The sequence below is a fragment of the Lepisosteus oculatus genome, chromosome 4 (genome assembly GCF_040954835.1).
Source record: "Lepisosteus oculatus isolate fLepOcu1 chromosome 4, fLepOcu1.hap2, whole genome shotgun sequence".
Taxonomy (NCBI): Eukaryota; Metazoa; Chordata; class Actinopteri; order Semionotiformes; family Lepisosteidae; genus Lepisosteus; species Lepisosteus oculatus.
Window position 1 is genome coordinate 4,944,182 of NC_090699.1, and position 71,744 is coordinate 5,015,925.

General features: G+C 42.8%; 3 protein-coding genes across 5 annotated transcripts; 1 reads left to right on the top strand and 2 right to left on the bottom strand.

Moving 5' to 3' along the window:
- Positions 1-1,314: 1,314 nt before the first annotated feature.
- On the top strand, positions 1,315-5,700 carry LOC102683420 (serine protease 27-like). Its single transcript, XM_015339211.2, has 5 exons — positions 1,315-1,961; positions 3,683-3,866; positions 4,039-4,325; positions 4,639-4,787; positions 5,264-5,700. The coding sequence occupies exons 1-5, from the start codon at positions 1,910-1,912 to the stop codon at positions 5,426-5,428; spliced, it is 837 nt and encodes a 278-aa protein (XP_015194697.1). The 5' UTR covers positions 1,315-1,909; the 3' UTR covers positions 5,429-5,700.
- Positions 5,701-9,694: 3,994 nt separating this feature from the next.
- LOC102683628 (polyserase-2-like) lies at positions 9,695-29,701 on the bottom strand. Of its 2 annotated transcripts, XM_069187942.1 has the most exons (9): positions 29,615-29,701; positions 22,221-22,383; positions 21,713-21,975; positions 17,886-18,046; positions 16,489-17,377; positions 12,925-13,093; positions 11,835-12,091; positions 11,109-11,206; positions 9,695-10,572 (listed from the first exon to the last, which is right to left on the bottom strand). In XM_069187942.1, the coding sequence occupies exons 1-9, from the start codon at positions 29,667-29,669 to the stop codon at positions 10,279-10,281; spliced, it is 2,349 nt and encodes a 782-aa protein (XP_069044043.1). In that variant the 5' UTR covers positions 29,670-29,701; the 3' UTR covers positions 9,695-10,278. The 2 variants fall into 2 exon arrangements, with proteins under 2 accessions (XP_069044043.1, XP_069044044.1); XM_069187943.1 differs by lacking the exons at positions 21,713-21,975; positions 22,221-22,383.
- Positions 29,702-39,674: 9,973 nt separating this feature from the next.
- LOC138238082 (transmembrane protease serine 9-like) lies at positions 39,675-59,009 on the bottom strand. Of its 2 annotated transcripts, XM_069187944.1 has the most exons (9): positions 58,882-59,009; positions 56,001-56,163; positions 54,700-54,971; positions 54,235-54,389; positions 48,995-49,859; positions 48,458-48,626; positions 47,576-47,832; positions 45,718-45,815; positions 39,675-42,187 (listed from the first exon to the last, which is right to left on the bottom strand). In XM_069187944.1, the coding sequence occupies exons 1-9, from the start codon at positions 58,934-58,936 to the stop codon at positions 41,879-41,881; spliced, it is 2,343 nt and encodes a 780-aa protein (XP_069044045.1). In that variant the 5' UTR covers positions 58,937-59,009; the 3' UTR covers positions 39,675-41,878. The 2 variants fall into 2 exon arrangements, with proteins under 2 accessions (XP_069044045.1, XP_069044046.1); XM_069187945.1 differs by lacking the exon at positions 56,001-56,163 and having other exon boundaries at positions 58,882-58,986.
- Between the last annotated feature and the right edge of the window lie 12,735 nt (positions 59,010-71,744).

Here is a 71,744-nt window from a genome sequence, read left to right on the forward strand (position 1 = left end):
TTTTTCTAAAATGGGGAATATGACTTGTTCACTGTAGCCTGAGTCACTTGCTTTTATTTGCTGTCATTTAAGTAATGGGTATTGTTATTGTACTGATGTGCCCACAGTCTGATTTTCCTATATCAGAGCTTCAAAATCACACTTGTAGATCGTGCTGGACTGGCAAATGAAAAAGTAGATCTTGCATTAAAAAACATTGGGCAAACCTGATTTAAACACTAAAATAAAATTTCTCTAAGTACAACAAGCTTCTGCTCAAAGTCATGTGGCTCTTGTGTTCTTCTGAGAATCAGCCCCTGTGGTTTTGGGGGGTTCGAGATGAATAAAAACCACACTGATACCTATATGAGAACTGAGACCACTGATATAGAGAGGAACGGCTTCATGTCAGAAACAGTCTCATCTTATCTTAAGTCAACAGGAAACTATGTCTAAATAAGAGCTGACATGATTCCACAGACACCACCAGACAACTTCTGAAGAGCTCTGGACTGACCAACATCCCAGAGACCTGCTCCATCACACACTGAGACTCTGGACTGACCAACAGCAACATTTGAAGAGCTCTGGACTGACCATTCCAGAGACCTGCTCCGTCACACACTGAGACTCTGGACTGACCAACAGCAACATTTGAAGAGCTCTGGACTGACCATTCCAGAGACCTGCTCCGTCACACACTGAGACTCTGGACTGACCAACACCAACATTTGAAGAGCTCTGGACTGACCATTCCAGAGACCTGCTCCATCACACACTGAGACTCTGGACTGACCAACACCAACTTCTGAAGAGCTCTGGCCTGACCATCCCAGAGACCTGCTCCATCACACACTGAGACTCTGGACTGACCAACACCAACTTCTGAGGAGCTCTGGACTGACCGTCCCAGAGACCTGCTCTCATTTATCTTCAGGTTTAACCTAAATGTGCCTAAAGGTAATGAATAAGTACAAATATTCTGTAGGGTTTCATAAATCTTTGAAAGAATAGCACTTACAGTACTGATTTTCCAGACTTATTATTGCTTTGTATTGAGGGATTCTCTGTTTCCTCCTCCTGTCTCTCCCTGTGTCTTCTGTCCTTTGGTGTGTGTTTATTACTGAGGATATCTCTGTTTTCTCCTCTATATCTGGTGAATCTTTTTTCTTAGCTTTGCCCTGTCTGCTGTAAGAGAGATGATGTAATTTAGTTTGTATTTGCAGGCAGAATAATAAAACTCCAATCATCAGGAGTTTTAAGGTATTTACTGACCTACTGATACAGTTATTGGCTACTTTTATGTAAAATCTGCTTCAAGTGGATCTCTGCTGTCACAAATGAAGGGACATTTTGAAGTTGAATTTACAGATTTCATAGGGAAAAATTAGGTCAGTTGTACTATTTTCTTAAAAGGACAGGAATCTACAGGTGTGTGTGACAACAGGAGAGACAGGAGTCCTCAGGTTTAACAACAGGAATAAATCTGCCCTAGATTAAAAATGCATGCGCTTTTTTCTAAATCATATTGGCCCCTGCGTGCTTCTGAGAATCAGCATTTGTGTGGCTTTGGGGGTTTGAGAAGAATAAAAACCACACTGATCCCGTTATGAGACTGCTGAAGTAGAGAGATTAGCTATATATGGTCCTTTCCAGATCACTTCCTGTTGAGACAGCGGGTGACTGTTTGTCTAAATAAGTGCTACCTGATTAGACAGATTAAGATTCTGTACAGATCAACATCTGAGTTTCTGAAGAGCTCTGGACTGACCATCCCAGAGACCTGCTCCATCACACACTGAGACTCTGGACTGACCAACACCGACATCTGAAGAGCTCTGGACTGATCATTCCAGAGACCTGTTCCATCACACACTGAGATAAAGACTTTACAGATCAAGACCCATTCTGAGAAAACCAGGAGGTGAAAATGACTTTCCTGCCGTTGCTGTTTGGGCTTCTGGTCATGAACATATCTGAAGGTAAATGAGTTTGAGCACGATTTGGAAACTTTGTAGCAAAACAGCAAGGGAATATCAATAATATTACTGTCTTCTGACCTATTATATTGTTTCCTTTTGAGGAATACCTGTGAACTTTTTTGCATCCCACTGTGTCTCCTGTCCTGTTGTATGTGTTTATCACTGAGGGATTCTCTGTGATCTCCTATCTCTCAGTGTCTCCTGTTCTGTTGTGTGTGTTTATTTCTGAGGGATTCTCTGTGATCTCCTCTCTCTCTCACTGTGTCTCCTGTCCTGTTGTGTGTGTTTATCACTGAGGGATTCTCTGTGATCTCCTCTCTCTCTCACTGTGTCTCCTGTCCTGTTGTGTGTGTGTCACGCCCTCAGTAGCCAGAGGGAGCTCCTACTCTGTCCTGTCCCTAGTTTCCTGTGCTTTGCTGCCTTCTGGTGTCTCTCTTTCTGGGGATATAACGCCTTGACGTTCTAATGTCCTGAGACCCGCCTAGCACCAGGTCGCCGCTCCGTCCCTGGCCTGAGGGCACAGGTTTCTATACAGCACTCCAGAACTCTTTGCACTAACCCCCCAGTTCTGCCGCTTCTCATTGGGTCTTTTTCGCTCTCCTGCCTCTCCACGGTTTGTCCCTTCCGACATCCGTGACAGTGTGTTTATTACAGAGGGATTCTCTGTGATCTCTTCTCTCTCTAGTGATTCTCTTTTTTTAGCATTGTCCTGGCTACAGAAGGAGATGATGTGTAATTGTGTATGTATTGACAGAGAGCACAATAAAACTGCAGTCTTTGTTAAAGCAATTGCCTGATTTGCTTCAAAATTCAGTCCAAAAGAAAACTGACCTGATTCCAAACGTTCAAGTGGTAATTTGCTGTCACAACTTACAATATCTGACTTACCATTAGAAGATATTGGGACAATTTTTTATTTTAAATTTGAGTTAACATATAATATATATAATGATCAGATATGATATATCGTTAACAGATATAATATATCATGATCAATTATACTATTTTCTTAAAATAATCCATCATTATTAAAACAACCAATTTGTCTTTAAAATTAATGGCTGAATAATTAGTATTCTGCTCATCTGGCCTGTGTAGCTGATGCTGTGGCCTAATTTCTGTGTGTAAAGAAGAGCTTCAGCTTTTCAACAACACAGCTGGGCAGCTTGTTCCACACCCCATCCACCCTGTGTGTAAAGACAAGCCTACTGTTCTGACTGGTGTCTCATCCAGCTGTGTGTTGGGAGAAGTCAGGGTATATGGCTTCTACAATGTGGATGGGCAGCTTGTTCCAAACCCTCACCCCCCTCTGTGTAAAGACATTTTCCGTTTTAAATGTTTGGCCCTGTATGCTTAACCCAGCACTGGTAAATGATCTCTTGTCTTCTTTTGATCTGTATCAGTTGACACTTGAAACCTGTTGTCTCTACTTCATATTATCTGTGTCCTCATAGCTACAGAATTTCACAATTCAAGATGCCATAAATGTGACTATTTAGGATATATTTTTCTTTTCTCTACTATTAGTCCACACTTCAGACAGCTGATCCTTTCAGCAGTTCTCCCCTCCAAGTTACTGACTCTCCTCTGTGTCTCTCCAGTGTCTAGCTCCCCTCTGTCCAGGAGCTCTGTAGTGGTCAGTCAGGGTGTGAAGGAGGGACAGTGGTCCTGGATGACTGATCTCAAGCCTGTTCTGTATGAATCCCTCTGTGTCTCTCCAGTGTCCAGCTCTCCTCTGTCCAGGAGCTCTATAGTGGGTGGTCAGAATGCATCAGAGGGAGAGTGGCCCTGGATGGCTTATCTCAAGATCATTCCTGTCAATGGAAGACCTGGAGAGTATTTTAAATGTGGCGGCTCTCTGATCAGTAATCACTGGGTTCTTACAGCTGCACACTGCCTGGAAGAGTGAGTATGGGCAGAACAGTTTAGAGTTTAGATGATGAAAGCTGTTAATCTCTCTGCCTTCTGGAAAGAGAAAGACGTACATGAAAGCTCCTCATTTAATAGTGATAACCCTGTCACTATTAGTATCAAATCTGCAGTATTAATAATAATAACCAGCAGCTTTTCTTCTCAGTGCCTTTAAGTGGTGGGAATCTGAGGTGGTCCTGGGACTGTACAAGCTGGACATATCTAATAAACACAATGTGACACGCCGGATGAAGAACTTTATCATACATAAGAACTTCCAGAAAACCCACAGCGTCCTTCAAGGGTCTGATGTCGCCCTGGTGGAGCTGGACAGGCCAGTGTCAACAAGTGGCAACGCGTACATCCAGCCTGTGATCCTGGGGCAGAGCTCTGACCGCTTCACTGTCAAATGGGAGTGCTGGGGTACAGGCTGGGGGGACATTGACAACGGAGGTAAGAGACAATGTCTGTCTTTCTGAAGGCTGGGGTGGAGGAGGACAAGACTGGGTTTGTACTTGATGTCAAGGGCTGTGGGCTGACTCTGTGCCCCCTCAGCACCTGGTGTAGGATAACACTGATCTGGCCTGAAGGTCAGCCCACTCAGAGGCAGCTCAGAGCTGTCCCAGCAGCAGTGTGTCCCCAGGCTGCCTTAGCTTGGCTCACCTGAGTTCCAGAGAGAGCCAGGAAGAGGAACTGTCTTGTGTTGCTCATCTCAGGGAGGGCGTAAATGTTTGACAGTATCTACTCTCTCTTTCTGTGCCCCCAGTCAGACTGCCTTTTCCTGGCACACTACAGAAAGTCCTGCTGTCCATCATAGAGAACAAGCGTTGTCAGGACATCTACAAGAACCGCTACAGAATCCAATCAGACATGCTGTGCGCTGGGTACACAGAGGGAGGAAAGGACGCCTGCCAGGTGAGTCTGCCTGTGCCCCTTTCGATCAGGGGCCAACCAAAGATCTACAGTCTCAGAGCCCATAACCCTGTTGTAATGTCCAGTCCAGTGAGCTACAGATCTACAGTCTCAAAGCTCTTAACCCTGCTGTGATGTCCAGTGAGCTGCAGTCTCAAAGCTCTTAACCCTGCTGTGATGTCCAATGAGCTACAGTCTCAAAGCTCTTAACCCTGCTGTGATGTCCAGTGAGCTGCAGTCTCAAAGCTCTTAACCCTGCTGTGATGTCCAGTGAGCTGCAGTCTCAAAGCTCTTAACCCTGCTGTGATGTCCAGTGAGCTGCAGTCTCAAAGCTCTTAACCCTGCTGTGATGTCCAGTGAGCTACAGTCTCAAAGCTCTTAACCCTGCTCTGATGTCTGGTCTCAGAGCCAGTCAGAGGCTCAGTGGTTCCAAAGAACTATTAACATGCTGAACACTCACTCTGTCTCTCTCTTGTTAGGGCGACTCTGGGGGTCCCCTGGTCTGTCGGAAAGACAAGAAGAGTCCTTGGATCCAAGCTGGGATAGTGAGTTTCGGCTGGGGCTGTGGGCTACGTGACTCCCCTGGAATCTACATCCAGGTCTCCAGCTACAGGGCCTGGATAAAAAAACACACCAAAGTCTGAGACTTCTCCTAAGGCTAGGGGAGCGCCCCCTGGTGTCTTCCTGAATAATTGCAGGCTTTGCTGTGCTCTAATGTAACCATATTACCACGCTGTGCTATCTCCTATCTATGTGTGCCTCCTGTCCTGTTGTGTGTGTTGATCACTGAGCGATTCTCTGTGATCTCCTCTCTCACTGCGTCTCCTGTCCTCACTCTGGTGAGACTCTTGGCTCTGCTCTGCCTGCTGTAAGAGATCACTTGTACTGACACTCAATAAAGCTCCAGTCATTCACACTCCTGTCCGCAGTGATTTTATTGGTCTTGTGGTCCAGGTCTGTTTGTAGGTTTTTCCGTCTCTCAACTGACTCTCCCAAGTTTTACATTCGGAAGGGACTTCGATGGAGTTTTTAAATCTCATCGAGGCAGACCCTGCCAGGCCCTCGTCGACACCGGTTCGACCATCACCCTGCTGTGGATGGGAAACCACCTGCCTGCCCCTGAGGACGGTGACGGGGCAGTACGCAGAGGTCCTCAGCAAGCGGGTGCTCACCGTGCGGTTTGGGGCTGCGAGGGTGAAACACCCCTTCTACCTTGCCCCAGTCCGCGAGGACTGTATCCTGGGGTTGGACTGGTTGCAGCAGGTGGCTGGTTGCCTTGACTTGGGCCGGCGAGAGTTGTTGGGGCAGGGGGAACGAATCAGTCTCGCGGCGGGTGGGGTTGGAGGTGTCCAGGGCTTGCGGTTTGACTGGAGCGGGAAGCGGAGGCGGCAACGGCGGGTGTCGCCGGGGCCTGTCGGAGCCGCGGGTGTCGGGGCGAGCGTGCCAGAGCTGACCCCCGTGACGCCCGGCCAGGCGGTTAACGGGGCGGACGCTGGGGGGAATGCGGGGGCAACATTGCCCAGGATGCAGTAAAAAAGAACTGAAATCAATGACCTTACAAGGAAGACCATCAGTGGAACAGGAGGAACAGAAGACACAGGGGTCCCCCAGGACCAGTGCTGGGAGCCCCTGTTCCTGATCCCCTCACTGTGTCTGGAGCTGCCCTGCTCTTTGCTGGCGACTCAGAGACAGGGGGACCCCTTGATCACATGTGAGGGGAAGGAGTTCCAGTCAGTTCAGCCTCATGTGGAAACAAACAGGAGACGCCCCCACAGCCCCTACAAGACCAGGGGTTCTAGAAGTTGAACATTTTAATAGATCTTCCCAGGCAACTTGGGGGTGGGGTGAGGTTTGAGGTTTGGGGTCCCCCATGTGTCCCACTGCTGTGGAGAGAGAACAGATGTCTGATGCAACAATCAATGAAGTGTTCAGAAGACAGTGAAACAGAGAGCAGCCCAGAGCAGAACAGGAGGAGCCTTCATCATCGTGACAGAGACAGGATCCCCATGAGAGAGAACAGACCAGAGCTGAGTCCACTGGGACAAAGCAGGCTGGGACAGGCCCTCTCCGTGTGGGGAAGACACTTGACACTCTTTAGTCTATGAGAGCGTCACGGCCCTAGGTTGGCCATGTTTATTTTTTCCTTTTCTCTCTCTCTACATCAGGATTGTGTTTCGATCCATAGTTTGTTTGATTAATTGGTTTAATCTGGGTGGAAAGCACTTCCCCTTTTGCTATTGGATATTGAGGTGCTGGCCCCAGCTCTCATCTCTAAATACATTCCAGTTTCCTCTGGCTTGACGTCGGAGCTTCTCTCCCACTTTACAACCATGTAGAAGCGGAGCGTCTCTCTTGGCCTTGTTGTGTGGAGTTTAGGGTATGTTCTTGCTCACTTGTAACCAATTAATGCAGATGTGAGTGTGGGCTTTTGTTAGGCAGCTACTGCTTATGTGCTCCAGTGGTTTGTCTTGTTTACTGGGTGTTCTTGTGTTGTCTTCATGTTCTCTTGGGCTTCATTAGATGCCCTTCTGTCAGTCAGTGTGGTGGTGTCCCTGTGTTGTAATTGATGGGAGATAGTTTAGAGTAGGGGAGTGAGTTAGATTGCGGAAGACCTTTCTTTGGCTCTGCCACTTTTATTTTCTGGGCTGGAGTCAGTTAGGTTAGTTGCTTTGTCTTTATGACAGTGTAGTTTCTTTTCTTGTTTTTCTTTTCAGGGACTCACTATTAGATCTCATACACCTTTAAATTGGTGTTTGCTGTTTTGGTATTAATGACGGACAGAAATGAACCGATACCTGTGTCACCCCCAGTTGTCTTGTCACCGTATGTCTCCTCCCGGGAAACAGATCCTGGTGTTTAAATCAATTTTATTTCTTAATGTTTTATGTTCATGGATTCTTCATCCCCAAGTGACTGAGTGAGCGAAATTAGGGGGTCGTAACAAGAGTCATATTTGATGACACATGTATATTCACTTCTAATGCTTCACGTATCATTGCCAAAGACAACTTTTATTGTTTGTCAAAGTCAAAGAAAGTGATCTCCACCATTGTGTCACGGGAGCCGGTCCTGACTCCCAGAAAGTGTGTTGTTTAGGACCCTCTGCACACGGTATAATCCGAGAGTGACTGGAGAAGGACAACAGGGAAAACACAGCTGGAAAAGGACGGGATGACAGACAGGGAGGTGACAACAGTGATCCGGGGGGAGTCCAGTTGGGTAAAAACAGGGCGCAGTCCAAAATCCGATACCGGGAAATTCAAAGACAAACACAGGGAATAGGAATCCAGGAACACAGCAGATAATATCATAATGGAGCCAGGCGATCAGAGCCCCAGACTCGGATGGTCAGGATGCCGTTCTGAAGCCTATGCTGTCGGGTCTCTCCGTCTTCCAGTGCTGAGAGCAGAGCTTCGGAGACACGTATTGAATTAATGCAGGGAAAAACCAGGGACAAGTGTACGGAACAAAGCTAAAATACAAAAGGGTTGGAGCGCCCTCTAATGGAGGGATGAGGAACATGACCCATTCACAGGGGTGAATGTATTTTCTGATAAGAGGAATCGACCGGGTGAGGGAATCTGTTGCTACTTCCCATCATGACATCACTAAAACTAGGTTACAAATAGCAGTTTGGAAGCCACCTGCATATGCTTGTGGCAGGGTGTTAATGTGGGGGACTATTGAATATTGCACTGGGCTACAATCCAGGAAGACCAGTTACAGCTGGTGGCTTTATCCCCTACCTGCCCCTCCTGACCGAGTCGTCCTTGTTTCCTTAGGCTGAGCTAAGAACCGATCCTGAGGAGAAAATGCACTCGTGTCACCTGGACACAAACTGGGAGGTAGAGAAGGGGAGTCAAACTCCAAGATGAGAAAAGCAGGGAGCCATAAGACTCGAGAGAAAAATGAATGGATATGTCTTCAAGGGTTTTAAAAATGGAAAGAGAGCCATGAGCCAGAAGCCGACAGCGTGATTCTAGGACAAACGACGGTGTGGGACTGTGATGTAGCACTCTGAATGAGCATTACAGGTGGTGCTGAAGAGACGTTCTCACGCGATCAGTCAGAGGGCTGCCTTGGGGGAGGGGGTAGGGGCCCCTCTAGTGGTGAGCAGGGTAACATTCCTCCTGCTGTGTCACAAGTTGAAGTCGCGGCTCTGGTGCGTGTGTGTGTGTGTGTGTGTGTGTGTGTGTGTGTGTGTGTGTGAGTGTGAGCTGAGGAGGCTCCTGTCAGACACCCGTCTGTCACGGGGCGGCGCCCAGTTTCCTGGAGCCACTCTCATGTCTCCTACACTCTAACGCCCCATGTTGAAGGGTGGTGAAGATGACGACTGTTACAGTGAGGAAGACTAGGGGCTGAGGCGGACAGATTTCACAGACGCCTGCTCTTTATTGTGCAGAACTCAGAACTGACACAAAATGGCAAAACCCTTCCAAGGCACCCAAGATCCATAAAGCAGTAACCCCCAAAACCCTAAGCGCGACAGCATCGTGAGCCCCAAATTGACGCTGTGTGTGACATAATACCCTTTGCGAAAAAGCAGAGTAAAAGATTTGAACACGGTCTTCCAAAGGATTAAAAATGCTTAAATATATATTCATGTTTGCAACCCACTTCACCCCCTTCAACATGATGATATTCCCCACTGCGGATTAGACCTCAAAAGGAAGAAAACCTTCAGTTCCGCGCAATCTGCCCTCCCGAATAGTTCGGATCAAGGGCTCTCAAAACGGAAAGGGATCCATACCGCTGGTCTCACAGAACTTCTGTCCTCTCATGTATCTCACTAGCTATCAGGATGAAATAACAGACTGAATAGTCGAGTGCTTGAAGGAGATGTGGATTGGGAAAATTGATGGGAATATTATAGATTTACGTATGATGTTGGGAACATGTAGACGTATTATAGAGGTATTATAGAGGTGAGGTGGTGGGTTGTGAGAAGGTTTGTTTTTTGTCTCCAGTTTTTAGTGCAGGGAAATTGAAAAAAATCCATGAAAGAATTCCTAAGAGAAAATTAATAACCAAGAACCAAAACACTGTCAGACAGCGAACACAGTCCCAACAGGATTCAAAGCTGATAAAACAAGAAGACTTTCAAAATAATTTCACTACTGGTGAGAAACCTGGATTGATTGGTTGGTGGTTGGTTGGTTGACCGACTTGATCATGGTGTGAGTATAGTTTTGTCACACATTAGGATTTTTTTCCCAGTGCTAGGAAAATAAGCAAAACTTAAAAATCTGACATGATGAAATGGATATCTGAAAAACAAAGCCTTCTGGGGCAGCTTGTCTGAATCGTGCTGGTATCAAAGTCAGTAATTTTTATAGCCTGTGTCCGTGTTCACACAAGAGACAATATCATGAAAGGTATGAAAAGAAGACAGAATATCAGTCCTGAAGTCCAGCCTGCAGCAGGGAGAGAGACACGTCCTTGCTCCAGGCTCTACAGGTGTCCAGTGAATGGACAGGGCTCAGGGCGTGGAGGTTTAGGTGGTCAGCAGCAGGGACAGGACAGCCAGCAGCAGGACAGTGTGTTCCAGGGAGGGGGCACTGCTGGGGGTGGGGGTGGTGGTGACCACGGTGTTGGGGTTGATGAGGGGCAGGGTGGGGCCCACATTGCTCTGCAGGAAACTCTGGTATCTGGACACCTTGGAGAACACCCCCTGCTGCAGGGCTCGGCCCACACGCCCCTTTCGTTGGACAGTGTTGTCCACTGCAACAATGCCGGCCTGAATCCAGAGAGAGTCCTGTTGACACACCAGGGGATCCCCTGAGTCTCCCTGCACAGAGAGAAACAGAGAGACAAGAATTAATACAGACACACTGACTGGACACTCCAGTACATGAACACTGCACTGAGAGAGAGAGGGGCTAATACAGACACACTGACTGGACACTCCAGTACATGAACACTGCACTGAGAGAGAGAGGGGTTAATACAGACACACTGACTGGACACTCCAGTACATAAACACTGCGCTGAGAGACAGAGGGGTTAATACAGACACACTGACTGGACACTCCAGTACATTAAGACTGCACTGAGAGACAGAGGGGTTAATACAGACACACTGACTGGACACTCCAGTACATTAACACTGCACTGAGAGACAGAGGGGTTAATACAGACACAGTGACTGAAAACTCCAGTACATTAACACTGACCCAGTTCCATCCTTCATGAGGATCAGGGATCTGTATCTCAGAATGAAGACACTAGAGCACCTCAATGACTGTTACTGTGTTTTGCTTTGTTGCCTGAATATTGTGTTTTAAAGAAGAAGCAGGAGATTTCAGTGTCTGGAGGTCTGGGTACCTGCTGTAGGTCCAGCGATCCGGTACAGAGGTTGTCAGCTGAAGAGACGTTCGCACACGCGGTGATCGCTGTGGACACTTGCTGGAGAGTGTTCTCACCTGACAGTATCGGGACACATGGGAGATCTTAGCTTTCAAGAGAAAGTGGAGGGACAATGTAACCTCTCCCACTTCCTGACTCATCTACCTGGCACTGAGTGTGGAGAAATCTTGGTCTTGTCACCCCGCCTCCAGGATAGAGGTGTAAGAAAGGGACGTGTTTTGATATTTGATATTACCAGTACTCAGAAAAGAGCAATTTTATCTGCTGAGGTTCTGCACATTATTCAAAGGGTGAGCCGTGTAGTTCAGAATGAGACATAGTGATGGAAATGAAGGATTAAGGAAGCTGTAGTGTCATCTAGTCCTTCAATGTAAATTGCAATAAGTAAACAGAGAAACACATGTAATAGTGTAAATAAATAAAACAATGAAACACCACTCTCCACACTGGGGTACAGGGGAACCCCAGGCCAAAGAACATTTATATCCAGGCAGTTGTGCAAGCCAGGCCAGTCTGTGTGAAAAACATTTATCAAAAGTAACGGCGCCATCTACACTGGGGAACTGGGAACCCCAACCCCAGGCATAATTTTGTATGAAGAACCTTGATAAAAGCACTGTCCACACTGGGGGATCTATGTTCCACTCTGTGACCTCAGAACTTGACCTCGTATCCCAGACTCACCTGTCCCAGTTGCGTTGCCCCAGCCAGTGACCCAACACTGGGCTCCAGTGGGGAATGAGACTATCTCCCCAGCCAGGCAGATGGGCTGGATGTAGTCAGTGAAGGAGACCTTGGTGTCCAGTTTCAGGAGGGCGATGTTAGTGCCACCAAGCTGGCTGGTTTGGACACTCTGGACCCCCAGGGATCTATCGAAGGGGTTTGAGCCGTTCTGCTTCAGTCTTCCCAGGATTACTGTCCACTCCTGGACAATCACTGGACTGGAGGGATATAGAGGATGGAGTACAGATACACTGGACTGCACAATAGTGAAGAGAAACTCATAGACACACAAAAGTGACGTTGACCTCATTGTCACTCAGTCTAAAGACTTCTAACATTTTCTGGATTCCTGTTAGACTGTTTAAAAGAACCACATTGATGTGACTCTGTTCCAATTAAGTCCATCTCTCTGGGTCTGAATTTTATCCGCTAGTGTGTACTGTAAGTGTGTGAATTAAAAGTAAAACTCATGACTCTTACTTTGGTAAGTCATCATTGTTGCTCTCTGAAGGGGTTGTTCTGTTGTGTAACATTATTCCTGTCGTTTTGGCTCTGGTTCCTCACCTGGTCTCAAGGTGTGTCCAATCACAAATGTATCAGTATCTGAAAATTACTATGATCCTGAGACTCTCTATTAATATTCATGTATTACTGTGGTTCCTTCAAGACTATTTCAAAACCTGCTGTAAATTGGAGTCTTGTTGTCCATCTCACCCAGATAGAGACAGGTGGGGTTGGGTTGTATCTGGGTGAGAGGGAAAGGTGAGGTTGGTCTGTACCTGGGTGAGAGGGACAGGTGAGGTTGGTCTGTACCTGGGTGAGAGGGACAGGTGGGGCTGGTCTGTACCTGGATGAGAGGGACAGGTGGGGTTGGTCTGTACCTGGGTGAGAGGGACAGGTGAGGTTGGTCTGTACCTGGGTGAGAGGGACAGGTGAGGTTGGTCTGTACCTGGGTGAGAGGGACAGGTGGGGTTGGTCTGTACCTGGATGAGAGGGACAGGTGGGGTTGGTCTGTACCTGGATGAGAGGGACAGGTGAGGTTGGTCTGTACCTGGGTAAGCACTGTGCAGCTGTCATAACCCAGTCACCAGTATCAAGGGTCCCTCCACACACATGACTTCCATTCCTCTGCAGGCTGGCTATCCATGGCCAGGACCCCTCTGCAGCTGGCTGACCAGCAAGGAGGGGTGTGTTGAGTTTGGGCCTCCCACAGGCTTGTACTGAAAGAGACAGTGGGACAGCAGAGTCACCTGGAGGACTGGACACATTTCCCACATGCAGCCCTGCACAACATGATTTTTACATTCACTTACAAATCAGTGTAGAAGACACAGGGAAATCATATTCCAAATAAAGATAAAAACATTCTGGCTTAGGGAGCCCAATTAGCAAGACAAATGGACCCATTAGAGCGGAGGAAGGGATTACAGTGAGTTTGTAAAATTGCAGACTGGGATATAATTGAGCTCAGCAAAATACTTTGACTGAAACAGACCCGATTAGGTGAGTACAGTGCCTTACAAAGGTATTCAGATCTTGTACAGCTTTAATTTTCAATGCATTGCTCCAAAGCTTGCAGTTTATGGCACTTGGAAGTAGGGATTAATATTTCTTATTTGTTCATCAATCGGCAAAGCTGTATTTATTATACTTGATCTTCTGTTGTTAAACAACACCTTTTCCAGAACTGTAATTCTGATTATGACAAAATAAGCTGGTAGATATAAAGCTACCTTATAATTTGAATTTGGTGTTAACTGGCCTAACTGAGGAAATGAGGACAGCTAACTGAGGACAGCCCTTTTAAAGTTCAGAATGAATGAGTGGAGTGAATATTAAGTGTGAATGATGCGGGAGTGAGATTTATTTGAAGTGGTAGATACAGACACGTAGTGTTTCAGTGGAACACTGATGGATAAGCAAGGGAGGGAGAAGCACTTGTGATGCAGGTGATGGTCGGCTCAAGTCAGTGAACTGGAGGCAGTTCAACCATCATGTATAAACTTACTCAAGACTTAATTGCTGGAACTGAATGCATAAGAACAGATTCAAAGCTGAATCCCCAAAAGACAAAGAAATATCTGCTTCATTAGCAGGTTGAAACTTGGCGAGGGCCAACACCCCTCCAGCTGGACACCAAGATTTCGGAAGGAGAGAGCAGACTGAGCTGTGACAACATGACTGTATTCATGTTTCAGGGGTATTAAAGAAATAGACAACCTGGGGTGGTGGAGCTGAGCAGCCCTGGCAGGTGAGGAAGAAGAGAAGAGGGGAACGGACACAATGGTCTTGAGGGATGCAGGCCCACTGCATCACAGGTGGGGAAGAGAAGGGCTGGCAGGGACTGACCTAAATCAAGCAGTCAGGCCATTTGGGGTGTTGCTCTCTCAGTTTTATAGCAGTTCCCTATGGTTAGGTTCATGAATAAAAGGGAGTCACAAGGTCCAGGGGACAGGCCACCTGATTAGCCTGGGGTGCATGCATACAGACTGACAGATTGACACACTGGAGGGGAAGGATCCACAGCTGTGCTACACCCTCAAGGCTCACTGAATGGAGGGGTCAGATCAGCGATGTTGGGTCATGGAACTCCAACAAACAGGTGCAGTCGGTGGACCCAGAAGCTGGTAGATTCAAGGCAAATGCCCTAGTGGGGGATCTCTTCCTAAGACCTGCCTGGTTATTTGCTGTCAACCAAGGAAACCCTGACAGAATTAATCTGGGTGCAGTAGGCATACCAAGTGCCCCCCTTGGAACAACCAGGGGACATATCTGCCTAGAATGGTTTCACTAATGCCAGTCCTCTAGCTCTCTTTCAGCTTCTGGGCCCAGGGGCGAAGAGTCCAGGGTGCCAGGGCAGAAGAAAGATCTTGGAATGAGGGAACAGACTGTGATGGGACAGTACTGCCAGGGACGGAGGGAGAAGAATCACGAGGAAGCATTGCAAGAGAGGTGCCTCAGGAATATAAATTAAAGAGAAAATAATTTAGGTTTATGTGCTAATAGATCATTAGATGGGATCAGGTGAAGAGGATGAAGAGTCAGAGTGGCAAACCCAGGAAATCCGTGAATCCTTATGACAATGTTCAGTCTTCCAGGGCAACGATGGGCCCAGAGATACAACAGAGCTGCAGTCATAACGTGGAAAGCAGAAGAGTGAAAGAGGGCAGGAGACAGCAGTGGGTGTTCCAGACGTCCAGGGAGAACTGGAAGAAAGACCAGACAGCTGAGATAGAGGTGCTGGGTAGTGGGTAATGAGGCAGGGGCCAGGGAGAAGCTCGATTCATCTCGCGGTCCTAGTCTGTTGGGCCTCTATGTTGAAAGTTGCAGTTAGCACCTCTCGGCTCTGGGTCTTAACATTTAAATAAACAACTCTTTTGCCGTAGAACAGAATACTGGTGAGACTGAATCACAGATAAGCAAAATCATTAATTAAAATTTCCTGTTTATGAGACCCTGCTGTATTTGTCACTTTACCAATCTGGCCTGTATAGCAGAGGAAAACCTATCTCACATCACCCAAGGAGTTGGTAACAAAAGATCTACCTGATCAACTGATTCATCACAGAGCACAATTCAACCCTACTGTCTAGCCCAGTGGTGGCCGCTGTATGACGGAATTCTGCTTCTTATCAGTCCCAGCAGGGACTGGGAAGGTTTTTGAGACTGATAGGAACAGAGATGAAGTAAAATTCTGGCAAAGCTTAAAAGAAAACCTAGTAATTAGTACCCAAAGCACAAGGCCAGACCTAGAATGCAGTGGATGATTGATGATACATATTACAAACATTTCATTTATGTATGTATGCCAAAGGGGCTTCCACATAACACTGAGTGTGAATGAGGGGTGTGAATAATCAATCAGTATATGTTGTTATTTTCTCAAATCATTCTTTAGATCTAGAAGTATTCAATTTTAGGGGTCAGACATTGAATGCCTTACTAGTGAATGTCTTCATAATAATCCTTTACACTGATATAGCACTTTTCTTGCAACTCCACTGAATTCATTGTACAGGTAATGGGAACTCCCTTCCACCACCACCAGTGTGAAGTTTTCCCCATAGATGCAACGACAGCCATAGTGTGCCAGAACTCTCCCCACACACCAGCTCTCAGTGGGGAGGAGAACAGAGTGATGAAGCCAGTTTAGAGATGGCGATTATTGTGAAGCCATGACTGGTAAAGACAGGGGGGATATTTGGCCAGGATGCCAGGGTAACACCCCTATAATTTTCAAGAAACACCCTTGGTTTTATGTCTCATACGAAGGACGGTGCCTTTTTGCAGTAAAGTGTCCCCATCACTATACTAGGCCATCAAGACCCACGTAGACTTCAATGTGAGTGTCCCCTATTTGCTCCTCAAATACCTCTTCCAGCAGCAACCTTGTGTTTCCCATTCATATGCTGACCAGGCTCACACCTTCAGTGGCTAGCCAGTTGTGAGTTGCAGGGTGTATGGCCACTGGCACATCTACAAAATTTATAAATCTACAAATTACATGCACTATATGCATATGACATCAATCATTTCATTTCAAACAATTCACTTCTTTGATATTAACACTAGACACAGCTGCCTCATTCACAGATAGGTCCAGAAATTAACTCACTAGGAAGTGCAGCAGAAGTGGTAGATGTAGCTATATTAGGAGTAAAGGAAGCAGTGGTCACTGGTCTTGTGGTTGCAGAGGAGGCAGTGGACACTGGTGCTGTCGTAGAGGGAGCACTGGACACTGGCGCTGTAGTGGAGGATACAGTGGTCTCTGGTGTTGTAGTAGGAGAGGAGGCAGTGGACACTGGTGCTGTAGTAGTAGAGGAGGCAGTGGACACTGGTGCTGTAGTAGTAGAGGAGGCAGTGGTCACTGGTGCTGTAGTAGTAGAGGAGGCAGTGGACACTGGTGCTGTAGTAGTAGAGGAGGCAGTGGTCTCTGGTGTTGTAGTAGTAGAGGAGGCAGTGGACACTGGTGCTGTAGTAGTAGAGGAGGCAGTGGTCACTGGTGCTGTAGTAGTAGAGGAGGCAGTGGACACTGGTGCTGTAGTAGTAGAGGAGGCAGTGGACACTGGTGCTGTAGTAGTAGAGGAGGCAATGGACACTGGTGCTGTAGTAGTAGAGGAGGCAGTGGACACTGGTGCTGTAGTAGTAGAGGGAGTAGTGGACACTGGTGCTGTAGTAGTAGAGGAGGCAGTGGTCACTATTTCAGTAGTTCCTGTAGTGAAAGAAGTGGTCACTGGTCCACTAAAGGCACTGAACTGAGTAGTGGTTACTGGTAAGACAGCTGATGCATAACATGTGGAATTCACACTGTATTGCACAAAGTTTGTACTGTTTGAACCAACTCGTTCTATAATCCAGGATTTGTAATTGGGCACTCCTGCTTGAACCAATAAATATGTGGGACAAAAGTTTCTAAAATTTACAACTCCAGCCTGAATCCAGGAAGACTCCTGTTTACACACCAGTGGACTCCCTAGGATTCCAGTAATAGGATAATATAGATCCTAAAATGAGAAGGAAAAAAATATTAATTCAAACCTTGATACTACTGTACATTGACAATAGGGTTAATTGACAAACTGACTCTCTGGAGAATATAGTACATTATCTAAGAAATGAGAATCAGACATATTGACTAGATACCACAAGGAATTAATGCAGAAAAAGAGAGAGGTTAATACAGACACACTGACTGTACACTCCAGTACATTAACACTGCACTGAGAGAGAGAGAGGGGATAATACAGACACAATGACTGGACACTCTAGTACATTAAAACTGCACTGAGAGAGAGGGGTTAATACAGAAACACTGGCTGGACACTCCAGTACATTAACACTGCTCTGAGAGAGATGGGTAAATACAAACACACAGTCAAGATCATCTAATTCCCTGTATATTCCCTTTAATGTATAGTATAGTTATATAATATCATAAGGCTTTGTTTTTTTATTTATTTTGTTTGTGTAGTTTAGTGTCAGGTGTTGGAAAGAAACAACTACTTCAGTTACCATGCAAGATGAGATGTTGTTCTGAATCACACCAGCACAGATCATTTTGTCTGTTACATATGGAAAATTGTAGATTTTGTATATCTGATCAACACAGTCTGTGTTCTCAATGATGGGCAGCTGGATCTGCTGTAGGGTCTTGTTCCCTGACAAGGCCGTGTCTGAAAGACAAGACAGGTGGTCAGTGTCCTTCCCTCAGTCAGTGACAGACTCTCCCAGCAGCTCTACAGTGTGGAGATCCTGAGGTCTCACACCTCCTGCTTCAGAGCCACACCTCCGCCTCTCCACAGGGTCTCAGACACTCAGCAGGATGACCATGGGCTCATGGGCTCACAGGTGTGTGATGCAGGGACAGGTGGAGACCTGCTGTAGAGCCCTAAAGGACCCAGTGGTACAGCTGTGGAGTGAGAGTGTGCTGCAGCAGTGAGCTGTGTGGGAGCTGATGGAAAGTGACCAGGAGACAGACGACAAGAGTGACTTGTGTCACCTCTGACCCCCTGTCTGCTGGCAGAGATTTGAACTTTTGAACTTGAACTTGAACTTTATTGCCATATGTAACCTGTACTGGTACAATGGAATTCTTACTTACAGAAAGTCTCTCGATTGTAAAACAAGTGTAAAAAAAAACAAAACAAAGTGCAAACAGTGCATCAAGACAATGTACAAACAAACAATAGACAATGTGCAAGTAAACATGCAGACAGTTTGAATGTAAACAATACAGACGTGTAAACAATGACTGGAGACGTACAATAAATAAATTACAATGAGGTAGATGGTGATGGTGTAGGTGTGGTCCGAGGGGGATGGCTAAATGTGTTCGCCAGTCTCACTGCTTGTGGATAGAAGCTATTGAAGAATCTAGTGGTAAGTGTCCGTATGCTCTTGTATCTCTTGCCTGAGGGCAGTGGGGTGAAGAGCTCATGCCCTGGGTGGTGACTGTCCTCTGTGATGGCCAGAATTCTACCACGGCAGCGGTCCTCATAGAGCTGTTTAATCTCAGTGAGACCACAGCCGATGATCTTCTGGGCCATATTGACCATTCTCTGCAGTGCCTTTCTTTCTCGCGAAGAGGTGTTGCCATACCACACGGTGATCCCGTTGGTGAGGACGCTCTCGATGGTGCAGCGGTAGAAGTTCACCAACACATGTATTGGCATCCCCCATCGCTTGAGGCACCTCAAGAAATAAAGGCGCTGCTTAGCCTTCTTCATGATAGAGTCAGTGTTCACAGTCCAGGTTAGATCTTTAGAGATGTGAATTCCCAAAAACCTAAAGCTGGTGACTGTTTCCACTTCCGTTCCATCAATACTGAGTGGGCTGTGAGTGTGTGGCCTGTGTCTCCGAAAGTCCACTATTAGCTCTTTCGTTTTCTTTATGTTCAAGTCCAGGTTATTGCTATGACACCACCTAAGCAGCTGTACAACTTCATCCCTGTAAGTGGACTCGTCATCATCACTGTTCAGTCCTATTATAGTGGTGTCATCGGCAAACTTGATGATGCGGTTATTGCTGTGTCTTGCTGTGCAGTCGTGAGTGAACAGGGAGTACAACCTTGGACTCAGACAGCAGCCTTGTGGGGTTCCAGTGCTCAGGGTGAGTGGTGTTGATGTTTTATTGCCTATCCGCACCACCTGTGGTCTCTCGATAAGAAAGTCCAGCAGCCAGTTGCACAGACCTAATCCCCTGAGCTTTGTCACCAGTTGACAGGGTATGATGGAATTGAATGCTGAACTGTAGTCCACAAACAGCATTCTTACATACGAGTTCTTAGTGTCCAGGTGTTCCAAGGCTGTATGCAGAGCCAGGGAGACAGCATCATCCACTGATCTGTTGTTCTGGTAGGCGAACTGCAGGGGGTCCAGGGACTCTGTGATGGAGGAGTTGATGTGTGACAACACCAGCTTCTCCAGGTATTTCATCACCACAGATGTTAATGCTACTGGGCGGTAATCATTCAGGCATGTCACTTTTGTCTTTTTGGGGGTTGGAACAATAGTGGTTTTTTTAAAGCAGGTGGGGACCATGGACTGTGACAGGGAGGAGTTAAAGATGTCTGTAAACACTGTGGTCAGCTGGGCTGCACATGTCCTCAGGACGCGAGGTGGTATCCCATCAGGCCCTGCAGCCTTACGGATTTTCACCCTGCTCAGAGTCTTCTGCACGTCCTGCTCTGAGAGTTTCAGAACAAACTCGCCCTGCACACTTGGGGTCTTCTCAGCAGTGCCCGTGTTCAGAGCATCAAAGCGGGCATAGAAGTGGTTCAGCTCGTCAGGCAGGGATGCGTTGTTCGTGTCAATCTCCTGGCTGCAGCCCTTGTAGCCTGTGATTGACTGTAATCCCTGCCACAGCCTCCGGGTGTCAGCGCACTGCATTTCAAGCCGCACTCTGTAGCTCCGTTTGGCGCGTTTTATGGCTTCTTCTAATGCATACCGTGATTTCTTGTACAGCTCTTTGTCCCCCGATTTGAACGCGGTGGATCTATCTTTTATTTTATTGCGAATGTCGTGGTTGAACCACGGTTTCTGATTGGGAAATGACCTAATTTTCATTTCTGGTACACAAACGTCGGTGCAGTATTTAATATAGCTGGTGACCGCGTCCGTATACTCATTTAAATCTGTGTCGGGAGCTCTGAATGCGTCCCAGTCTGTACTATCAAAGCAGTCTATTAACTTGCTTTCCGCCTCCTCAGACCAACAACGCACTGACCTGTTCGCAATGGGGGAGGTCTTCAGCTTCTGTTTGTACTCAGGAAGCAACAGGAGAGCGATGTGGTCCGACTTACCGAAACTCGGTTTGGGAAGCGCTTTGTATGCCCCTTTTATTGTTGTGTAGCAGTGGTCTAAAATATTGCCTCCTCTTGTCGGTACAGTGACATGCTGAATGTATTTTTGCAGAACTTTCCTCAGATTGCAGTGGTTGAAGTCCCCAACTACAATTGAGACGGCTTCTGGGTGGGAGTTTTCGTGCTTGTTGATAATGTCGTGGAGTTCGCTATGTGCTGCTTCCACGCAGGCTTGAGGTTGAATGTAAACGATTGTGATAATAGTGGCTGAAAACTCCCTCGGCAAATAAAAGGGTCGACATTTTATGGTCAGGTGTTCTAGATTCGGCGAGCAGGATTTAGAGATTACCTTCACGTCGGTGCACCACTTGCTGTTGACCAGGAAGCAAATGCCTCTTCCTTTGTGTTTGCCGGTTGCTTGGTGGTTTCTGTCCATGCGGTAAACGGTGAACCCCTTTGGCTGGATGGCGGTGTCCGGGATACATGCATTCAGCCAGGTTTCAGTGAAGGCATAAACACAGCAGTCCCTCAGGTCCCTTTCCGCGTTGATCCGACAATGTAGCTCATCTATCTTATTGTCCAGTGACTGAACATTAGCTAACAAAATAGACGGCAGCGGTGGTCTGTGCGGACGCCTTCGTAGTCGCACCAGCACGCCGCCTCGTCTTCCCCGGCGTCTGCTGCCCTCCTGTTGTTGTTGTTCGCCGCATCTTTGTCCGATCCAGCAGGTGGGGTCCGGTACGTGAAAAAAGTTGTTTGATGACATTAAGGAGTCTGTCCTCAGGTTTAAAAGCGTTTGTCTATCATAAGTAATGACAGACATTGAGCGTCCAACACAAAACAAGAGTATTAACGTATAAATAAACATTAAAACAGACACACAACGAGAGAGCTTTCTGTAAACCGTCGCCATCTTTCCGGCGCCCGAAGATCAGTGTCCACAGGAGGCAGAGGCAGAGGCAAAGGCAGAGACGGGGTCTACTGAAGGGGATTGAACCGAGGCTCATCCTGGACAATCAGAGAGAGGAGATTAACCTACTGTCTGTCATGTTGGCCCAGCCAGTGACCCAGCAGCTGGTGCAGTTGTGGAAGGAGCTGTTGACATCGGCCAAACAGATGGGCTGGATGTAGTCAGTGAAGTTCACAGGGCTGCTCAGCTTCAGCAGGGCGATGTTATCATAAAAAATATAGGAAGTGTAGGGGTAAAGAATGATCGTCTGGACCCCTCTGGTCACTTCGTGAGGATTCATGCCCAGCTGTGTCTGTCTTCCCAGGTACACTGTCCACTGACTGGCAATGGTACTGCTCTTGCAGAGAGAGAGGGGTCATTAGTGTCAAAGACACATGTTATAATGTGTAAACTGGTTCATTGGTCATTACTGTTATTTCTTTTTCATTGGATTTGTCATTGCTGTGGCACTTCCTGTAATCAATGATTCTCAGCCACTTGTACATCAAACTTAACATAAAATACTGAGAGGCAATGAAATTCATTCATCAGATGTATCTCTGAGTGGATATAGAGAAGATGTCTTCTAGTTCTTTACCCATTGAAGCAAATTGCAGCTGTCAGCACCCAGTTGCTGTTGATCAGTGAGCCTCCACACAAGTATTGACCTTTCCAGTGCAGGCTGGCCTGCCAGGGCCAGGACCCCTCCTTGGCAGAGTTTCCCTGCAGAACACTGGGACTCAGGGGCGCCTGGCCGCAGGCTGGAGAGACACAACAGAGAGAAAGACTGAGGGTGAGCTGTCCTTCTCCAATCCCAAACCTCTGAGCACAATGACTCTAAAACATGTCTTACACAGAGAAAGTGGTACAAAAATAGATTCAGATGCATACTCCATACCAGAACTAAAAATAGAAAAAGAACTCTTTAAGAACGGATGAACGTTTTGTAGCAAGGTGTACTCCTCTCCAGCAGTCACAGTTTCCTGACTCCCAGATCTCAAAATTGAACAATGAGTCCTCTTGTGTTGAGCCACATTACTCCACAGAGTGACCCCTGTGGAATTAATGATCAGTATTTCCTCTCTCAGTTCCCCACAGAGAGTTTCCTCATCCCCAGGTGTTTCCCAGTGTCTGTTCTCAGTAACTCTCCCTAGTGACCACCTGCCTCAACACCCTGTTCTCCTTCTGAGAGACTCTTCTCCTTCACCTCCCCGGTCTGTGTGGGAGTTAAGGTCATAGTCTCTCCAGTCACTGTCTGTCTACTGAAACAGTATTTGGTTAGTTTACATTTTTATTATCTGCAGCAGAGACTTTTAATTAATTTCCATCTTCATTGATTTTCTTTGACTTTTTGAAAATCTTGTCTGTTTTTTTGTTTTGCACCTTCACTCGATTGAACATTGTAGATGATGATAATAATAATAATAATAATAATAATAATAATAATAATAATAATAATAATGATAATAGTAATAATAATAATAATAATAATTATTATTGTTATTATTATTATTATTATTATTATTATTATTATTATTATCCAAATGCATTCACTGCAATTTATGATAATAGTATCCAGAATCACCTTGGAAAACTGTCAGGTGGAGCTAATAAAGCTTAAGGTCTCATGTACAGTATTTGAGCTATCACCTGAAAACGACCGGTTTCAAATCCCGGTCACTGCTGAGGGGCAGTCTTTTTCCAATTAAGAATTTAAGTTGTATACTCTTTCAACTTTTAATAATTTAAAACTGTGTATTACAGCATGTTAATCACTTAACATAAAAAATTCTGTATATTTCAGAAAAGCAAGACATAAGATGGCGCCCACAGTCCTTGTCTATTTCTTAATTTTTTGTTGTTTTTCATACTGCTAACTGCACGTACTGTTCGCTCGGTGATTAGATATGAGCAACACTTATAGACATAAGATCGAATATTGGCACAGTTAAATCTACACCAATAATTACTGACAGCTATCTGGACTGTGGTGTCTCACCTGTACCTGTACTGGGAAGAAGGGTCGTAGGAAGAGGGGTAAACGGGCAGGCGTTTTGGTAAGATTGAGGCAGCGCAGCAATCGTGCCCCGCTCCCGAGTATACTTCTTGCTAATGTTCAGTCACTGGACAATAAACTGGATGAACTGAGAGCAAGGCTTGCTTTCCAATGGGACATCAAGAACTGCAACGTGCTGGCATTCACTGAAACCTGGCTTGACCCGTCTGTTCCAAACTCTGCTATCCTCCTGGGAGGATTTTCTATTCACCGTCAGGACAGAACAACGGATTTGGGTAAGAGCAAAGGCAGCGGGGTATGCTTAAACAACTCCTGGTGCACAAACGTGGAGATTATTTCAACATCATGCTCTACATATCTTGAACATCTGACAATAAAATGTCGCCCTTTCTATCTCCCAAGGGAGTTCACATCCGCAGTTCTCACAGTGGCGTATATTCTGCCGCAGGGAAATTTCACAAAGGCACTCAAAAAACATCATCAGCAGTGCCTTACCACCCATCCAGGAAATCTACAACGCCAGGAGTCTGAAAAAAGCCACCAAAATTATGTCTGACCCCACTCATCCCAGTCATAACTTGTTTGTCTCCCTACCTTCTGGCAGAAGGTTCCGAACGCTCCAGTCGCACACAACTAGACTCAAGCTGGTTATGCCCCCACTCCCTCCCATCATACTATGATCTCTCCTCACTTCTTCCTATACCCCCAGTGACTGTGCTCCTACACCACTAGATACATGACAACTGAATGTAAGCAGAAATGGTACTTAAAACTGTACTAGTTGTAATGTATTAATCACCATATTATTTTTGCATGGTTCGCTGAATTACTTTTGCACTGTTTTTGTCCTGTTTGTATACTTTTCTCTGTTTGCGTATTTGCACAGTTTTTGATTACACTGTCATTGTTATTGTGTTACTGTCTATTGTCTTGTCTTCTGTTCTATTTATATACTGCACCTGAGAAACACTTTTCACTATACTATGCACCCCTGTAAGTATAATGACAAATAGTTGAATTGAATTGAATCATGCGTGAATGAGTCAAATTAAAAATAAAATGTGTTTACAAAGAAAGTGGATTACAGTAATACTACCAGCTATACAGTATAAATACATATATTTAGATCCTTAAATTAATATTGTTATTAATTTCTTTAGATACGCGATTCCATATTATATTCCCTAAGAATTAAATTCTATAAAGTATGTGTTTATTTAACTGCGATAACGAGTGCAAGTATTCATGGAAAAGGTTAACTCACTTAACTTTGAACATTTTGTGATATTTAGAAATACCAACAAATTCAATATAGTGTCAATAATATTTATTATCAGTAATTATGAAAGTAGTGACAGCATAGTAGCAGTTTAAAACTATTCATTGTTATTAAAAAAATGACTTAGCTTTGAACGTTATGATATTTAGAAATATAAAAACTTGTCAATATAATGTCCATAATATTTGAAATTTTATTTTTCCAAACATATTTTAATTTGTTAAAAGATAATTCATGTTGACAGCTGGTTTCAAACCCCCAACCTCTAACACACAAGACACAAGCCTAAGCCATTACATCACACATGTAATCACAGAGGAAGGAGTTAAAGTGATGCAGACATTTCCAAAGAAAGTGTACTACTGTGATAATTTGAGCTCCAGTATATGAATATAATTATATTGTTATCAATTTCTTTAGATACGTGATTCCATATTATATTGCTTATTAATTACATTCTAAAAAGTATGCATTTTTTACATAATACATAATATGTTTTACATAATACATTTATGTTCCTTAATTAATATCGTTTATGACCTTAAGACGCGTTATGCTCCTCTTCCTTTTAAGCTCAGCTTCTAAAATTTCCCTCTAGTTGTAAAATTCCATATAAATATTCAAATTAAATATTAAGCGAATTAAAACATGCATAGAAAAGAGATTAAATGATTAAATTGTTTCAATAACAACCAATGCACCATGAGTGCCCCTGTCCATCATTTTGGCCAAATCACGTATTGCGGTACGATGCGGTGAACTTTGGGTAATTTCGCGCGGTACAGGATTGTACTGTGCATTTTGAATGTCTGCATCTGTAAACCAGTAGAGTTGCACTATAGTGGTTTATTTACATTTGAATATACCTTTCTATTTTGTATTTTTAATTCATCCAAGACCTATTACTTTGTGAAATTACATTGTTGATAGCTTAAGAGTTTAAAAATTAGATGTCAAATTAATTTGTAAAATGACTGAGAAGGCTAGCATAGATTCCACACATTTAATACTTTTTTTAAAAAGTATCATCTCTAGTGAATTTTCTTCAGTGAAATAAAAGTATTTGTTCTACTGTGAGTGCTTAGTTACAGAATCCTAATCTGCAGCTGAGAATTACTTGTTGTGTGAAGAACAGTTGTGGAAGAGAAGCTCATAGATTTAGTGTCATGAGAGAAAAGAGTTTTTTATTTTAATAATTACAAAAGATGTGTGACTACTTGAGCAAAAATACACCATTGACAAAAGTTTATTTTACAAATAATATCAATATTTTCAGAGCTCGTCAGTTACTCAGCTCTCCTGTGGATAAACTGTGCTGATAAATGAGGACAGTAGAGCTCGTCAGAGCCCTGAGAGACACACGTCAGCCACTGGCCAGACAGACACCACCTTCCTCTCACTGTCAGGACCAGAGCCGCCAACACGCAGAGACTGATGCCCACCGCCATGACTGCTAGTGTGTCAGAGTCCTGTCTGCAGCTTTTCCTTTCTCTCCTCTCTCCCTCTGTCGGTCTCCTGCTCTGATATACACACCTGGAGAGACATGCCTCCTGTCCCTCCCTCCCTCATCTGTTCTCTCTTTCTTCCAGTCTCTCTACACACCTGGAGAGACACGCCTTGTCTCCCTCCCTCCTCTTTATAACACATAAACAATCAGTCAAACATTCAGAAGAGGACAGCAGACACTGAGAGAAGAGTGTACTTTTACTATATTTGCACTGGGATGTACCTCACTTCCCTTTTACCTTGATCTCACTCTTCCACATTCCATCAAGTAAAAAACTGAATAAATTCTGTACATTTTTAGTCAACAACAGTAATTACAGTGCGTGAGTTAGCTGTAGGACAGCTCAAATGTATTATCTGTGCAAAAATGTGGTCTAACAGCACAGACAATCAGGAAGCTCTCATTCGCTGTGGTGCTTCAGAGGAATGTATGTTTCAGTGTTCACTTGCAGTTCATCAGGTACAGTGCCTACAGAGTTCACACACTCTTTCTAAAATAACAATGAAGATACATTAAGTCATAATTGATTCTTCCTTTACAAAGTGAAATCTTTTCTATCCATCTCCTGGTCTGCGCCTTTCCACAACTTTATCTGGGTGTTTTGATCACTTCTTGTTGCCCATAGTTGTCTCTTTCCTTGGAGATCCACTGCCCAGCAGAGGAGACCCACAGGAACAGCTGAGTTTATTCTGAAATCATCACAATCACAACAGGAGAACACAGGTGGAGACTAGTTAGTCCCCTTTCAGGCCTCACTGGATTACTCTAAGACCAGTGGAAACATCAGAACTCTGCTTCCTCACGACCAGCCTTATGAGAAAACCTGGAGTTGATGACCACTAAGTTGTATGAAGAAGAGATGGATTCACAGAGTCAAAAAGAGTTGGAAGAGTTTTACAACTGGACATTTTACATTTGCACATCATAAACAGTGCAGCACAAAACTGCTAGAGAGTACCTGTTAATCCAGTCTTTCTCAGCATCCTTTTCCTTCCTACGATACACTTAAATCCAGCTTTACGTCAAGGGACCTTGAAACATTAAAGTGCCATTCCATGTGATTCCTGAGTGAAAAGTCCTGCAGTGTGGGCTGCACCTGTCTGAAATGTGTACATTGCGCTATGAGGCAACCACTGTGTCTCCATTCTGCTCTTCACAGTGAATCCCTCAGTAATGAGCACACATAACAGCACAGGAGACACCCTCAGTGAGAAGTGGGGGTTTACTATGAACCTACCCCAGTGGGCAAAAGATGTAGAATATATGTCTATTAAACACATACCTTAGACATATAAATGTGGTGCGTAAATTTTCTAGAATGAAATTCTAATATACGTATATCGATATACGTCAATTATACATCTATAATTATATGTCCATTATACATATATGGTTGGAGTTCTATTATATGGATAACTTTAGAGGACTATTATACATATATGGTTAAAGTTCTATTATACATCAAAGATAGGTTTAATAGGCGTGGAAACTAGTAAATAAAGCCAATGATTTGGCTTAAAAATTTTATTCTGAAAATATACAATCATTTACACCTGAAAAATATGTAGTTCAAATTACACATTATATACAATATTGAAATCAACATATGGCTAATCATAAAAAAAACACAACTAGTAAACATTAATCAAAGTCTAAAAGTATGTTTTTGTTTACTCTTATGATGAGCGTATTCGCAGAAAATCTTAAAGCTATCATTTTTCTCACAAAGTATATAAACGTACAGTAATATGCTCAGAAGGAGCACGTAAAAACGTTTCCAAATAACCACATGTAAGACTGATGCTTAAAATGTTTAGGAAGAAATGGAATACTGGTGTGTATTTTTTCTTTAAACTACCAAGACCAGCCATATACAGCACAGTTTACATAATATGTTTATGTTCCTAAATTAATATCATTTAAGAGCATGTGAAAGGCATGGTGAATCTCAAAACTTGAGAATCTCACGCCAAAACGTGAGAGAATCTCAAAACTTACTTTGTATGTTTGGAAACGAATACGTGATCAGATCAACGAAATGCTGTGGTGTTAAAGTGCGGTATGATGCAAAATGATGCGGTATGACGTGTTTAGATGCGCCACAACAACCGTGTTGTACCGCGGCATACCCCACTCGTTTTGAATGGCTGCATCTGGACATGAAAGCATGTGGGGTAAATACTTCTACACGAGTATGAAGAAGTGATACATAAAACAAGGATAATATGTTTAGTATAAGATCAGTTACACTAACTCGCTTATCAGTCTCATTGACATAATCAACATTCAGGTGCTCATAACTCACAACTGTTACTTAAATGAATTTAATTGGTGTCATCTTAATTCCCACGGGCAGTAATGACAAGGAATGATGGATATTGAATTATGTAGCCTTGTTCCAGAGGCCAGCAAGCTTGCAGACAATGAGTATAAAGCAGTTTTATCAATATGATCTCTCTTGGAAAGAGCCCCTTCTATATGTACTTTAACACTTTTTGACATATCAAATGGACTGAGACTCATTCTACAATGCACAGCCACTCTAATCCTTTCATAATCATTTTATGGACCTTTTGCTGTTTTAGGTTTGACTGTTCATTGTTTTCAAAGAATTGTGATACTTTTTTTGTTCTAAATGTTATTAGGAATGTATTGAATGTTGGAAAAACCTGCTGTTTGAACTGCCCCCCTGGGGATAAAAGTACTTTGGATTGCATTTCTCAACTTAAACGCTCAGTAATCACACAGAAAATGGATGTGAACAGTACTGTAGACTTAGGTTTTCATGTCCTGGCCCCTCTTATTATGGAAATGTATTGATTCTTATTAAATCAATACATTCCTGTACGTTGCAGACATTTCAGGAATTTAATCATTTAAAATAATTATCTTGTATCTCCTATTACAATTTACTAAATTTATTATGAATAATTATGTTCAGTAAAATTTGAGTTTTCTCTAAACCTGGCTTGTAGCTTATTATATAAAGAACTGTTGTGGAAGAAAAGCTCTTAGATTTAGTGTCCTGAGAGAACAGAGTGATTTTTAATTTTGAAAAAAATCACAAAGGACGTGTTACTAAATTTTAAGCACTTTTGAGCACAAATAGACAATTGACAGATTCATTTAAGAAATAATGTCCTACTTGAGAGAATAGAGTATTTTAATGGCCAGACAGACACCACCTACCTCTCACTGTCAGGACCAGAGCTGCCAACACGCAGAGACTGATGCCCACCGCCATGACTGCTAGTGTGTCAGTGTCCTGTCTCCAGTTTCTCCTTTCTCTCCTCTCTCCCTCTGTCTGTCTCCTGCTCTGATATACACTCCTGGAGAGACACACCTCCTGTCCCTCCCTCCCTCCCTCCTCTGTTCTCTCTGTCTGTCTCTCTGTCCTCCTCTCCCTCAGGGGTTCACTGGGTATGCCCTGTTGAGTTCAGTAAAACTGCAGCTCAATGAATTTATAACAAAGAACCAATCAGAAATAAACACTCGGGACAGGGTAGGAAACACAGTGAGAGAGAGGAGTGTTGATTTTTAAATATTTGCACAGTTTTACTACACTTCTCTTTTACCTTGATCTCACTGTTCCACAATCTATAGATTCAAATACAATTTGCAGAAATTCTGTACTTATTTATTCAAGCACAGTAATTCCAGTCTGGGAGTTAGCTGTAGGACTGCTCAAAAGTACTTCTGCATAACAATGTTGTCTAATGGCACAGACGATCATGAAGCTCTTATACTGTATGCTGTGGTGTGTTCAGAGGAATGTGTGTTTCAGTGTTCACCTGTAGTTCTGCAGGTACAGTGCCTACAGAGAATCCACACACTCTTTCTAAAGTAACACATCTTGTCACTTAACAGCCTGAATTATTTTTTCCATTATTTATACAGGGAGTGTTTTATATCCATCTCCAGCTCTGTGTCTTTCCACAGCTGTATCCTGGAGGTGTTTTGATCACTTCCTGTTGCCCATAGTTGTCTCTTTACTTGGAGATCCACTGCCCAGCAGAGGAGACCCACAAGACCAGCTGAGTTTATTCTGAAATCATCACAATCACAACAGGTGAACACAGCTGGAGATTAGTTAGCTTGTTGTGCGATTCAGAAGGCAAGTGGTTACACTACTTTACACACGAGAGTAAAGTAGTAGTAGAGACACTAATTTCGTGTTGCTCTCTAAGGTGTGTGAACACTTCTCCAAGCTATTTTTCTAGATTCCCATTTGGAATTAAATCTCAGAATGATTGTTTGTCTTTCACATGGAGATGTTTTGCTACAATGTGTAAATAAAGGAAAAACAAATTCAGATTCAATGTGTCTTGACTTCAGGCTGTTAGGCCACAAAATGTGTCTCCCAGGTCTTTTTCCAGCCTATAGCAATTTATATGAACATGATGAAGATCTTCCAGCATTTTATGTCCAGGGATCTTAAAACACTGAATTGTCCCTCCATGCCCTTTCCTAGTGAATAGTCTGTCTGGAATGTGCAACACTACACTTTGATTACTACACAAATGAACAATATCTGAATTATTCATTTCATTCTGTTATGTGCCTTTTCCAGGTGGCACATGTACAGTATAGTGGGCCAGTCTCTGGACGAGTCAGGTTTCTGGACTTGTGACTGAAGGCTGTGGGTTCAAGTTCCTGCTGCAGACACTGTAACATGAGTGAGGTACTTCAGCCCCGTGGCTCCAGTTCACCTAGCTGCATGGAGACCATTGTATTGAGGGTTTGGCTCTGTGATGGCCTGGTGTCCTGATCTCTTGTTCACTCCTGTGTCCCGATTATAGTCCCCCCTCCTTAAGGGTGCTCCAGCCCTTTCACTTAAGACTTTATTCTGCGCACCTGATTCCTATTCCCAGCCCACCTTAAAAGCCAGGCATTGACGCTCATCCGGGCTCTGCATCTGATTTCCGTATCGTGCGAGTCCAGGACCTGGAAGCGCCTGGTCCTGTTAAGGTTTTAATCTCGGTTCCCGTTCCTGTTCCCTTCGTGTTTTTAATTCCTTGTTCTGATGGATCTCCTGGTTTTGGACTTACCCTTGTGTTTTGGATATTCCCTAAGGACTACTCTTTGGGATTGTTCGCCTCGGCCACACCTCCCCCGTGCACCAGCGCACCTTGGACACGCCCCCCTGTCTTCAGCCCTGTATTCCTGCATGACGTTTCCCTAGTGTTCCCCCACTTCGTCAGATTGTGTCGTCCGCATAGGGTCCAGAAAGAACTGTTCGTTACATCCTGTTCACTTCACACTATAGAGACCAGGATCAGCTCTGGCCTGATGTCTCATTCTGGGTCGGGTGTGATCTACCTCTCCACGTGAAATCTCCAAAACTCAAAGACTGACCTGTGAGTGTCTGAAGTCACCACGGTTGAGAAATGCTGGGCTAAACAACACTGAAGTTAATGTCAGTCCTGTCTTTCCTAAAAACTATTTTTAATATGAGTGAGAAGCCTATACAACCAGCAGTAACTGCAGATGTATGGCCAAGGGTCTTTCATGCAGTTTTTTGTGCACATAAGCAGCCGGCTATAGTTCTTTCTCGAGTAACTTGCTTTTGGCTGTGCCACACCCTCTCTCACCATGAGGAGAAATGCAGATGACCTGGGACGATGGCATTTGCAAAGGTCGTGTCAGCCTGGAATCTGTGATCTGAGTCCTTGATCACATTCATGGGACTGTGGGAACCTTTCTCCTGCCACATGGCTCAGGGCTTGTAGAGCCTGTCATTATAGAAGCATGTATGAAGTTGAAATACATGTCAGATGTACTGTTTGGCAAAAAACCTCAAAAATCCCATTGTATGCCTTGACCATGTAACTGGCACTCTTGTGAGACAAATATATTCACCTTCCTAAATCCTACCTCAAATGTGTTTAATCTCTTCATTATGATCTGAGCTACTAGCAGACATTCAAACCTGTAGCTGATAAAATTGCTGTCAGTGCACAGGGCTTTGATTGTCTGGGTAAAACTGTGCAAAACTCTGTTCTTTTACCTGTGTGCAATCTACAGTTACTGCAAATGCACAACCAGGGGATTTCAGCAGGTCTTTGGTTTTTGTGCACATCAGCAGGCTGCAGTAACACCTCTTTCTCTATTAGCTTGCTGTGGCCATTGCCTCACCCACTATCACGTGATTGTTGAGAAATGTACGTCCAGAGAGGGGTGACTTTTCCCAGGGGCTAATATGTGCAGATCAGTGGCTCTGTCACATTGTAAATCAGTCTGCTGATGTTTTTTGTGATATAGACAGTTCCTTCTTCGCGGTGTCTTTCTAGTGTCAGTCTCAGCCTTCTGTTCTATATCTGTCTGTTGGTCTGTTGTTTGTTCTTGAGTGTGGTCTCAGGGTCAATAGCAGGGTTTGCAAAATTCATGTCAGTGAGTGTCCTGTACAGCAGTTGGATATACTGTAGTTATACTCCTTCACTCTTTGCAATGTTTCGTGATGCAGTTTGTCTGCCCAGTTCTTATTTTCCTTACCCTTTACATTAATTTCTTTTAGGGGTTTGTGCCTGTATGTTGGTGCAGTGGGCAGCATCGCTTTTCAGAATAGTTTGCTGTGTACATAAAAGCATGTGGGGTAGATACTTCCACATGAAAGTCTGCCTGGATGCAGATAGCAGCTCGTTCCACGAGAATGATCAAGTTATAGTGAGTATGAAGAAGCGATACATAAAAGAAGAATAATATGTTTAGTATAAGATCAGTTACACTAACTCACTTATCAGTCTCATTAACATAATCAACATTCAGGTGCTCATAACTCACAACTGTTACTTAAAAGAATTGAATTGGTATCAGTTTGTGTTAAAAGGAGTGAATTCCCACGGGCAGTAATGATGAGTAATGATGGATATTGAGTTATACTCATCCACAACCATGTTTTCATAACTCCTGTGTAGAAGGATGGGGAACAGAGATGGGCAGGGACCTTTTGGTGGGCAGGATTTGTTACTTTAGAGTATCCTGGATACAAACCAGTGCCCGCTTGTATTTCTTAGTTTTCTAATTCTACAGGAAGTTTGGATGTGACTTCAGAGGCATTATAATATTCACAACCTTGGCAAAAAATGGTAGTTCATAATTGCTGATTATGTTTGATTAACAGACAAGATACTAGACGCCCTCTACCGAGCATATACTTTGTTTCCCTAATATAACACAACTTAACAAGAGGACAGAACAAATAAAAGAATTACCATCTAATTACACAAAATACCAATTGCCATCTCTTTCCATCTGAAGAGCAAGAGATCACATGATAGGAGATTTTTTTTCCTCAAAACTGTCTATTATGGGACAAATATTCATGAAGTCGCTAGAAATTATCATCTGCCATCTTAAATAAAAAGATACAGATCATTTACTTGTCTTATATATCTTGTGCATTATATCTCTATTGAAATTGCTTAATATACAGTACACTACTAAAAGGTTAATCATTATTTTATACAGATGCAGCCATTCAAAACACGTGGGGTATTTCGCAGTACACCGCGGTGGGCGTGTCGCATGAAAATGCAGTATCACGCAGTGTATCGCTTCATTTGACGTCATGCCGGAAAGTATCCAGAATCACCTTGTAAAACTGCCAGGAGGAGCCAATAAAGCTTAACCTCTCATGTACAGCATTTGAGCTTTTAAATTTAAACTGTGTATTACAGCATGTTAATCATCAGTCATTAAAAAGTTGGTATATTTTATGAAAGCAAGATTGCTCAGATGGACAAAAGTACACAACCTACCTTTATCAGAAATATTTTAATTATGCAGAAATATTTTATGCATCAAAGCCTTTACCGAAGATATTACTGATAGTATTAATAATGAATGACTTTGGACAAGCTGTAAACTCAAAGTATTACGCTGGTCCACATTCTTTCTAACCGAGGACAGGACATTAGCTAGCCAGTACGATAAAGGAATTACTTTTTTTGCTAATTTCTGAGCTTATTATAGTGAGTTGCAGTTCTCCATCTTGGCCGGTACAGTGAGAGTGGCGCTGTTTCTCACTGTATTAATTAAAGTGAGCTGGAATTCTCCATCTTGGCCTGTACAGTGAGAGGGGTACTGTTTCTTACTGTATTAATTAAAGTGAGCTGCAGTTCTCCATGTTGACCTGTACAGGGAGAGGGGCGCTGTTTCTCACTGAATTAATTATAGTGAGCTGGAGTTCCCTCCACTCTACCTGAACAGGGATGCAATTTCTCTCTGAATTTATCCCGTTGCTCTTCTAACGAGCATCTGTTGTAACTCTATGTGCTCTACACTCTGACAGGCTGACACGAAGGAGAACACCAAGGCCTCTCAGGAGGTGACAGCAAGAGAGCAACGGTACTGATGGACTGATACAGTGACAGACTGACACACTGCCTGACACACTGACTGACGTACTGACCCACTGACCCGCTGATGCACTGATACAGTGAGAGACTGACACACTGCTTGACACACTGACTGACATACTGACCCACTGACCCGCTGATGCACTGATACAGTGAGAGACTGACACACTGCTTGACACACTGACTGACGTACTGACCCACTGATGCACTGATACAGTGAGAGACTGACACACTGCTTGACACACTGACTGACATACTGACCCACTGACCCGCTGATGCACTGATACAGTGAGAGACTGACACACTGCTTGACACACTGACTGACGTACTGACCCACTGATTCACTGATACAGTGAGAGACTGACACACTGCTTGACACACTGACTGACATACTGACCCACTGACCCGCTGATGCACTGATACAGTGAGAGACTGACACACTGCTTGACACACTGACTGACCCACTGACCCGCTGATGCTCTGACACACTGTACTTAATGAGTAGAAAAACTGACAATATTTTAACCCCCCTCCCACTTCTGCTCCTTCCCTTACTCCCTTTCTTTCTCTCTTTCTCTTTTTCCCCCCTCTTCTCCTTCTCTTCTCTCTCAGATTAACAGCCAGTCTGTGGCTGAGAAGAATGTTCCCACCAGAGACAAAGTCACAGCCACTGGAGAATCTCTGTCACCAGCCACACCTACTTACAACACTCCACACCATCAGAAACCGCTTTTGCCTCTAGAATATAAAATAGTTATTAGAAAAAAGTAAATGTAGAAACCACAAAAACTGGACTGTGAGTTTTAAAGAGTAAGTTTGTTAATTTTATCTCTTTAGGAGTGATAGTGACTTGCCTCTGTCTCCTGCAAGCAGTGAACCTGTTTCTGAGTCAGGAAACCCAACAGTGATGTAGAAACAGGGTCGCTCCTGAGATTAAACCATATAAGTGAAGACTCAGCTGGAGGTTCGAGGGGGACTTTGTCACTCTTGGGCTGCTCAAGGACAGGTTGAGCATGAAGAGCAGAAGGAAAAGACTCAGCATTTCAGGCCTGAGGGAAGAGGAGCAGGAGTTTCTACTGTGACAACAGGAGAGACAGGAGTCATCAGGTCTGTGTGTGACAACAGGAGAGACAGGAGTCCTCAGGGGTGCGTGTATACCAACAGGAGAGACAGGAGTCTTCAAGTGTGTGTGTGTGACAACAGGAGAGACAGGAGTCCTCAGGTGTGTGTGTGTGACAACAGGAGAGACAGGATTCCTCAGGTGTGCGTGTGACAACAGGAGAGACAGGAGTCCTCAGGTGTGTGTGTGTGACAACAGGAGAGACAGGAGTCCTCAGGTGTGCGTGTGTCTGGGCTGGAGCATTCAAAACAAAAAATAGGTTTGCTACTGTATAAACAACACATGCTTCATCTCAAAATCATACCTTTGATTGCTTCTGAGAATCGGTGTGTGTGGCTTGTGAGGTTTGAGAGGAATGAAAACCACACTGTCATCTTCATTAGAACTGGGACCCCTGAGATGGAGAGATTTATCCTTGTGCCTCACATGGATCTTTCCTGCACCCTCCTCTCATCACTTCTTGAAACAGCAGTAAAGTGTGGGAACATCACGTCAAATCCAATGACTGGAGGACTTCATAGACAGATTGTGAAACTGCTCAGTTGAAGCCCCAGCTAGGATTAGGGTTAGCATTCAGACACTCCTTAGACAATTTTTACTCTCAGTGCCTGATTCTGGGGCCCAGGACTTCTTTAGGATGAGTGCTTTTATTGGTCATTTTTTTTAAAAAAACCTTCTGAAACTCTTGGCTGTCTGTCTGGTGCATTATTCAGAAATTGTAGCGCTAAAATGAATCTTTCAGTTCAAAAAGTGGAACAAAACATTATCGAATCTAATAAATTTGGAACAGCTTTTCCCAATGGCTATGATTGTCTCTCACTCATACAGTTTGCTTTGGGGAATATATCAAAATCCGATGACTTCATAGACAGATTGTGAAACTGCTCAGGTGAAGCCCCAGCCAGGGTTACGGTTAGCATTCAAACACTACTTTGACAATTTTTATTCTTAGTGCCGGGTTTTGGGGCCCAAGACAACTTTAGGACCAGTGTTTTTTTGGTCGTTTTTAAAACATGTTTTTTTGGAAACTCTTGCCTGCCTGGATAGCATGGTGCCCCTTTCGAAAACTGAATCACAAAACTGAGACTGTCTGATCAAAAATGGGAACAGAACTTTATCAAATCTAATACATTTGGAAAAGTTTTTCTCAATGGCTTCAACTGTTTCTCACTCATACAGTTTGTTTTGAGGAATATCTCAAAATCCAATGACAGGAGGGCTTCATAGACGGATTGTAAAATTGCTCAGTTGAAGCCCCAGGTTGGGTTAGGATTAGTGTTCAAACTCTACTTAGACACTTTAAACACTCAGCACCAGATTTTGGGACCCAAGACAGCTTTAGGACAAGTATATTTATTGGTCATTTTTTGAAAACTGTTTTTTTGGAAACTCTTGGCTGCCTGGATACATCATTTGGAAATTGTATCACAAACCTGATTCTGTTGGATCAAAAATGAAAACAAAACATCATCTACAGATGCAGCCATTCAAATTGCATGGTACAAACCCGCGGTATGGTAAACTACCCACAAGCCACCGCAGGGCACCGCGGTAAGTGATTGGCTGGCCAAAATGACCGACAGGGGCACTCGTGGTGCATTGGTTGGTAGTGAAAAGATTTAATCATTTAATCTCTTTACTGTGCACGTTTTAATCCGTTTAGTATTGAATATATGGAATTTTACCACTAAAGGGGAATTTTAGTAGCTGAGCATAAAAAGAAGAGGAGCATAACGCATCTGAATGTCATAAACGATATTAATTTAGGAACATAAACATTACTGTATGTACATAAACTGTACTGTGTATGGCTGGTCTTGAAAAATACACACCAGTCTTCCATTTCTCCCTAAACATTTTAAGCATGAAAGTTTTATGAAACGGTACCCAAATATGTGATTGCTGTATAGAATGAATTTTAATTTTAAAAAATTATTTAACACGAAAATTAAGCTGTTTACATCTTCCGCCTGAGAGCAGTCACCCGTTGCTACCCAACGCAGAAACAAAGCCACTAACTAGCAAAGAGAGGACATTAGGTAGCCAATATGATAAAGAAATAAATGATTATTTTGTTTATTTCTTTTGCACATTTATTTGAACATTTCCATCGATTGTACAAGCACTTGGAAACTGTCCAATCTCTAGTTCATCAGGCATTTTCTTTTACGCTGCGGGCATTCTCCCGGTCTGGCGCCGGTCTGTGTCTTCTAGGATATAATGCCAGTGAACTCTTGTTAAATTTGGGTCTCCAATAATGCCGCAGCAAACTCTTGTTTTTACGTCCACTATAACAGACAATCTCCTTTGCTTTTAACCGAGCGTTTAATAATTTCCTAAAATGAAAATGATTTACTTTATTTCCCTCACAGGATCAATAAAAGTATCTATCATCTGTCTAAACTATGGGACAGAATTATGGGGTCTCCCCATACCAGAGATTACGTTAGGGCTTCAGAATGGTGATTGGCTGACATCATCTGACATCCATCTGATTGGAGAAAAAAGACGTGCTGGTCTGCTATACATACTGTACCAGGAAGAGGATTTCTTTCTATTCGAAAAGTGTATTTTAAAAGTTTAATTAAAAAGTAAAAACCTTACAGCGTACACAGATTTCTAAACTAATCAGGAGGAAGAAAAATCACCTGTGTTTCGTGCATAAAAAGTGGTTATTAACTATCGAAACCTGTTTTATTTATTTTATTTTTATTTAGATTAAGAGTTCCTGTCACCCCCATTCCCATTTAAATCACAAACCTGTGTTTAATTAAATGTCTTTTAATGTAAATCGTTATCTTTGTCTTATGCATAATAATGTTCACCACTCTGTCCAGCAAATTAATAATAAACTTTATTTTATATAGCGTTTTAAATGAATAAGTAATTAGATTGCTCATAAACCTAATCACTTATTCTACATAAATACAGCGTAATTGCTCTCTGAAAATGCTTTTTCTTTTTATTTAGGCTCAGATTTCAACTATAGATCGTACACTAATTACTAGCAGTAAATACTGATGTTTTGTTCCCTCTTACCACATAAATATTAAAAATAATGTATTGTAGCCAGGTAACAGTGAAACGGGCGTACAGTCTGGGGAGATATCCCATTTTCCATGTAAATAGTTCCCTGGTTCCGCACCCCTTTGTGTGTCTCTCTCTCTGCCTGTTTTAGTATTGAATATGTATATGGAATTTTACCACTGAAGGGAAATCTTAGTAGCTGAGCATAAAAAGAATAGGAGCATACTGTAACGCATGTTACGGCCATAAACGATATTAATTTTGGAACATAAACATACAGTATTTGGCTGGTCTCGGTACTTTAAAGAAAACACACACCAGTATTCCATTTCTCCCTAAACATTTTAAGCATCGAAGTCTTTAACTAACGTGATACCGGAGTCAACAAGCATACTTTTAGAATTTGATTAAAAGGAAATATAATATGGAATCGCGTATCTAAAGAAATTAATAATGATATAATTATATTCATGTACCGCAACACAAAAATTGTACACGTTGTACGATGTCTGTTGATAATGTTTTGTAGGGCTTTTTCAACACTCCTCACGTGACCTTGCTGGTGGTGCTGTGGGTTAGGTTCCTGACTCCCATGTCACATGCCGGGTGTTTGAGTCCTGCTGGAGCTGTGACTTTGGTTTTAACAAACATTTCCTTGAAAAAATAAAACGTTTCCCTGGCTCAGAGAATAAATAAAACCTCACTCGCACCAAACAAATTTATATTTCTAAATATCACAACATGATCGAATTTAAGTCATTTTAATAACAATGAATAGTCACCTATGCGTTACATTTCAATAGATGATCTTCCCAGGCAGCTTGGAAATGGGGTGGGGTTTGAGGTTTGGGGTCCCCCATGTGCCCCACTGATGTGTCCCCTGAACAAGAAACAAGAACAGGTGTCTGATGCATCAATCAAAGAAGTTTATTCAGTTACATTTCTTCTACAGAGCACAGAGAAACAGAAAGTAGCCCAATGCAGTAAAGAAGGAGCCTTCATCACCGTGGATACCCATGACAGAGAACAGACCAGAGCTGAGTCCACTGGTACAAAGCATGATGTGGGACAAGTGGTCAAGACGTAACATGATAACAATAAGTTAAAATGTTTATGTAGAAGTGCAACTTGATTTAGTTACTTAGTTTCCCAGCAGGAAGGCATTAGATCTGTGCTGAGTTCAGAACTGTTATAAAGTTCTTGTCTGGATGTGCAGCTGTGGTGTGATATTAAAGAAGAGTTCAATGATGGGAGCAGAATGCTAGTGGGACAGTGGTTTGGGAATGTATTTTTTCCCTATTTTATTGTTTAGCCAATGGTGATGGTGTGTATGGTAACACGAGTTCTGTACGCTGCAGATCGAAAAATTAAAAAAAAATGTGTACGAACAGTAGCTAGACCTTTTAATATATACAGTATATTAAAAAATAACAAAAGTGATAAAACTGTTTTTTAGAAGATAAGATCACTTTATTAGCCATATACAATTTCTTGTATTACGATCTTGTCTTCTCACACACCCTACCTTGCTTTCCATGAGACACACAGCCAGGGAGAGAAGCTTGGGGTCAGAGCACAGGGTCAGCCATTTATACAGCACCCCTGGATCAGTTGGGGTTAAGGGCCTTGCTCAGAGGCCCAACAGAGTAGGATTCCTCTGCCAACACAGGATTTGAATCAGCAACCTTCCACCCAGTGGTGCAAATCCTAAACCACAGTGCCACCACTCCTCCCTTTAAATTAAACAACCAGCCCATATAGGGAGCGAACCCACGCCCTTGGCACTATTGGGACCATGTTCTGTCCAAGTGAGCTAACCAGCCACCTCTGATGTAATGAAGTGATTGTGTTCGAGGGTGTAGTCGTGCTGCAGAAATCATTTAAATGCGTTTCTTTGTAATTTTGCACAAATGCTGAAACAAAGCCAACATCGGCCTTTTTCATCGGCCTTTACTCATCATGGCCTCCTCACAATCCCCCTCTATGAACTGGCTTCATAACTCTGCTCTCCTCCCCACTGAGAGCTGGTGTGTGGGGAGTGTTCTGGCGCACTATGGCTGCCGTCGCATCATCCAGGTGGGGCTGCACACTGGTGGGGGTGGAGGGGAGCCCCCATTACCTGTAAAGCGCTTTGAGTGGAGTGTCCAGAAAAAGCACTATATAAGTGTAAGCAATTATTATTATTATCCTCTCCTGATTTCTGAATCGGTGTCAGAGTCATTTCAGGGGTGAATGCCCCCTAGTGGCCATCTTCTGCAGAGGCTCTTCCTGTCGCATTACTCTGACACACTGCTGGCTGCAGAGTAAGAATCGACACCCTTCCACCCACAAGCCCAGATCCTTAGCCACAGTGCCACTGCTCCAACCCCTAATTTGTAATGGAGGGAAATGAAAAAATAATAATTCTGAAGAGAAAATTCCTAATAAATCAAGAAAACATACTGAGACATCTGATGCAACCTGTCTCGGTGGTGCAGCAGAGTCCCAGCAGTGCTTAAAGCTGCAAAAGAAGCAAAACACTTTCAGAATCATTTCATTGCTACTCAGAAACCTGAGCTGATTGATTGAATGAATGAGCTGAATGAACCTGATGATGTGTGTGCATAGTAGAGTTGTCTACTTACATGTGTGTATAATTTGTCACAAATTGGGATTTTTGCTCAATTTTAGGAAAATTTAAGAAAAAATAAAAATTGGTCACCAAAAAGCAATGCCATCTGAGATAGTCTTGTCTCAGCACAATTGTGGTCTCAGCACAATTTAACAAAAAACATCAAAATCCCAATTTCAGAACAAAACAGTATTTTTACTGGCCTGTATGTGTTTCACACAAGTGGCAGACCCATGAATAGTACAAAAAGAAGACAGTCAGCCCTAAAGTCCAGCCTGCAGTAAGGAGAGACACATCCTTATACCAAGCTCTAGAAGTGTCCAGTGAGTGGACAGGGCTCAGGGTGCGGAGGTCCAGGCGGTCAGCAGGAGGGACAGGACAGCCAGCAGCAGGACAGTGTGTCCCAGGGAGGGGGCGCTGCTGGGGGTGGGGGTGGTGGTGACCACGGTGTTGGGGTTGATGAGGGGCAGGATGGGGCCCACGTTGCTCTGCAGGAAGCTCTGGTATCTGGACACCTTGGGGAACACCCCCTGCTGTAGGGCTCGGGCCACACGCCCCTTTCGTTGGACAGTGTTGTCCACTGCAACAACGCTGGCCTGAATCCAGAGAGAGTCCTGTTGACACACCAGGGGATCCCCTGAGTCTCCCTGGACAGAGAGAAACAGAGAGATGAGTAACTACACTGCACTGAGAGAGACAGAGTAAGGCTAAAACATCTAGTAATTAGGTACATTAACTAAACTATTCAGACTGCTACAAATGGCAAAGTTACTTTTAGACAGTCACCTGAATACTAACAAAATAATGGGGTTATTACTCGGAAAGGAAAGCAGCTTGGAAGCTTCTTTCAATAGTACAAACCACCACTAATGGAGCACAAGTGAATGAGTCTGGTTCGGTTCCTGTGCTGCTCTCACGGCACTGAGGTAAACACACCCCCTAAAAAAAGGGTGCTATATGTCAGGATTGGAAGCAGTACATATGTGACTTTTAGCGGCACATACCAGCCAATATGGAGCCCATTGTTTGTGCAATGAAAGAATATTAAAGGTGTTCCAACTATTTCTGTCTATTTTGATTTAGTCTATTTAAAACATAACAGGAAGCATTTCCTTCACACTATGTACTGTAGTTTTAAAAATCCAGCCACGAGACACATAAGAAAAAAACTACAATTCCCAATGTACCATTTGTAACGGTTGGAGGCTGTTCATGCAAATGTTATGGTATGCCGTGGCAACTGGGAACTGTGGGCCACTCCCAGTTCAGGTGTAACAGTTTTTGGTTAAAATATATAAATATATATGTGTCATAGCTAGTAGTCAGAATGAATAATAAAGTCTTAGTAGGACATGCAGATCAGCATGATTGAAAGGCAGATCTGTGCGAAACACCACATAAAAACTGATGAAATTCAGAAAACACTTGTCCTTGTCACTCCTTCCTTTATCTACCTTGTGTGCAACTAACTTTTATATATCAATATTTACGTATTTAATTTTTTTTAATTTTGCATAATACTTTAGCATGGCTGATGACTAGCTAATGAGATGTATCTCAGTCGATTAATAGCTACCCAGCTAATAGACGTGTTTCACACTATTTTACACTACCATTTGTTTTGGGGACATACTGTATCAAATATTGCACTGAGAAGAATATTTTCTTATTAAAATTCATCAGATATCTTCTATGCAGTGTGTGGAATGAACTGGGTTTAAAAAGCTGCTGAATGTCCTGATTTGGACACACGCACTCATACTAAGGAGCAAGTAGGAGGGAGGACAGGTGGAATACATCAACTCTGCACATTTACCTGCAGGGCTGTTTCACAAAGCATGTTTACTAATTCAGTGTTTTCTCAAATTAGCCAGATTAAATTAATAATAACTGCTTACACTTATATAGTGCTTTTCTGAATACTCCACTTAAAGTGCTTTACAGGTAATGGGGACTCCCCTCCACCACCACCAATGTGCAGCCCCACCTGAATGATGCAACAGCAGCCATAGTGCTCCAGAACACTCCCCACAAATCAGCTCTCAGTGGGGAGGAAAGCAGAGTGATGAAGCCAGTTCAGAGATGGGGATTATTAGGAGGCCATGATTGGTAAGGGCCAATGGGAAATTTGGGCAGGATGCTTGGATTACACCCCTACTCTTTTCAAGAAACACCCTGGGATTTTTAATGATCACAGAGAGTCAGGACCTCGGTTTTACATCTCATCCGAAGGATGGCACCTTTTTACAGTATAGTGTCCCCATCACTATACTGGGGCATTAGGACCCACACAGACCACAGGGTGAGCGCCCCCTACTGGTCCCACTAACACCTCTTCCAGCAGCAGCCTGAGCTTACCCAGAAGTCTCCCATCCAGGTGCTGACCAGGCTCACAGTGCTGAGCCAGTGTGTCACACCCAGTTACTGACCAGGCTCTCAACTGTTTAGCTTCAGTGGGTTGCCAGTTGTGAGTTGCAGGGTGGTGTGGCTGCTAGCTGCTTGGAATTAACTGGATAACTGGCTTCAGGACTACTGTGGTTTCACCATGGCAAACTCGGGTTTAAGTTATATGCTTAAGTGAAGCATAAAGCAGCTCACATTTAAACTATCTGACTAGCTTTGCAAAATCACAATGCACAGGGAGGGTTGAGCATGGATTCCTTCATCCGACACTGCAAAACCACTGTGGAAGAATGTGTGTCTTAATCCTGTGACCACAAAATAAGTGTCTTTATGGAAAACCTGGCCGCAATCAAGATCCAGCATTTTTCTCACATCTCTGATCAGGTTTGTAGTGCTTAGTGCAGAAATACTTTAAAACTTTGGGCAACCATAATTTCCAGTTTTGCCATTAGGTATAAATTATAAGTATAATCAAACTTTCTTTCATGTTTAATTTACTTTCCTTCTTTCAAATAGATTGCATGATAAACATACAAATATAAATATTTTAATGTGTATATAATCTGAAAAAGCACACTGCATTCATAATAGACTATACAGTAAAAAATTATAGAAAAGTATTTTTTAAATATTCAACATATTTTGCTTTGTGGCACACCCCCAGGGTGTCACTTTTGCTACAGTAGCACTACTCTGCACAGGTTATAACATGTAATTACTATTTTTATTATTAATATTAATTTATTATTTAACATACTGTGATTATATAAAGTTAATAACAATGTCATTACAGTAGCATGTCATTTATTATCAACAAGGAGCAATTTGTTAAAATAAAACTTTGTATTGGCTGGGAATCAAACCCAGGCCTCCCATGTGGTAGGCATAGTGATGGTTAATTTGATTAGAAGTTTCATTTTCCATTGCACAGCAAAGAAACAGTATATATAAACACATATATATATAAGAATATATCAAATTAAATTATGAATATATTAAATATTAAGTGAATAAAATTAATTATATGATTTCTTGCATAAGAATTGAAACCAAACTTGAAGTGTTCACCAATAAAAAGAATAATAAAAATGTCTATAAGAACTTATATAACTTATGTTTGTTCAAGCATAAGTTGATTATCATTTTTACTTTGAACCTTGCAAGTGTGCATGGGAAATGTTGTTAAAACGAACATGTTAAATCGTTCCCAAAATAGCCACAGCAAATGTTTATGAAGAAGGTAGAATACTGCTGTGTAACACTAATGGCTATATAAATATACATTTATATTAATAGATTATTACACTTAATAACATTAAAAAACAATTATATACTTTGGATATTTTTATTGTCAGATACCAAAATTTCCCTTTAGTTTTAAGATTACATATTTGTATTCCATATGTATCAGTGTGGGATGTCTGGCTGCCTGTTCACTGGCGGAGGTTCAATACCTCTGATCGAGGTAGAGAGAAGTTCTTTCAGCCCACAAGGAAATAATAAGTGGCAAGAATCTCCTCGAATGTAAAGATTTCTCAGGAGAAAAGGGCTTCCGCAGCCTTTCAGCTGTTGCCGTGGTGAAACCAGGGAGATTGCGTGAGAATGTGATTCTAGGTGGTACTGATATAAATTGTCACACGAAAGAGGTTAGAGAGAGGGCAGCAAGAAGGCCCTCTAGTGGTGTACGGTGGGAAAATCATTCCCACTGTCACACATATTAATTGCATTTAGAAGTGATACAAATTAAGAATTGAGTGTCTGGAAGATTGGGTACCTGCTGTAGGTCCAGTGATCCAGTACAGAGGTTGTCAGCTGAAGAGACATTCACACAATCAGTGATCGCTGTGGACACTTGCTGCAGGGTGTTCTCACCTGACAGTAAAGGGACACATGGGAAATTTTAGTTTGGAAGGGAAATGTAAGGAAACATGTAAACTGCTTCCTGTCTCATTTCCCCAGTAACAGGTATGGGGAAATGGTCTTGGTGGGAATCAGCATATCATGCTGTGCCCACTTCTAGCTTAGGGATGTAAGAAGGGGTGAGGGTTTCTATCTGACATCACATATACTGTAGTTTTTTTGCAGGTTTGTACAGTGCTTATGGAAATAAGTTTAAGCATATATATATGTATATGCATGCACACCACAGATAGGAAGACTTAAGTCTCTGAATAGTCAGAATCTACTGAATGACAGATATTTCAAACTATTACAGTATATAAGCTTTTTCCATAGCCTGTTGGTTTGAACACATAGCAGGTGACCAAAAGCAGCCATTTTGTGTTGTGTTGGTTTTCTTGAACATGTGATTTCATTTTACTCTGGAAATGAGCTTTTTTCAAGGTAGTGGACAACAGTTTTTATGTATTCTAGTGAATTTTTACTTTTGCGATTGTATTTTGCTGGAGAATTGATCAATTACTGATGGAATCTGGAGACTCTCTAAACTGAAATGCTAAATAATATACCTATAAAAATGATTCATTTGCTTTAAACTGTTGCATCCGGTTACAAAACACACTGTTGAAAGACTTAAATTAGCTGGTGTCTTGTGATATATAGTGTGTGGTGGTGTGTTTTGATTTTGCTGGTAAATTTGCTGGTATGAATAATACACCCATTGTGTAGTCTTCTGTTTGAAGTGCTGTTCTCAGCAATATGCTGTTAATTTGTTTGTTCAAATTAGTTTTGCGTCTGTGAAAAAAAAACTTAATGGTTGTATACAGAGGTTATTATAGACCATTTGCATTTGCAATACCTTGAGAAACAATAAAAATATATATTGTTTATGGTAGAGTGTACCGTTCATTGCAGATTATGTATTGGTCCGGTTATGGACAAAATGGCCACATAATTATAAACCCTCTCTAAAACATTCTGACTCAACCCAAACCCATTCAATTTTCTGATAAAAAATATACTGTATAATGTAACACTGAACACCTTCCACAGGGTGATTAATATGGGAGAGAGGTTGACATCTAACATAACCAGTTTTTTGGTTGTATAAACATTAATGTGAAGCATGCTTCGCTTACACCACCAGTATACTTATCTGTTTAAACTCATTCTCCACCCCTTCTCTATCACTTCCATTAAACAATTGTACTAGGGCCATGTCATTCTTTAATAGATTAACAGAAGTTCCTGCATTTTCATTCCATTTGTATTAGCTGATTTCATTTGAAAATGTATTGTTCATGAGCACCAGCTGAGGGGCAATCTGTTATAAAATCCTTAATCCATTTTATAAGCCTCCCATTAACATCCATAAGACATAGCTGATCCAATGTTGGTGTGGATAGTATTAAATGCAGTCAATAATCAGTTTATGCACATATGACTTTGCCTGTTGCAGATGACTAGATACCAAAATCAAAGCTGCATCTTCAGTCTTGCTATGTTCTTTATAAGTAAAGTTATTCAGATGGGGGTTGAATCAAGAGAATACAAAAAAGTGTGCAAACCAGCAGAGTGCATGTTTAACTGTCCAAAATGGGGAACTGAGGAACCTCAGCCCAAGAAATCCTGGTACCCTTCTTTACAGTGGTTTGGGCTGGTCCTGTCTATGTAAAAAACCTCCTGAATGGGGAGCCTGAGTTCCGCTCTTTGACCTCGTATCCCAGACTCACCTGTCCCAGTTGCGTTACCCCAGCCAGTGACCCAACACTGAGTTCCAGTGGGGAATGAGACTCTCTCCCCAGCCAGGCAGATGGGCTGGATGTAGTCAGTGAAGGAGACCTTGGTGTCCAGTTTCAGGAGGGCGACGTTAGTGCCACCAAGCTGGCTGGTTTGGACACTCTGGACCCCCAGGGATCTCTCGAAGGGGTTTGAGCCGTTCTGCTTCAGTCTTCCCAGGATCACTGTCCACTCCTGGACAATCACTGGACTGGAGAGATTCGATATAGTAGAGGGAATACAGATACACTGGATAGTACAAAACGTCAACACTGAAAAGATACTCACAAGGGCACAGAGGAGATAGTGACCCTATTGTCAGTCAGTCTTAAGCCCTCTTGCACTGTTAAAGAATTTAAATATAGCACATGGCTGTCACTGTGTTCCAATTAAATCTATCAAGTTGGATCTGAATTATATCTATTGCTGTGTTAGTGTGTGAATTAATGGTTGTTTTAACACACAGTATTTAGATAATCACTCTTACTATAGTAAGTCATCATTATTCTGTGTGACTAAGTGACTAAGAGCAATTTATTACATCGGAAATCAGTGAAGTACCGGTATTTCAACACCAAGGGTGAGTTGGAGCCTTGTCATCTTGACCTGAATAAGTGGGACAGGTGGGGTTGGTCTGTACCTGGGTAAGAGGTACAGGTGGGGTTGCTCTGTACCTGGGTGAGAGGGACAGGTGGGGTTGCTCTGTACTTGGGTGAGAGGGACAGGTGAGGTTGGTCTGTACCTGAGAGAGATGGACAGGTGGGGCTGCTCTCTACCTGGGTAAGAGGGACAGGTGTGGTTGGTCTGTACCTGGGTCAGGTGGCGTTGGTCTGTACCTGGATAAGCACTGTGCAGTTGTCATCACCCAGTCACCGGTAACAAGGGTCCCTCCACACACATGTCTCCCATTTCTCTGCAGGCTGGCCATCCATGGCCAGGACCCCTCTGCAGCTGACTGACCACCGAGGAGGGATGTATTAAGTCTGGGCCTCCCACAGACTTGTACTGAAAAAAGCAGTGAGACAGCAGAGTCACCTCTAGAGGACTGGACAGATTTCCCACACCAAGCCTAGTGATTATGACTGTATACTCTGACATAAAATCCTACCAGAAAAATATATTTGTAATTGTATTAGTAGGAAGATCACACTCCCATTAATTATAAAAATGTTTTGTGGTTGGCTTACATCTGACACACTACCAAAGACAGCAGGAGGAGGAAGGGATTTCAGCAAAGTAGTTTGTGAAACAAAAAATGACTTATCTGGCTTCACTCTAATGTCCCGAATAAAAGAAATAGAAAATGTGTGCTTTATGTGAATAACAACCTTCAATATTGAAGAGATGTCGTCTGATTAAATAAATTAACTTACTAGGTAGTGCAGCTGAAATGGTTACGGAAGCTGTAGAAGGAACAGAAATGTCTGATGCAGAACGAGTAGTGGTCACTGGTGCTGTAGCAGTAGAGGGAGTAGTGGTCACTGGTGCTGTAGCAGTAGAGGGAGTAGTGGTCACTGGTGCTGTAGTAGTAGAGGAGGCAGTGGTCACTGGTGCTGTAGTAGTAGAGGGAACAGTGGACACTGGTGCTGTAGTAATAGAGGAGGCAGTGGTCACTGGTGCTGTAGTAGTAGAGGGAGTAGTGGACACTGGTGCTGTAGTAGTAGAGGAGGCAGTGGACACTGGTGCTGTAGTAGTAGAGGGGGCAGTGGACACTGGTGCTGTAGTAGTAGAGGAGGCAGTGGACACTGGTGCTGTAGTAGTAGAGGGGGCAGTGGACACTTGTGCTGTAGTAGTAGAGGAGGCAGTGGACACTGGTGCTGTAGTAGTAGAGGGAGTAGTGGACACTGGTGCTGTAGTAGTAGAGGAGGCAGTGGACACTGGTGCTGCAGAAATAGAGGGAGAAGTGGACACTGGTGCTGTAGTAGTAGAGGAGGCAGTGGACACTGGTGCTGTAGTTATAGAAGTAGCAGTAGTCAGTGATGCTGTTGAAGTATCAGGAGTAGTGGTCACTGAAAATACATTTGCCGCATTGCATATGGAATTACTGCCAAAGAACACAAAGTCTGTTGTGCCCAACCCAGCTTGGTTTTTAATCCAGGACTTGTAATTGGAGACTCCTGAATAAATCACTAACATCTTGCCACAGCCGGTGTATCTGTTTACTACTCCAGCCAGGGTCCAAGAAGATTCCTGTTTACACACCAGTGGATTCCCAAAGAATCGAAAATTATTTTCATCCTACAATGAGATGGATGTATTATTACAGACACAGTGACTGGGCAGCATTATAGGTTAACAGTGCACTAACAACAATACAGGTGCAATGACTAGAAATACCGCACTTTAACATAATACCGCATCATACCGCATGTAAATTGAAATATAATAATAGTACCCGGAAGCATCTTGTAAAACTGCCAGGTGGAGCTAATAAAGCTTAATGTACCCTGTACAGCATTTGAGCTGTCATCAGAAAACATCTGGTTTCGAATCCCAGTTACTGCTGATGGATAACCTTTTTACAATTAAGTTGTATACTGTTTAGACATTTAAGAATTTTAAACTATATTACAGAATGTTAAATATCAAACATGAAAAGGTCTGTATATTTTGCAAAAACAAAATTGCTCAGTTGGACAAAAGTACACAACCTTCCACCTTCATCATAAATAATTTAATCATAAATATTTTATGCATCAAAGTCTTTAACTTGGTAACTTAGTTGGTTCTGGTTTTAACATTTAACAAGCTTATATTCTGTATTTCATAAAAAGTTATAACGTTTCATCCTTTTCTAAGAATACGTAGTAAGAACACCACTTGCTTTTATTGTAAAAAGATAAATGTTACAGTGATTTAACATCACCTGATAGCTATACAGATGCAGCTGTTCAAAATGCACAGTTCAACTCCATACCACGTGAAATTATCTGCAGTTCACCGTGTTGTACCGCAGTACGTGATTGGCTGGCCAAAATGACTGACAGGGGCACTGATGGTGCATTGGTTGCTAGTGAAATAATTGCTTAATTTAATCTCTTTACTTTGCATGTTTTAATCCTCTTATTATTGAATATTAATATGGAATTTTACAACTAAAAGGAAATTTTAGTTGCTGAGCATAAAGAGAAGAGGAGCATAACAGGATTAATTTAGGAACATAAACATATTATATAAACTGTAGTTCGGGTGGGTAGCTGTGTCAGAATGTGTAGGCTGCAAAGGAACAAGTAATAGATTTATTCCATGCTGAAAGAGAAAAAAGAAAACACGAAGAAGGTTCCACAGTTGAAACGCTGTGTTTTCTTTCTTCTCTTTTAAACATGGAATAAACCTATTACTTCTTCCTTATGTTAACTGCATATGGCTGGTATTGGTAGTTTAAATAAAAAATACACACCAGTATTCCGCTTTCTTCCTAACATTTTAAGCATCAAATTTTATGTGAAAACATTTTGCCTGTCCTTTTCAGCTACAGCTGAAGTTCTTAAGTTGTGCATTGGTGTAATGGCTTAGGCCTGTGCCTTGTATTCTGGAGGTTGGGGGTGTGATCCCAGCTGTTGCTATGAGGGTTTTCTTTTAACAAACAAACATGTCTTTGAAAAACTAAATTGGTTATTATTATCAACACCACATTGAATGTGTTGGTATTTCTAAATATCACAAAACGTTCAAAGTTCAGTGAGTTAAGTGAGTTAAGTGATTAACCTTTTCTATGAATACTTGCGCTTGTTATCGCAGTAAAAGAAAGGCATACTTGAATTTGATTAATAGGAAATATAATATGGGATCACATATCTGAAGAAATTAATAACAATATTAATTTAAGGATCTGAATATATGTATTTATATAACTGGTAGTATTACTGTAATCCACTTTGTAAACACGTTTTATTTTTAATTTGACTCATTCACGCATGATGAAGTATTATGTACACTATATTAACATGTTTTTTGTATATTTATATAACATTCAATGTTAAGTTATATTAATAATGAAAAAAGAACATTAATTAGCAAATGTGAATACTGTTAACTGTTCAACCGGTTGAATTCAAACACTTTATTCAGTGGGGCAATTTAACAGACGCCTCAAGCCTTAAAACGAAATTGTATATATTGTAATTAGAATCGAGAATAACAAAGCGGTATATTACTGAATTTATAATGTGTCTGGTCATTATTAACTTAATAATAATAATTTCAAGCTTCTTGTATCTGTTTTCAGAGTCATTTGTGCCTTAAACTGCTGTACAGTGTACATTTAAACACTCTATGGTAACTACACTGCCCACTAAACCGCTTTCCCACAAAGTCACGTAGCTGATTTACAGCTGAACACAACTTTATCTTGCAAAAATTCAGATATTTGTCAACGTATTTACTAAAACTATCCATCTCAGTAATCTCACTGTGCGCCAAAGTGCTCACTCAAAGTTCATACTCCCAGTAAAATAAGAATCCCGTTTCCCAGACAAAGTTGTGTTGTGTTAACACAAACTCTGCTTAACAGAGCCTCTTGTAAGAGCAAGGTGACTTTCTGCTATTAAAACCATATTTACAGCTTTTAAAGTCACACAATGTTTGAGTTAGGCAGGAACACCTCATTATATCTTGATTTTCATTTAATTTTTTTAAATAAATATAAGGCAACCAGCAATCAGATGTCCTGTTTTTTTTTTTAACAGTCATTTTTCCACACTGTAGTTTTAAAACTTGAACAAAGATGTGCAAACAGCGTGATGTTTTAAAGCCACTACAGGATAGCTTGTGGGAAATATATTTATTTGTACTGCATCAAAGTTTAACTTGTTCCCGACATTACAAACTCTGAGTTAAAAGGAACATGTCAAAATATTTCCAAAATAATCACAAGTGAACGAGTTGATGGATTCGATAATAATAGAGAAATCATAACAACGAGTATAACGAGGGGGAGAGATATCATGTTGGTATTTATAGCGTTTGGTGGAGGAAGGATGATGGGAGTGATTGTTAATTACTGACAGCGGACTATGATTGAGCTCAGTTGTTGTCATCCCTCCCAAACATTCGTTATAAACTCTGTTTACCATGCGTGAAAAAGTCAAATTAAAAATAAAACGTGTTTACAAATTAATTAAACGTGTTTTATTAATTTCTTCAGATAAGTGGTTCCATATTATATTCCCTATTTAGCGGATTCTAAAAAAGTACGAGGTTTTATACCACGATAACGAGCGCAGGTATTCATAGAAAAGGTTAAAACATGGAATACAAAGGGAGTTTCAGAAATTAATCAGATGTCTGGAACACCCTGTCTATTTAGTTGTTATTAATAAATAACTTAACTTTGAATGTGTTGTGATTTTTAGAAATACTAACAAATTCAATATAGTGGCGATAATATTTACTATTTACATTTTTCAAAGAAATGTTAATCTGTTCGTAGAAAACTCATGGTGACAGCAGGGTTCCAACCCCTGATTTCCAGCATGCAAGGCACACGCCTAAGCCATTACACCAATGTGCCATCTACCTCTTTATGATTTCTTATCTATTGCACATCTCCAGTCATTGTTTACACGTCTGTATTGTTTACATTCAAACTGTCTACATGTTTACTTGCACATTGTCTACTGTTTGTTTGTACATTGTCTTGATGCACTGTTTGCACTTTGTCTTGTTTTTTACACTTGTTTTTACAATCGAGAGACTTTCTGTAAGTAAGAATTCCATTGTACCAGCACCGGTTACATATGGCAATAAAGTTCAAGTTCAAGTTCACTTGACAGCTTAAGCTATAACTGAACAGGGCAGGCAAAAAGGTTCCAAGTAATCATGGGAGAATGAGTCAAATTGATGCAGATGTTTACAAAGAAAGTCTACTACTCTGATAATCTGAGCTACAGTATATGAATATAATTATATCATTCTTAATTTCTTTAGATGTGTGATTCCATGTTATATTCCCTATTAATCATTTTTTTAAGTATGCATTTCTTAACGATCGCAATAATTCATAGAAAAGGTAAAAACATTTGAACTTTTTACAGAGTATATGAACTTAAGATAGTCAGAAGGAGCACGTAAAAAGTTTTCCAAAATAACCACAGTATGCAACCGAATTAAAGACATTGATGCTTAAAATGTTTATGAAGAAAGTGGAATACTGGTGCGTATTTTTTTATTTAAACTACCAATACCAGCCATATACAGTTTACATAATATGTTCATATTCCTAAATTTATATCATGTATGACCTTCAGACACATTATGCTCCTCTTCTTTTTATGCTCGGCTACAAAAATGTCCCTTTAGTTGTAAAATGCCATATAAATATTCAATATTAAGCAGATTTAAACATGCCCAGTAAAGAGATTAAATGAAGCAATCATTTCACTAACAACCAATGCACCACGGTGCCACCTGTCGGTCGTTTTGGCCAGCCAAGCACGTGCTGCGGTATAACGCGCTGAACTGTAGATAATTTTGCGCAGTACAGGGTTTTACCATGCATTTTGAATGGCTGCATCTGTATGTATACAGTACTTATATAACATCATATAAGCTTTGCTTGCTTTCCATATTGTGTTTCTGTAGCTTAGTGTCAAGAAACAGCTACTTCAGTTACCCAGCAGGAAGACAACTCGCTCTGAATCACCCCGGCACAGATCATGTTTTCTGTTAGATATGGAATCCCAAGGAGCTCTTCCATAAAATGGATACAGGCTGTGATCTCAATGAGGGGCAGCTGGGTCTGCTGTAGGGTCTCATTCCCTGAAATGACTGAAAGACAAGACAGGAGGTCAGTGTCCTTCCCTTAGTCCGTGACAGACTCTCCCAGCAGCTCTACATTGTGGAGACCCTGAGTCACGTATCCACCTCTTGATGAGGGTCTCAGACACTTGGCAATAAGGAATTAGGAGCAAAGAAGCAGTCAATTCACGGGTGCAGAGATGTCAGAGAAAGGGGCACCTGAAAGGAATCATACCGAGAAACAGCTCAGACAGCGAGAAAGAGCGGGGTTCAATGCAGAAGGGAGATGTGATCTCATAACATTGATGTGTTGAAGGACACAAGAAACAGATCAATCTACCTCCACCAGTCATGTCGACCCAACCAGTGAACCAGCAGCTGGTGCAGCTGTAGAAAGAGCTGCTGCTGTCGGCCAGACAGATGGGCTGGATGTAGCTGGTGAAGGAGACGGGGCTGTCCAGCTTCAGCAGGGCGATGTCATCATAAATATTCATGTCCTCAGTTGGGTAAAAACTGATCGTCTGCCCCATTCTGGACACTTCATGGGGATTCGAGCCCAGCTGTGTCTGTCTGCCCAGGTACACTGTCCACCTTCTGGCATCTGTACTGCCCCTGGAGAGAGAGAGAGAGAGATCATCAGTGTCAAAGGTCACGTGTGTTACTCTCTGAAAACTCATCGCTGTTCCATCTCTTTTTCAACTGATTATTCATAGGTGTCTCACTTCCTGTTATCGGAAGTTCCCTGAGTAGGAGAACCAAAAGCCAGCAATTCAGCACCTGAACTAATTGAGTTTCAGAGTTGGTCTTGTTACCCTGCCTAGTCACAGTAGAGTAGAGGAGTTTATTGCCATAAATACATGTGCATTGTAATTCGTATCCACGCTGACCTCTCGGAACATACACAGTACCGCAGACAACACCACACAATGTAGATAAGTACAAACATCATAAATAATAACAATATGAGCAATAATAATAGCATTGGGAGCACAGAATAAGTTGTGGGACAGTTAATATGTGTTAGTGAAGAAAAGAAACATGTTAGACCATGCAAACAGTGCAGAGTGCAGATGTGTATTGAATCTGAGGCCCTGTAGTCAGCTGTTGAGGATGCATACTGCAGTGGGGAAGAAGCTGCTCTTGAGTCTAGTGGTCCATGCTTTAACAGTGCAGTACCGCTTGCCAGAGCGCAGGGGGGAGAAGAGTTTGTGGCCGGGATGGTTGGGATCCTGAATGATGAATTGGGCTTTATTGCAACAGCGGATGGTGTGGATCTCACCGATTGATGGTAAATCACATCCTATAATCTTCTGTGCTGTTGCCACAACCCTTTGTAGTGCATCTCTGTTGAGCATTGAGCAGTGTCGCTCATCAGTGTTAATTAGCCCCTATTCATCAAACTCAACATACTGATAGACAACAAGATCACAATACAGGAGCAGTGGAACCAGTCCTGTTTGTTACATTTTTAATATCTCAGTACATATAGAGAGGATGTATTCTAGTTCTTTACCCACAGAAGCAAACTAAAGCTGTCAGCTGTCTGTATCTATGGAATCTGTACGTGATCTATGTAATCTTACATATTTCAATCTTATCTAAATATCAGTCTATATAGAGAATTTTATTTCACTTCCTTACTGATAGAAGCAATATGCAGCTGTCAGCACCCAGTCGCTGTTGATCAGAGCGCCTCCACACAAGTATTGACCATCCAAGTGCAGGCTGGCCTGCCAGGGCCAGGACCCCTCCTGGGCAGAGTCTCCCTGCAGGACACTGGGACTCAGGGGTGCCTGGCCGCAGGCTGGAGAGACAAGAGACAGAGAAAGACAGAGTCCTCAGGTGTGTGTGACAACAGGAGAGACAGGAGTCCTTAGGTGTGTGTGTGTGACAACAGGAGAGACAGGAGTCCTCAGGTGTGAGTGTGACAACAGGAGAGACGGAAGAGAGAAGATTTTGCTGACAACCATACCTCCAGTAAGAATACAAAAAACTGGCAACATTTGCTTTCCACATTCCAGCTCTTTCATTCCAAAAACGTAACATCTGTTGCACCTTCACATACCCTGCCTCCGTCATGGCACTCAAATTCAATTTCCAGTCGATAATACTGACAAGGTATTGTCACAGCAGCGCAGCTCGAGACCAGAGGGAGCAGCTCGAGTGTCTCAGCCCCCTGTTCTTCCTGCTACTGCTCCGAGCACTGAGAGGGAAGACAGACCAGCACAGGGAGAGACTCCTAAATGGGCAGCAGATAACATCAGCCCTGGAAACAGAGCCCAAGCACTGGTGCCAGAACAGAACGAGCTCTGGGTCTGGTTTGAGAGAACGGACTGGTGAAACAGGTTTAATAGGGGGAATTGTCTCCGTATTGCTTCGGTAGTAGGTTAGTCTTTTATTCAAGGTCGGATTTTCTTTAATTGGATTAAAGGTTGGACTACATTAGGATTAGATTAGGGACCGGTGTGACTAGGAAACATTTTTTCGCTTTATACTCGAAATTGTTTTATTATTATTTTTCTTCTTAAAAAGACTCCTGTAATCAGCAAGCTTATTGTTCTCTCTCTTTGTGTGCTCGCTTAGCCCTCCTTAGTATCGCCATCGGAATCCTGTACTGCTGCAAATCTGTGATCCCTACAAGGCTTCTAAATTAAGAGTTTTTTTTGTTAACATGTTAAACCTCCCATTTACATTACAGAATAGACCAAATTTCCAGGCCTGCGCAGCGCCATGTTCTGCAATTCAGAGCAAGGCAACAAAAGCAGCCCTCTGACGCTGTAAACAAGCAGGCTTGTGAAAACTCCTCTTTCAATCCAATAGACCAGTATTGTAATAGATCCAATATTGCTCTCGATTTCGAGACAAATACTCCTCACTTGTTAACTCACCTGTAGATCACAGTGGAACATTTCTGGAGTGAAATGTCTCCTGCACAGCCTGTACTTACTCGCTCGTCCATCACATCACATCACATCAGTTATTACAGTGACTAGTGAGCAGGAAGGACCTCTTCACATCCCAGTACACCAGTCAGTACAGGGACTAGTGAGCAGGAAGGGCCTCTTCACATTGCAGTACAACAGTCAGTACAGGGACTAGTGAGCAGGAAGGGCCTCTTCACATCACAGTACATCAGTCAGTACAGGGGCTAGTAAGCAGGAAGGGCCTCTTCACATCACAGTACAGCAGTCAGTACAGGGCCTAGTGAGCAGGAAGGGCCTCTTCACATCACAGTACATCAGTCAGTACAGGGACTAGTGAGCAGGAAGGGCCTCTTCACATCGCAGTACATCAGTCAGTACAGGGACTAGTGAGCAGGAAGGGCCTCTTCACATCACAGTACATCAGTCAGTACAGGGACTAGTGAGCAGGAAGGGCCTCTTCACATCACAGTACATCAGTCAGCACAGGGACTAGTGAGCAGGAAGGGCCTCTTCACATCGCAGTACAACAGTCAGGACAGGGACTAGTGAGCAGGAAGGGCCGCTTCACCTAGCGATTCACACAAACTCTCCCTCTGCCCATGGCAATATCAGGAGTTTGCAACAAAATGGCGACCATACAGTGCTTTCACAAAGTTTAAGATTTTGTGCTCAGTTTGAAATTTGTACAATTTTACTATACCACCAATGAATGATTTTGTTACCATTTTTACCAGATTTAATAAACTGTCTCTCCCCTTTTACAGTCACAGGCAATAGGACATCTCTTCTAAAATCAATTACAATTCTGTTTATTTTGTGTTTAAGAACAGTGAAAACTTATTGTAGAAATAAAGCTCAGTAGATTAATGCTTCTGGGGCATTCATTTCACAGCCCTCCAGGTGAGAGAGATTCTCCTCCTTCACCACCTTGTCTGTTCTTTTTTGGCATTTAGTTTTCTTTTTTTGAAGCACAGATGTGTTATATATTTTTTAATTAATTCAACTGTTCAGACTTCCTGACAATGTGTTGTTTGTTTTTACCTTGATGGAAAAAAACAACACAATTGATACTGATATCAATACTACTTATACCTGTGAATAAATGCAATAATAAATGATAAAATGACACAGATCTTTATACAAACCAGTAGAATTCTACTGTATATTGATATGATGTGACTCTATTTGTTTTTTCTGTATTTTAATTAATTATGCTTATTGTTGTGGCTGCCCATGTTTTTGTTTCATTATATTTTAATAGATTTTTAGTTTCGTGAGGCAAAGACTGGTTTTTAATTAAAAAAAAAAACAAAGGTCAAGTGACTAAAGTTCAGACATTTACATCTGGACTTCATGATGATAATGTTACTGGACCCGAATACAATGGACTTGAAATTAATTTCAAGGAGATTGTTTTTTTTAAATATACCGTTTTACCAGACACATTCATATTATAGAAGTCTTTTTTGCACTCTATTTTCAAGGCACTCAGCACTCAGCACTCCTGTGGATACACTGTGCTGATAAATGAGGACAGTAGAGCTTGTCAGAGCACTAAGAGACACAGGTCAGCCACTGGCCAGACAGACACCACCTACCTCTCACTGTCAGGACCAGAGCCGCCAACACGCAGAGACTGATGCCCACCGCCATGACTGCTAGTGTGTCAGAGTCCTGTCTCCAGCTTCTCCTTTCTCTCCTCTCTCCCTCTGTCTGTCTCCTGCTCTGATATACACACCTGGAGAGACACGCCTCCTGTCCCTCCCTCTCTCCCTCCCTCCTCTTTTCTCTCTTTCTTCCCCTCTCTCTCTGTACCTCTTTCTTCCTCTCTGTCCTCCTCTCTCTCAGTTCAGTAATACTGCAGCTCAGTGAATTTATAATAAAGAAGCAATCAGTAATAAACACACACAACAGGACTGGAGACAGTGAAAGTGTGGTGATTTCCTTTAAATCTCCCTGAAATACATATGCTTTACAGTACTGTGCTTTTATCACTATTCCATTGGGCTTTACTTGTCTGCACTGGTCATTACTGGATGCCCTCTGATTTTACCACAGTCTCACTGGGCTTTAATGCATTGTGTTGTACTTTTACCAAAATCTCACTGTGTTTTACTCTACTGTGTTTTTACCATGATCTCACTGTGATTTACTGTGCTGTACTGTGATTTCACACTGATCTCATTGGTCTTTCCCGCTTTGTACTGTGTTTTACCACGGTCTCCCTGGACTTTAATGCAATGCACTCTACTTTTACCACAATCTCGCTGGGATTTACTGCATTCATTGCATTTCTACGCTTTTTTTTTTGAATCATGTGAAATAATTTTTTTTAAAAATATATTTTTTGTATACAAATTTGATAATTACCAACGACTCAGACAGAAAGTCAAGGTGCTCTTATTCACTATGACATCTCAAACAAAGAATTTGTTTTTCATCATTTTTGTAACCCTCCACCCAGATGCCTTCGGGCCCACATTATTCATTTATCACACTTCACGAGACTTCTCCTTACTGGGCTGGTAGACCTAGTCTTCACATGACAAAGCTTTCAAATACATAGTAGGACTTTACGTTTCAGTATTATTCACAGCCAATATGTTCAGGCATGAATGAAATGTTTGAATACCTTGGAATGGTCAAGTCTGCACTGAATTACCTAACCTCAATTTTAAACCCACCTGATTTAAAAATAATTTCCTTATTTCAAATCTGCAAGTGGCAATTCCAGCTGTTTTGAATAATTTGCTGGGGTGCAGGAAAGCCAGCCAGACCTCATGTTGCTGGACTAGTTGGTCGTGGACCCCTGTTTGAGCTCAGTGTAATCTGGCCTTCAGAGTTTCTGTTAATCCTAGACGCTGACGTGGCTCCAGTGACTCTTATTTTGTTTCCAGGTTCTGTGTCCTCAAACAATACTTTCTGAACACAGATAATTCTGTTTAATTTTAGCAATGAGTGAAAAATAATATTCTCACTTTATTAATTTTATTATGGAAACAGAACACAAGATAAAAAAATGAAGTAAAAACACACAAATCTTGATCTAAGCAGGGGAATCAAACCCCATTTTTCCTAAGTTCTTGCAGACGGTGTCCACAGACGGATCTCCTGTATTATTCTGGCACTCAGTTCACTGAGGGGAACCAAACCCTTCCTTGTGCATCATGGTTCCATCCTTCACATGTTTCCAAAGACAGGAGATCCACGGGCAACACTGTATTCCTGAACACACACAAACTGTACAACATTTCTTTGTTTCAAGTTTCACGCCAGCCTCCAGTCCTTGATCATTCGCAGTGCTTGTGCTCAGTTCTGGAGCTCCTCAGTTCCCCAACATTGTCCTGTGGCTGTAGGGGCACACCAGTCATGTGGATCCAGTCTTTTCCGATAGGGATGCAGATTGACCTGCAACGAGCCTGTCTTGCAGAAGTTCTGTACTCTTCTCACACAGAACAACACAGAATGAGGGATCCGGATCCACACCAGAGGTTGGACCTGATGTGGAACCTGAGAGGTAGCTGACAAAGAATGGAAAGATCCGGTTGTTTCCAATGCGAGAGAGGGCTAGGTGAGAGACGTAGTCAAAGACGAGTTCGAACATTTTTTATCCGATAAGGCTTGAAGGCATTGAACAGATGGTAGCGACCAATGCCAGGCAGAGAACAGAGGGGTTTGTGGGTTTAAATGTTACGGGAGGTGGAAGGTGCAGTGATGAGTGGAGAGTTGTGGTTGGTTGATTGACGTGAGTTGTGTGTGGCCTGACTGCAATGCTCTGTCTTTCTTTGAGAACCGGAAGCTTCTATCTGCCTCTCTCTGCCTATCTTTTCTTCCTTTCAGTCCACCAAAGAGGATCTCAGCCAGTCCTGGATGCCAACTCAGATCACGGAGAACCCCACTTATATAAACACACAACAGGACAGGAGACACAGGGGGAGAGAGGAGATTTCAGATTTACAGTGTGGAATTTAGCTGTTGATCATCTCACAGTGCTTTCTGTCCAACAATGTGGTCTAACAGCACAGAAAGTCCCTGAGGTGTTACTAGCTGTGGGGTGTTGCAGGAACATGTTTTTCACTATGACATCCTTCTGCAGGTACAGAAGCCCCAGAGGCCAACAGGTTATTTTCTATGATATTAAATCAGAAGTCATCCCTCTTCAGATAGGATTAGTCTGCAACATTGAGATACTGCAACACAGACATTGAGAAAGAGGAGATTACAGAGAATCCCTCAGTAATTCACACACACAACAGGACAGGAGACACAGGGAGAGAGAGGAGATCACAGAGAATCCTTCAGTAAAAACACAATAGGACAGGAGATGCAGGGAGAGGGAGAGGAGATCATAGAAAATCCCTCAGTAATAAACACACACAACAGGACAGGAGACACAGGGAGAGAGAGGAGATCACAGAGAATCCTTCAGTAAAAAACACAATAGGACAGGAGACGCAGGGAGAGGGAGAGGAGATCATAGAAAATCCCTCAGTAATAAACATACACAACAGGACAGGAGACACAGTCAGAGAGGAGTGTGCTTTTGCAATGCTCCTGCAGTGATTTACAGCTCTTATTGTTTACCATGATCATACTCTGGGATTCTATGGATTCTGTACATTTTTAAATACAACTAAGATTTACAGTGTGGAATTTATCTGTCAATCATCTCACAATGCTTTCTGTCCAACAATGTGGTCTAACAGCACAGAAAGTCCCTGAGGTGTTACTAGCTGTGGGGTGTTGCAGGAACATGTTTTTCACTATGACATCCTTCTGCAGGTACAGAAGCCCCCGAGGCCAACAGGTTATTTTCTATGATGTTAAATCAGAAGTCATCCCTCTTCAGATAGGATTAGTCTGCAACATTGAGATACTGCAACACAGACATTGAGAAAGAGGAGATCACAGAGAATCACTTAGTAATAAACACACACAACAGGACAGGAGACACAATGAGAAAGAGGAGATCACAGAGAAGTTCTTAGTAATAAACACACAACAGGACAGGAGACACAGTGAGAGAGGAGATCACAGAGAAGTTCTTAGTAATAAACACACAACAGGACAGGAGACACAATGAGAAAGAGGAGATCACAGAGAAGTTCTTAGTAATAAACACACAACAGGACAGGAGACACAGTGAGAGAGGAGATCACAGAGAAGTTCTTAGTAATAAACACACAACAGGACAGGAGACACAGTGAGAGAGGAGATCATTGAGAATCCCTCAGTAATAATCACATACAGGAGACACAGAGAGGCGTGTGTTTTCATGATCCTACAGTGGTTTCCCGCACTTTTTATCATGGTCTTACTGTTTGGGATTTAATGGGGTCAACATTAGTACAAATTCTATACATTTGTAACTGAACCCAAATTTTAAAGAGTGGAATAGAATTGTAGAGCTTCTCATCTTTGGTCTGTGCAAAAAAGTGGTCTAACCTTACTGTTACTGACCTCTGATTTGCTGTGGTGTGTCAGAGGAATGTCGTGTACAGAAACCCTGGAGCCCCACAGGTTATTTTCAGTGAACATCTTAAATAAGATGACGACCCCTTTAAGACCTGACAGGTTTAGACTACAACATTTTGATGCATGAGCAAACATTGAAATACAGAAAGGCAGAATTTCAACTTTCTCAGATCCCTGTCAACCAGTGAGAGCTTTTCAGGGATTGGTTGCAAAGTGAAGAGATGAAAAAATGTTTAAAAAATTGTTTAGAAGAAACTACATTACACAGAGTACTATGGTGATCTCTGTTCTTATTCTCTGTTCTCTATTTAATTGGAAAAACTGAACATGGCCTGTCTTGTTTTCCAGCCCAGAGCACATTTACATAAATATGAAGATCTACCAGAATTTTATGTCCAGTGTCCAGTGATCCTCAAGCACTGAAGTCTCTCTAAATGTGATTCCAGAGTGAAGATTCTTGCAGCGTGGTCTGTGTCTGTCTTGAATGTGCAACACAATACTTTGACAACTCTCCACAACACTGATATATATATTCAATATTTGATGTTTTCATTTCTTCCTCACATGTGACTCATGTAAGGTGGTACAGTATGGTGTAGTGTGTCAGAGTCTAAACTTGTGTGTTGTGGGTATAAGTCCCTACAAAAGACTCTACTGTTGAACCTTGTGTGAGGTATTTCCTATGACAAATTGTAGGAAGACCATGTAGCAAGTGAAATGAAACAGGCAGAAATAAAATCACTAGTTCAAGATGTAAGAAATGTTGAGAATTTGTAAAGAATACAGATTCAGATGTAGCCCTTTAGAATGCTTGAGTTGTCATGCGGTATACCACAACAACCATGGTACAACAAAAATAATAGAAAAAATAATAAATTTTCAAATAATTTAATGCCCTTATCTGTAACACTGCCTTAATGTACTATATGTCTGTCGTATACAACTGTGTGCATTCAGTAAATCTTATTTTAATAATAAAATGTAATGTTTATTAACTTATTAGTGGCTTTCTGTGCTAATCATATTGTATAGAGTAACTAACAGATGTTTTAGTACATACTATGTATACAAATGTGTATACAGTACACAGATGTGAGCTGTATATATAGTAATGGTGTATTAATAGTAGAAAGAAAACATAATTTTAAGTTTTAATTGTTAAATGCATTATACATCATGTCTTTAAAAACATATCTTATTTAAAAACAAATAAGCATGTAAAAATACAAAAAAGGGGCCAGTATTGCCTTGAATGACATACGTGCTATCTACACCAGGCACTTTCCCTCGCAACAGAGCACGCTGTATCACCTGCAAGTACCGATGATATTAAACAGGGAATTGTTCTCCAGAAGAAAAATGGAAATAGGGTTACTGGGGATGGAATTATGGCTGCTGGACTTTCTTATCGAGAGACAACAGGTGGTGAGGATAGGCAATAAAACATCAACACCACTCACCCTGAGCACTGGAACCCCACAAGGCTGCTGTCTGAGTCCAAGGTTGTACTCCCTATTTACTCACGACTGCACAGCAAGACACAGCAACAACCGCATCATCAAGTTTGCAGATGACACCACTATAATAGGACTGATCAGTGATGATGACGAGTCCACTTACAGGGATGAAGTTGTACAGCTGCTTAAGTGGTGTCATAGCAATAACCTGGACTTGAACTAAAGAAAACGAAAGAGCTAATAGTGGACTTTCGGAGACACAGGCCACACACTCACAGCCCACTCAGTATTGATGGAACGGAAGTGGAAACAGTCACCAGCTTTAGGTTTTTGGGAATTCACATCTCTAAAGATCTAACCAGGACTGTGAACACTGACTCTATCATGAAGAAGGCTCAGCAGCGCCTCTATTTCTTGAGGTGCCTCAAGCGCTGGGGGATGCCAATACATGTGTTGGTGAACTTCTACCGCTGCACCATCGAGAGTGTCCTCACCAACGGGATCACCGTGTGGTATGGCAACACCGAAATTAAACAGCTCTATGAGGACCGCTGCCGTGGTAGAATTCTGGCCATCACAGAGGACAGTCACCACCCCGGGCATGAGCTCTTCACCCCACTGCCCTCAGGCAAGAGATACAAGAGCATACAGACACTGACCACCAGATTCTTCAATAGCTTCTACCCACAAGCAGTGAGATTGGCGAACACATTTAGCCATCCCCCTTGGACCATCACCATCTACCTCTTTATGATTTCTTATCTATTCCACATCTCCAGTCATTGTTTACACGTCTTTATTGTTTACATTCAAACTGTCTGCATGTTTACTTGCACATTGTCTACTGTTTGTACATTGTCTTGATGCACTGTTTGCACTTTGTCTTGTTTTTTACACTTGTTTTTACAATCGAGAGACTTTCTGTAAGTAAGAATTCCATTGTACCAGTACCGGTTACATATAGCAATAAAGTTCAAGTTCAAGTTCAATATCTTTGAAAAGTAATAGAGACAGGACCTGACAACATGAGTCTACAGTCACATACCTTCATGTTTTCTGTGTGTAAACAGAATGATTACTGTCCTGACCCATTACGTTGAGCACTTATTTGAAACGGTTTCAGAAATATTTTTTTACATTTGAAAATGAACAATGAATGAGAGAGATTTGGGGTGAGAGAGAGATTTTAGGGGACAGCTTGTGTGTGGGTGAGAGTGAGAGCTTGTGTGTGGGTGAGGGTGATGCACAACATTTTAAAACATTACACTCATTTAAATAAGCTTAAGATTTTATTGTTTTGAAATATGTAATTTTGTGTTGCTTTCATGCAGTACACATGAAGATGAAAGCAGCACACAGCAAACGGCTTTTCATCAGGGACATCAACATCCAAGACCTGAGTGCCGTGTGAATGCCTGCAGTACCTGGTGAGACAGGTTGGGCTTAAACAGCCTGGTTAATGGGCAGCCTACTGGCTACAGGACGAGGAGACTCGAACCCCAGTCAGAGTGATTGAACTGCAAGGTGGAGATGGGGCAGAGGAGAAATGTTTGGGATGAACACTTAGGGAGGCCTCTGAGTTCAGTATATGGAACTAGTATTTTAATAATGATGATTAGGTACAGCTGCTCGAGATTTACTTGCCGTTGTTGTCCCTCCTGATCTGCGGTGAACAACTTCATCCTAGAGCAGCAGTAGAGCAAAGAGGCTTGAACACCAGAAACTTAAACACATTGACCACCAGACCACTGGCGCGGGAACACAGATGGGAGGGAGGGGTGTGTGAGCGAACGATTCTGAAAGGCTCTCTTCTGCATGTCAGAGCTGTTCGAATGTAAGCGTGATGTTCTTCAGAAGACCAGTGAGCACATTTCCTAAACCTTTGTGGCCCGCTTGGTGAATTTTATGTTTTTTGGTGCCTATCTATTGTGGAAATTTATCATTTTCATATACAGCATTTCTACCCTTTAACTATTATATTACCTTGTGTTTGCTATGGCATTATTTTAGTTTGGGGTTATTGACAATTATTAAGGTTGTGTCAACTGTGTATGCTCAGAAGAGACTGACACAGACAGAAAAGCTCCTCTGAAACCCGAGATGTTTCAGGGTTTTCCCACCTGCTGAAAAGAGGGGAATTCGTGACTGCAGGAGTGACAGGTCTCTCACTGACATCAGGACATTCTGCAGGAGCTTGGCATGTCACTGGTGTTGCTCCTGACAACCACTGTCAACATTACAGTATAGCTTAAACCCCCTTTTTAGAGCCTTCTGTAATTATGCACAGGGCACAAGGAACATGCACAAGGCAGGACACCGCTCCAGTGCAGGGAACACAGAGACACAGACACACACCAGGGCCAATGAACTTACGAGCGTGTCTTTGGACTGTGGGAGGAAACCCATGTTGAAGCAGTGAGGATATAAACTCTCCATGTGGACAGCACCCCAGGTCTAGAACTGGAACCTGAGAGGAAGCAAAGCTGACCACTGCACCAGCATACAGGCACACACCCCTACAAGCATAAATCTGCTGAGCAGTCAACAGCAGCCACTGGGGGGTGCTCCTGAGAGCAGACACTGGGAAACACCCAGCCCTGGGGAAGAGGCAGCCCTGTGTCTGTGGGGAACTGAGAGCTTTCCCTGTGAGAGGACTGATCAATACTCCCAGAGGGCTCAGAGAGGCGAGCATCGTGGGCCCACACCCAGGAACTCATGGCTCAATTTTAAGATTTTGGACATCAGATTCCTTGTAACAATAACATCTATTTGGTTTTATGTTTTTTGTTTTTTGTTTTCGTTCTAGTGCTGAACAGCTGAGCTGGTTTTCATACAGATCTTTCAGTGAAATGACAGACATCCCCCTTTAGATTCATTATGTCCGGGACAATGTTCTACAGTATGACGGCTCACTCTCAGTTTCTCTCTCTCTCCCCAGCCTGTGGCTGGTTGTCACACACACACACCTGAGGACTCCTGTCTCTACTGTTGTCACACACACACACACCTGAGGACTCCTGTCTCTCCTGTTGTCAGGTGTGTCATACCCACACCTGAGGACTCCTGTCTCTTCTGTGTCACACACAGACATCTGAGGACTCCTGTCTCTACTGTTGTCACACACACACCTGAGGACTCCTGTCTCTCCTGTTGACACACACACACCTGAGGACTCCTGTCTCTCCTGTTGTTACACACACCTGAGGACTCCTGTCTCTCCTGTTGTTACACACACCTGAGAACTCCTGTCTCCTGTTTCTTCTGTCTCTTGTCTCTCCAGCCTGCGGCCAGGTGCCCCTGAGTCCCAGTGTCCTGCAGGGAGACTCTGCCCAGGAGGGGTCCTGGCCCTGGCAGGCCAGCCTGCACTTTGATGGTCTATACTGGTGTGGAGGCTCACTGATCAACAGATCCAAGAGGGACATCGTCGATACAGCTATCATTTAGGAGGATTTGCTGGTCAACAGAGATCTGCATGGAGTACTGGCACACAGAAGGCCATGATGGATGGCCTAATACTTTTATTCATTTATCTTTTTTTAAAATTGTATAATGTTAGCATGCCCAAAGGGGTTGGGAAGCCAGTTGACCTTGGAGGGTTTTTTTTCTCCTTACTGTCACGCCGCCTGCAGCCAGAGGGCGCTCCTACTCTGGCCTGTCCCTAGTTTCCTGTGCTTTGCTGTCTGTGACAGAGTGCTTGTTATTTTTCCTTTCTTTTACTGAATGTGAAATACTCCAATATTTCCCTCTACACTTCTGGTATGTTTGAGAGTGTGTATGTGATACGAATGAAGTGTGAATGATACTTACCCTTTTGTTGTTTTTTGCTAAAATCACTGCAGTGTTTTCCCCAGTGGAGTATTGTATTGTATTGATCAAGCCACCAGTCACCTTTCCTGTTTGTAGTATCACACAAATGATCTTAAAGGGAAAAGTGACTGGTGAGCCATCTATAAATAACCGATGTAAGGTTAGGTGTTTTGTTTACGTGAATATATCACAGTTGCATTTTTTGGGATGGTTAAATACTTTATTTTGAGCAAACTGCCCCTCTCTGTTAAGAAAATGTGAGCGAGTCCCTTTAAGAGGATGGTCCTGAGAAGAGGAGCTATAAAAGGGACTGGAGAGCTCAGTATGGAGAGGGTGCCTTGTAGGGAAGGTGTGGAGAGTACTTCTCTGAGGGTTTTTTTTTTTGTTATCCCTATTTTGATGGCAATACATCCAGGTTTGTTTGCATCTGAAGACTGCTGTGTGGGAGTTTCTTTTCTTCTGAGCCAAACCTGGTCACTCGGCCGGTGACACTGTCCTTCCGGTGTCTCTCTCTCTGGGGATATATATTTCCAGGTCTCTGATTCTCCTTCGCTCATCATTGACGTTCAGATGTTCTGAGACCCTCCTAGCACCAGGTCTCCCCACGTCCGCTGCCTGAGGGTATTGGTTTCTATACGACTCCTGAACTGCTGAGCCCGGGCTAACCCCCGTTCTGCAGCTACGCATAGGGTCTTTTTCCGCTCTCCTGCCATTCCACGGTTCTTCCCTTCCGACATCCGTGACACTAAGGAGTTTTTGGTTCCTCTCCTCTGTTGTCTTCTGGCCTTTTCTCTTTCAGTATTCTCAACATGTATGGTCATTTGGCTTTGTTAAGCTCCTTGGGGCAACCTCGTTGTGCAAGGCGCTATATAAAACTACATTGAGTGGGGGCTGGCCGCTGCATCATGCTTCAGTGGGTAAAGAAATAGGAAATATCTTCTCTGTATGTACTGAGATATTAAAAATGTAACAAGTAGGATTGGTTGTAGTCCTCCTGTCTCGTGTTCTAATTGGCTCTCAGTATGATGAGTTGAATAAACAGGGGCAGAGTTGAGGTCAGTCTTTACACCCTGCAACACCACTAGTCAGTGGTCACAATGATGACCCTGACATCCGATGAGTTCCTGTCTTGTGTTCTTATTGTCTGTCAGTATATTGAGTTTGATGAATAGGGGCTGAGTTTATTTCACACTGTGCGACATTGGTGAGGAGTCAGTTTGACAATGATGACTTTGAGAATGGACGGGTACAGCCACTGTGGGGCTGCAGGGCTGGAGAGTTGAGGTTCTGGAACTGAAAGATGAAGAAAGACAGCACTTTTGGCTTTGGTACAGATGCTGTGGGAAACACTGGCTACAGCAAGCCCTACTACACTGAAGAATAATCAAATGAATTTCTCTTTCTCTCCAGGAGCAGCTAGGAGACCAGTCAGTGGACAGTGTTCTGACACATCTGGGCTCTATTGCTTGCAATGAGCAGCCCCCCTGTCTGCATCCACAGACTTCACCCTACCCATCGGTCTGGCAGATGTCAACTGCTCCTTCCACACTGGTAATCAGCTGCTGGGTCACTGGCTGGGGAAACATGACTGAAGGGAGAGGATTGTCTCATACTTGTGTCCATCCATATAATGAAGGCTTCATATAACCCTTCTCTCTTTCACAGTCAGAGATGAACCTCAGTTCAATCCCCTTCAGCATCCCCTGTGTCTGACTCTGTCTCCTGTGGGCACTGATCTCTGCCAGCAGACAGGGGGGTCAGAGGTGACACAAGTCACTCTTGTCGTCTGTCTCCTGGTCACTTTCCATCAGCTCCCACACAGCTCGCTGCTGCAGCACACTCTCACTCCACAGCTGTACCACTGGGTCCTTCAGGGCTCTACAGCAGGTCTCCACCTGTCCCTGTGTCACACACCTGTGAGCCCATGAGCCCTCAGTGCTGAGTGTCTGAGACCCTGAGGAGAGGCGGAGATGGGGCTCTGAAGCATGAGGAGTGAGACCTCAGACCTCAGGACTCCACACAGGGGTGGAGCAGTGGCACTGTGGCTAAGGATCTGTGTCGGTGGCAAGAAGGTTACCGGTTCAAATCCTGCGGCTGGCAGAGGAATCTTACTCCGTTGGGCCCTTGAGCAAGGCCCTTAACCCAAGCTGCTCTAGGGGTGCTATACAATGGCTGACCCTGCGCTCTGACCCCCAGCTTCTCTCCCTGTCTGTGTGTCTCATGGAGTGCAAGCTGGGGTCTGTGAAAAGACAAATTCCTAATGCGAGAGATTGTATATGGCCAATGAAGTGATCTTATCTTATCTCCACACTGTAGAGCTGCTGGGAGTCACTGACTGAGGGAAGGACACTGACCTGGACATGTCAGGGATCCAGACCCTACAGTAGGTCTCTCTGCCCATTACTGAGACTGAAGCTTGAGGCAATCAGACCTCAAAAGTCTATAAACAAAGAGTGGTAACAAATGCAATGATCTGTGTTGGACAAAAGAACATTTCATCCCGTGGGGTAATTGTAGACAAGCATGACACTAAGATGCTATACCATCCATACCATAAGCTGCTATAAACAATGTACCATTGTGTACACGTGGAATATAAGACTACAACATCTTTTCAATCTGTATTAACCCCTCTCTCTCAGTGCAGAGTTAATGTACTGGAGTGTCCCGTCAGTGTGTCTGTATGAACCCCTCTCTCTCAGTGCAGTGTTAATGTACTGGAGTGTCCAGTCAGTGTGTCTGTATTAACCCCTCTCTCTCTCTCAGTGCAGTGTTAATGTACTGGAGTGTCCAGTCAGTGTGTCTGTATTAACCCGTCTCTCTCTCAGTGCAGTGTTAATGTACTGGAGTGTCCAGTCAGTGTGTCTGTATGAACCCCTCTCTCTCAGTGCAGTGTTAATGTACTGGAGTGTCCGTCAGTCAGTGTGTCTGTATTAACCCCTCTCTCTCAGTGCAGTGTTAATGTACTGGAGTGTCCAGTCAGTGTGTCTGTATTAACCCCTCTCTCTCAGTGCAGTGTTAATGTGCTGGAGTGTCCAGTGTGTCTGTATTAACCCCTCTTTCTCAGTGCAGTGTTAATGTACTGGAGTGTCCAGTTAGTCAATGTTCTGTGCAGTTACAAAAAGTTATTTCATAACATATTAACCTCCAGAGCCTCTGATGGAGAAACGTGCCTATAGAAAGTCTACACACCCTTTCCAATGTGAATTTCTGTTCTGTTACGCTACCTCTTTGCACAGTAGAGAAAAACTATGAGGTAAAAAGTAACACATTTTGTGGCCTAACAGCCTGGAGTCGAGACACATTGAATCTGAATTTGTTTGACCTTTATTTACACATTGTAGCAAAACACCTCCAAGTGGAAAACAAACACTCATTCTGAGATTTAATTCCGAATGGGAATCTAGAAAAATAGGTTGGAGAAGTGTTCACACCCCTTAGAGCAACTGGAAATTAGTGCCACTACTACTTTACTCTAATTAATGTAAACACTAGCCTTCTGAATCACACAATAAACTAACTAACCTCCAGCTGTGTTCACCTGTCCTGATTCTGATGATTCAGAATGAACTCCAGTAGGTCTCCTCTGCTGGGCAGTGGATCTCCCAATAAAAAGACATCTATGGGCAACAGCACCTCCAGGATAAAGCTGTGAAAATGCACAGAGCAGGAGATGGTTCTAAAACACTCTTTGTATAAATAATGGAAAAATAAATGATGAT

What these genes read in the sequence shown, in the direction of transcription:
- LOC102683420 (XM_015339211.2), top strand. Translation starts at nt 1,910, where the DNA reads ATGACTTTCCTGCCGTTGCTGTTTGGGCTTCTGGTCATGAACATATCT. An exon ending in GGTCATGAACATATCTGAAG is followed by an intron (nt 1,962 to 3,682) that starts GTAAATGAGTTT and finishes GTGTCTCTCCAG; the next exon opens with TGTCCAGCTCTCCTCTGTCC. An exon ending in GAGGAAAGGACGCCTGCCAG is followed by an intron (nt 4,788 to 5,263) that starts GTGAGTCTGCCT and finishes CTCTCTTGTTAG; the next exon opens with GGCGACTCTGGGGGTCCCCT.
- LOC138238082 (XM_069187944.1), bottom strand. Translation starts at nt 58,936, where the DNA reads ATGGCGGTGGGCATCAGTCTCTGCGTGTTGGCGGCTCTGGTCCTGACA. An exon ending in GGTCGACATGACTGGTGGAG is followed by an intron (nt 54,390 to 54,699) that starts GTAGATTGATCT and finishes CTTGTCTTTCAG; the next exon opens with TCATTTCAGGGAATGAGACC. An exon ending in ACTGCACAGTGCTTATCCAG is followed by an intron (nt 47,833 to 48,457) that starts GTACAGACCAAC and finishes GAATCTCTCCAG; the next exon opens with TCCAGTGATTGTCCAGGAGT.
- LOC102683628 (XM_069187942.1), bottom strand. Translation starts at nt 29,669, where the DNA reads ATGGCGGTGGGCATCAGTCTCTGCGTGTTGGCAGCTCTGGTCCTGACA. An exon ending in TCTGGTCCTGACAGTGAGAG is followed by an intron (nt 22,384 to 29,614) that starts GTAGGTGGTGTC and finishes GTGTCTCTCCAG; the next exon opens with CCTGCGGCCAGGCGCCCCTG. An exon ending in CACTTCTGCTGCACTTCCTA is followed by an intron (nt 13,094 to 16,488) that starts GTGAGTTAATTT and finishes TGTCTCTTTCAG; the next exon opens with TACAAGCCTGTGGGAGGCCC.